The 72,089-nt window shown below is 43.2% G+C and overlaps 1 protein-coding gene and 1 long non-coding RNA gene across 12 annotated transcripts; one reads left to right on the top strand and one right to left on the bottom strand.

Moving 5' to 3' along the window:
- The first annotated feature begins 19,988 nt into the window (after positions 1 to 19,988).
- On the top strand, positions 19,989 to 37,980 carry LOC140456971 (uncharacterized). Of its 2 annotated transcripts, XR_011953288.1 has the most exons (4): positions 19,989 to 20,070; positions 20,361 to 20,535; positions 35,856 to 35,913; positions 36,142 to 37,980. It is a non-coding gene; the product is annotated as an uncharacterized lncRNA (long non-coding RNA). The 2 variants fall into 2 exon arrangements; XR_011953287.1 differs by lacking the exon at positions 19,989 to 20,070 and having other exon boundaries at positions 20,078 to 20,535.
- A 6,803-nt stretch (positions 37,981 to 44,783) lies between these two features.
- Positions 44,784 to 71,241, bottom strand: LOC140456969 (uncharacterized). 10 transcript variants are annotated; one of them, XM_072550831.1, is made up of 8 exons: positions 71,080 to 71,224; positions 70,724 to 70,844; positions 66,194 to 67,185; positions 64,983 to 65,483; positions 60,850 to 60,925; positions 60,305 to 60,362; positions 50,756 to 50,898; positions 44,784 to 47,148 (listed from the first exon to the last, which is right to left on the bottom strand). In XM_072550831.1, the coding sequence occupies exon 8, from the start codon at positions 46,866 to 46,868 to the stop codon at positions 45,555 to 45,557; it is 1,314 nt and encodes a 437-aa protein (XP_072406932.1). In that variant the 5' UTR covers positions 46,869 to 47,148; positions 50,756 to 50,898; positions 60,305 to 60,362; positions 60,850 to 60,925; positions 64,983 to 65,483; positions 66,194 to 67,185; positions 70,724 to 70,844; positions 71,080 to 71,224; the 3' UTR covers positions 44,784 to 45,554. The 10 variants fall into 10 exon arrangements, with proteins under 10 accessions (XP_072406932.1, XP_072406933.1, XP_072406929.1 ...); XM_072550832.1 differs by having other exon boundaries at positions 64,983 to 67,185; positions 71,122 to 71,241; XM_072550828.1 differs by having other exon boundaries at positions 44,784 to 47,144; positions 64,983 to 67,185.
- Positions 71,242 to 72,089: the final 848 nt, after the last annotated feature.

Genomic DNA, 72,089 nt, shown 5'->3' with positions numbered 1-72,089 from the left:
AAGGTTGGAGGCTGCGGTGTGTCCATTGTAATTGAGTATAAACCATTCCCTCCTTGCCCAAGTGTGTACAATAATGCACAATAAACTAAAATAGCCAGCAGTAAAGAAGGAACACAAACTTGTCCAGCAGGGGTCACCCACATTTTGGTTTGAGTATCGAGGGAGAACCTTATTTGAGGCTTATGCTGTTCAGCAGGGGCCTCCCTTGTGATTTCTGTACCTTAGCCAGGTCTGGCATACCTATCAGGATATTATCTCTATCCAAGTTTTGCTGGGGGCCCAATGGGACCAGAAGTTTGGGGTGTAAGGCTGTCTGCTTGGCAGCAGCATCCACCTGCCCATTACTTTGTAAACTGTATATTAGTTGCTTCAGCGTGAGCTGAACATCTTGTTAACTGACAGATTGATTGGCCAAAATAGCATTACTATAATGCTACCCCGTGGGAGTTAAAAATACTCTGTGTTCCCACAAGGCTCCAAAATCGTGGATCACACCAACAGCACAACGAAGAGTCACTGGATATTGACAGATTTTCCTTTTGCTAGGACACAAGCATGTCGATTCCCCACGTTAGCTCCAAGGTAACATTAAAGACACATCATTCCTCAGTGGTCACATTGCCACAGTTAAAGCAAGGGCCAGCCATTTGTCCCTGATGGATTTTGTTGTCTTGTTCCCAATCTCAAAGGTGTAATACTGGGGCTTGCCTGTCCCCATTCACAGGGTCCCCTCGGGAAAAGGTTGCTCAGCAGTGGTTGCTGGATGTGCACCTGAGGTAGTTTATGTGCTCCAAGTGGCTATCCTGGTTCCAATCAAACTGTCAGGGCTGGCACATGGCATTTGGGATTGAGAGGGCACTGGATATAATCAGTTTTACCTGTAACTTGCATCGTGGTTCAGTCCGGTTCTGGCCATCCCAATAGAAAACCAATGCTCACCTCATTTGCGACTGGAAATTCCTGGACTAGATCATACTGTTTGTCTGGATCATGTCAATGACAACAGGAGGAAAACGTTGCAAAAGCATAGGGTTAAACAAAGGTGATTGAACTTCTTGATTATTTTTCAATTGTATAACACTTCCATCAGACAGATGGCCACATATTTCAGTCTTTTAACACAAGCCATTCATATTCAGACTACTCCCAGAATTTTGCTGCATTTACATCCGAATCATCCTTGGACATATTGAGCAGATTGGGCCAGTGGCATGTTTCATTGACATTACTCTAATTCCCAGGCTGGGCCCTGGTTTAGGATGGCACAGACCACTTATCCCCATCATATAGGCTATGAAGACTGCTTCATTTTCAAAAGAAGGTTTGTAATAAGCAGGTGTGCTGGGGACAATCAGGAGATATTTCGAGCTCAGTTGGTATCCAGGAACAAAATCCCCATCCTCAAACAGGGTTGGTATGCCAGACATAGGCTCAGGATTCCAAGTAGAATCTTAAGTTCTTCATTTTACAGCATTGTTGCTTTGATCCTGTTTGTATATTCCTCAACCTTAGCGGCCTTACAATGTTTCTCTGGTCCCTTTTTATTTTCTAATGTCATGCCCCTTTTATTTTTCATCTACCCATTCACAACATCTCCCACCTTTTGGGAGTTCCATCTGCTATACATACCTCTATCCCCCAATCACATGCAGAATTCCTTTAAGTGGCCTGTAAGGTGTCTTTCCATTCTTTAGTTAGTAATGAATTAATGCAGCCATGCTTTAAATTAACCATGAGGCAATGAGACAGGTCACTGACAATGTGTAAAGGAATAAAACCAAGCAATCCTGCCAATTAATTCTGATTTTGTGATTCATGGCTAATACAGTTGATTATATAAAAAATAATAAATAAAATAATCATTATCTGTAATTCACAGGTGGAAACTGAACAAGTAACTAAGACTTTTAAATGTCATCAATATAAACTGGAAATTCATTAGTTCTGTATTGAAAATTTAAATGTAAAATGTATACAGCTTCCAAATCTGAAATCCATTATAATTACCTGGTTCTAGTTCCTTAATTTAAATCTCAGATTATTTTCCTTAAGCAGTCCAGACCATTGCTCATTTACAATGAAATGACTGCAGCTGTGTTAACAGGTCTTGTCTATACACAGTAACAAAAAACTTCTAATGCATGAATAATGGCCAACCCCAAAGACACAGATACTAACCATTGAATGTTAATTTTTTTACGTGACTTATCACAACTTAATGTTGAACTGAAACTTCGATTATCATTGAGGGAAGGGAATTGATAAGCGGCGACTGGCACACCATAATCACCAAAGAAACACAGCAGTCTTAAAATTAAGTGGAAGCAAACAAGTCTGAAACAAAAATTAAATCTGCTAGTGTCATTTTCTGAAAACAATGTTGATGGTTTGGCATATTTTGGATCTATCTGTGTACTTTCAGTTTTACATAATTTAACTAAATTAAGTAAGGTTCATGCAATTCCTCCACTCAATGACCAAATGTTAAAGTCTGAAGTGATTTTCCTCAATGTTAGGTTTAGATTATAACTAGGGTTGAGCAAAGACCTGCTCTCATCCTGGAACAGAATAATTCTGCACCTGAGGCCTAGATTTAGTGCTACTGCTTTACTTCCTTTCGTCAATTCTCACGTGAAGGTGAGGGGGTGAAAATGATCTTTGGCAGGAGCATGAATTTGAGAGCAAGTTTATACTGATGTCAAATGGTGTAGAGTCAAAGGAGAAGACTTTTTTTAAAAAAAAAGATTGTAATCTAATGGTTGTAGATTCGCCAAGTTTAAGTGCATTTAAGTCGTCATTGGACAGGCATATGGACGTACATGGAATCGTGCAGGTGGGATGGGTTTCAGATTAGTATGACAAGGCGGTGCAACATCGAGGGCCAAACGGCCTGTACTGCGTTGTAATGTTCTATGTTCTATAATGTCGTCTTCCTCCATATTAAATGGATTTGAAATTAAATAAGATTGGCTTTCATGTAAGCATGAAAGTGATTAGTTAGAAATTGACAGTAGGGCAGTCATGGTCTGTAAGAAGAACTAGGGTTAATATTTCACTTCATAATCACTGATGGATCCTTAACCTTAAAAGAAATCATGTTAAATTCCCAAAATGCAAATCAGACCTGGATCTCCATCTCCAGGGATCAAAACACAAACATTCATTCAATCACCAACAAACAAATGTGCATCCAAACCGAACCTCGAGTGTTAAACTTTCTGCAAGCTGCAGGGAATCCGCGCTGAGTTTCTGTCTGTCTGTCTCTCTCTCTCTGAAAAACATTCCCAAACCCTGACAGTTTCATTATAACATATTGTGATATGTCTTTGTTTGTCTTTCACAGAACAATTTGAGAATCAATTTAGACAACACCAATCCGAAAGAGTCCCCTTCTCTATCCACAGGTCCCTGACCTGTTGGTGGGAGAACCCGACTCCCTGGGATCCCCAACCCCTCTCTTAGAGTCCCCGACTCTATTCACAGATCCCCGACCTGTTAGTGGGAATCCCCAACTCCCTTGCGTCCCCAAACCTCTCTTTTTAGAATGAATTATTACCAGGACCGATCCTTCTTGGGCCAGACTGAGACAATAAGTACTGAGGGGTCGAGTCAACCATGACTTGAATGAGAGGAAAACCAAATGGATAAAAATACTCACATCTAGCTGCCCAATTCCTCTAAACTCAAAAGCGGAGGACTCAATGCTCTTACACTGCTGCCCACAATCTGTCAGTGCTGAGTCCGAGTCACAGCATCAGGCGCAGGTCTGGACCCCTGGAGTTGGTCTCTCTGTTCGGTGATTGGTCAATGAACACAAGCAATTTGGTCTGGGTCTGTCAGGTTATTCAATCTCGGCCAGACACAGGTTGTCCAGTAACACAGACGTTAAACATTTCCGTGTTCCTCAGAGAAACTGCGTACATGGCTTAAGACAGACATTTTGATACTTTTTTGGAGAGTACAGCCTATATTCACAGAGCACATTCAAACAATTACCAATCAATTTCAATGAAATGACTTAATATTGACAGCTATTTAGTCTAATGATATTTCATGGGAACCAACCTTGTTTTCCAATATCCGAGTACTCCTATCTCGCGAGCCTAGTCTCTGCACCTGCACTTGCAAGGTCAGTTAGTATGGCTAGTAATGTCTTATCTAGTCGAGTTATTTCTACACTGTAAGTGAAGTATTGTCACATTAGATTCGATTCCCTACAGAGTAGAAACAGGCCCTTCACCGAACAAGTTCACACCAACCCTCCAAAGAGGAACCCACCCACACCCATTCCCCTACCTTGTATTTACCCCTGACTAACGCACCGTACACTACAGGCAATTTAGCATGGCCAGTTCACCTAACCTGCACATCTTTGGAGTGTGGGAGGAAACCAGAGCACCCAGAGGAAACCCACACCGACACGGAGAATGAGCAAACTCCACACAGACTGGTGGAATTTGCACATTCTCCCTGCTTGCTCAACACGGGAATTGAACCCGGGTCCCTGGCACTGGCTAATCTTTGTTGAGACAGACTGTGGTTAGTTCAGCTTTCAGCGGGGTTAAAAGCCATTTTATGCATCTTTAAGCAGAATTGTCAATTTGCAGCCTAGAAGCAATTTTGTCACACTATTTGCATTAAGAAGCCATTTTATTGCTGCCTCTGTTTATAAGACCATGTATTAAATGGTTGTTCCTGACTATTACTAGTTACTTCAGCCTTCATTCAGATTTCAGATCCTCATGGACAGTTTGGAAAGATGTTGAAAGTTACAGAGGGAAACATAAGTTGCACAGCTGGGCTGAGAGGTGGCAAATGGACTTTAATGCAAAGAAGTGTGAAGTGATTCACTTTGGAAGGAGTAACAGGAACATAGAGTGCTGGGCTAATGGTACAATTCTTGGTCATGTGGATGAGCAGCAAGATCTCGGTGTGCATGTGCATAGATGCTTGAAAGTTGCCACCCAAGTTGATGGGGTTGTTCAGAAGGTGTGTCATACATGTCAGCTAATCAGAAAGCCACAGGCAGTAATAAAACCTACACCTTTAATACCTATTCCAGCATTTGAGGAACCTTTCACAAAAGTCTTGATTGATTGCGTAGTCCCCTAACTCAAACAAAAAATGGGAATTAGTGTTTATTAATAATAATGGATGTGTCAACTAGGTTACCAAAGGCAATCTCATTACACTACATCACAGCTCAAGGGGTTGCAGAAGAATTAGTTATTTTTTACGAGATACTGACTACTAATAAAGATCCAGTCAGATCAAGAATCAACCTTCACATCCAAACTATTTAAGGAGGTTATGGATAACTTGGGAATAAAGTAATTCAAATCTACTGTGTATCAACCGGAATTGCAGGGAGTGCCAGAGAGATGGCATCAAACACTAAAGACCACATTGAGAGTGTATGGTCAGGGTTATCCAGATGATTGGGAGACAGGAATTCTGTTTGTCCTATTTTCAATAAGAGATGCACCGAATGAATCGACCAAATTGAGTCCATTTGAATTAATTATTGGCCATGAAGCAAGAGCGTTAACCTTGATTAAGGAGAAATTAAAAGTCAGAATTCAGAGACCACCCATTTGGACTATGTGTCAAGTCTTAGTGAACGATTAAATCGAGCTGGAGAGTTGGCTAGACAGCATTTAAAAGTATCGCAGCATTCAATGAAACAGGAAGTGGATAAGAAATTACAAATTTGCAATTTTGCAATTGGAGGTAAAGTATCAGTGTTACTGCCAAGACAGATGAGCCTTTAAAAGCACGGTTTAGTGGACCTTATCAAGTTGAAAAGAAATTGATTTAGGTGAACTACTTTATTCGAACTACAGACAGGAAGAAATCTCACAAAGTGTGACATGTGAATTTGTTTAAAAAGGTATTTTGATAGGGAAGGAAAGACAGACGAGAAGGTGTTAATGATTACAGCACAGAAGGAAGAACCAGGTTTAGAGGAATCTGAATTGGACATTCCTCAAATCAAATGGACAATGAGAAAGTTGTCAAGAATTGGGATAAATTATTCAGTTACCTTCCACAAGAAAATCGAAATGACCTGAAAGAGTTATTACTATCACATGGGGAGAAATGCAGAAATAAACTGGGAAGTAGTAACCTAATTGGGCATGATGTAGATATTGGAGATGCTGTTCCGGTTAAGCAGCATTCTTATCGGCATAACCCTCTAAAGTTGGCACAGATTCACAAGGAGATAGACTGTATGCTCCAAGATGACACAATCAAAGTGAGTCACAGTAACTGGAGCTCACCCATAGTCATTGTGCCAAAGCCAGATGGTACCCAACAGTTATATGTGGACCTTCGCAAAGTCAACATAATTACAAAGACTGATGCATATCAAATTCCACGGTTGGAGGACTGTGTCAAAAAAGTGGGACAACCAATTTACATTTCTCAGTTAGACTTGCTCAGAGGCTACTGTCAGAGAGAGAAAAGGCAATTTTGGCTTTCGTAATGCCAGTTGGACTATATCAGTTCAAAGTCATGTCATTTGATATGAAAAACGCTCCAGCCACATTTCAGAGACTGACAAATAAGGTCATTGCTGAATTACCAAACAGTGTTATGTACATTGATGACCTGGTGATCTTTAGTCACTCATGGAAGGAATATTTTCGGCATTTATCGGACTTGTTCGATTGACTTCAGAAGGCAGACTTGGTGGTAAACCTAGCTAAAAGTGAATTTGGGAGAAAGTGAAGACTGCAGATGCTGGAGATCAGAGCTGAAAATGTGTTGCTGGAAAAGTGCAGCAGGTCAGGCAGCATCCAAGGAGCAAGAGAATCAACAAATCCTGAAGAAGGGCTCATGCCCGAAACACCGATTTTCAGCTAAAAGTGAATTTGCCAAAGCCCAAGTTACCTTCCTGAGCCATGTTATTGGACAGGGACAAGTGACCCAACAAGATGCGAAAACACCATCAACAAAGAAAGCAGTATTTTGGTTCCTGGGGTTGAGTGGATTTTACCGGACGTTTGTATGAACTACAGCAGTGTGGCTACTCCACGCACCGAATTGTTAAAAAAAGGGTAAGAAGTTTCAGTGGACAGTGGATTGTCAAACACATGTGACAGCCTAAAAGCTGCCCCACTGTCCCAGTATTAGCCAAACCAGATTACACAAAGTTTTCAAAGTGGCTTTTGATGCCAGTGACGTGGGTGTCCATTCCTTCATCATCCTCCTGCAGAAGCACCACAATGTGGTGCTCCTGCAGGACGATGATGAAGGAATAGAAAGATCTATCGGGTATTTTTGCAGGAAGTTGAATGTTCATCAACAGAAATATTCAATGGTGGAGAAAGATACTTTAAGCTTGGTGTTGACATTACAACTTTCAGTGTTTATATTACCAGCAATGCATCTGAAACGATTAGAACCAATTGATATTTGTGGAAAAATTTGAGGACCAAGCTTAGATGGAGCTTGTTGTTGCAGCCATTCAATTTGACAATTGTGCATTTGGCAGATCGCGAAAACATGAATGGTGATGCGTTATCGAGACTCGAATGAGATAGGGAGGTGTTCGTTGGTGAATTTCCATGGATTGTGCATGTTTGCATGTTTATAGTTAGTATAATGCATATGTGTGTTTAGACTACTAACTGAGTTTTGACAGGTTAAAAATGAAGCCATATTTTGAAGATTAGATTAGAAACAGGCCCTTCAGCCGAACAAGTCCACACCGACCCTCCGAAGAGTAACCCACTCAGACCCAATTCCTTCTGCTTTCACCTAACACATTGGACAGTTTAGCATGGCCAATTCATCTGACCTGCACATGTTTGGACTGTGGAAGGAAACCAGAGCACCCGGAGGAAACCCACACAGACATGGGGAGAATATGCAAACTCCACACAGACCGAGGCTGGAATCAAATCTGGGTCCTTGGCGCTGTGAGGCAGCAGTGCTAACCACTGAAACACCATGCAGCTCTGAAAGTGGTTCATTTTATTTTAAGGGCAGAGGTTCACAAAACTTCTCCCTTTTTTTTACTAAAAGCTGTTCCTTGGCTCAAGTATACTCTGTACTTGATTTTTTTTTAGACAGGCAATAAACTGGGCCAGACTCTGATCAGTGGTTTGATACAGAGATGAAAGGGTTTTGAGAGGCCTTTTGTTTATCTGTAAACAGATGAGACTTCAGGCCAAAGTGGTCATGTTTTAGAAGTGACCTGGATAATGAAAAGTGCTGGTCAGCTCTTTAGCTAGCTGAACTCAGCAGTTTTAGTTCAGTCCTGAACTGGGAAGTTCAACAGGCAGCTGTGTGGAAACTCTCTCTCTTTTCTTTCTTTTAAACGGGAGTTTGATTATTGGGACTGTTGTGTGCATTCAGAACAGCAAAATTAAGTCGAGCTGGATAGGTTGAGTTCTTTATTCTGTTCTTTGTGTTTCATGGTGTAATGTTTTGAATAAATTTTTGCCTGTTTTAAAATCTAGTAGTCAACCTAGTTATCCTACTCAGGGTAGTTTTCACTTACCGAAACAAATTGCGAAGTTGGGTCTAAGGCTGCTTGCTTAAGAATGTTTTGAGTGGTCTGGTCTAATCCATAACAGTTTCAACAGTAATGTAGTTTAACATGGGTTACTTCATCAATTTCCTCACGCAGGGAAGTACCCAGTGCTGCAGACGATCTTATAATCCCAGTTTCCAGACCCGGAAGCAGAGAAACTGAGTGATGCAGCCTGAAGATCCAACCAGAAGTAGGGATAGGAATGAGCACTCAGAGCTGCTCTGTGGCTCCAGTGATGCAAACGGTGAGCCCTTGGTCCTTCTATGATGGTACAGAGGTGCGTGAAATGTCAAGGCTGGGAGCTCAAGTGTCACCTGGAGTAGCTTCTATTGACATGGAGCAGGAAGCATTGATACATCAGGCTCGAGCTCCAACCTTACCTGGAGCAGCTTCTATTGATATGAAGTAGTGAGCATTGGGACATCTGGCTGGGAGCTCCAACCTCAAATGGAGCAGCTTCCATCAACATGGAGCAGGGAGCATTGGGACATCTGGCTGAGGGGGGAAAAGGGTACAGCTATTTTAATCTGAAGCAAAATTATTTTTGGCAGGAAATATATTTTGGATTGAGGGAGGATCTGTCCCAGGTAAATGTCCAAAAAAGAAAGAAAAAGTATGCAAATATTTAACTCGTTGAGGAGCATCTGAGCATTGAGGAACGGGGCAATGTTTTAGATCTCTGACCTTTCTCTTATGGCTGCTCCAGCACTGAGTTAAATTGCACCAAGGGCTTTTCAATTTGTTTCATGATATTCAATTTCCTGCAAACTCACTCAGGTCATTAAAGCAAATTAAAACTCCCAAAATTAACAGGAATACCCAATGTTGTGATTAGGCTTGAGTTATGGAGGAAAGTGAAGATGAAAGTTATCAGATCAGTGGTGATGTTGTTGAATAGCTGGGCAGACAGAAGGTGAATGGAAGCTTCAGGAGGATAGGTGAGTTTCCTTTGCCAGTGAAACTCACTGCTTCACTATTTGGAAATGCCGGTGTTGGACTGGGGTGTACAAAGTTAAAATCACACAACACCAGGTTATAGTCCAACAGGTTTATTTGGAAGCACTAGCTTTTGAAGCGCTGCTCCTCCATCAGGTGGTTGTGGAGTACACAATAGTAAGACACAGAATTTATAGCAAAAGCTTACAATGTGATGTAATTGGAATTATACATTGAAATATCTTTATTATTTGTTAAGTCTCTCATCTGTTAGAATGACCATAATAGTTTCACTTCTTTCATATGTAAATCACAAAACTTTTTTTAGAAGTTACATTCTTAGGTTCACTGTAACATTTGGTGTCAGCCCAGATAATGTGTTGAAGGTGTTAGCCCTGTGTTCTGTTGTCTGTGCCATAATGTTTAGACTGATTCTATTCTTTAAAAAGTGAGTTAACAGAGTCTTACATGGATTCATGAAGTTTTTGAGCAAAGTACAATGTAACTCTGCAAGTACAAATTCACCCCACAAACATATATATGTATGTGTGCATGTGGGTTTTTGTGTGTGTGTGTGTGTCTGTCTGGGGTGGGGGGTTTGTGACTTCTGTGAGAGAGTGTATATGTGTGTGTGTGAGTGTGAAGGAGTTTAGGTCTTTGAGAAGGTGCATGTGGGAATGTGTGTGTCTGTAGGAGTGTGAGAGTCTGGGATGGGGGTTGTGAGTTCTGTGAGAGGTTGTAGATGTGTGTGTGTGTAAAGGATTTAGGTCTGTGAGATGGTGTATATATGAGTATGGGAGTGTGTGTGTCTGTAGGAGCGTGTGTGAGTGCCTATGTATACGTGTGTGTATGTGTCTGAATGTGTGTGTGTCTGCCTGTGTGTGCAGGAGTGTGTGTGTGTCTGTGTGTGTATAGTGCAATGATGGTCAAGGTCTCGGTTGTTACAATGAATCTGAGAATGTAACTTTTAAAATAGATTTTGTGATTTACATATGAAAGAAGATAAACTATCATGGTCATTCCCACAGATGAGAGACTTAACAAACAATCAAGATATTTTTCAATGTATAATTTCAGTTAAATCATACTGTAAACATTTGCTATAAAGTCTGTGTCTTACAATTGTGTACTCCACAACCACATGATGAAGGAGCAGCGCTCCGAAAGCTAGTACTTGCAAATAAACCTGTTGGATTATAACCTGGTGTTTGTGATTTTTAACTGCTCCACTAAGTGGGGCCCATTGAAGTGAAGCAGTGATGGTGATTATCTTTACTAGTTGTTCATCTTATGATGGTTCCTATTATTGCCCCTTCCATGATTGCTATGAAACCTCCTCGCTAATTTAAACCTGCAACACAGAAATTATTCAACCCATGCTGCAATCTATTAAAATTTGAGAGGCAAAGAAGTATCCCAAAAGTCACTATTTAAAATTTAAAAAAATTCAGAACTTTATTCTTCCAACCCCTATAACATGAACTAACAATTATTTACAATGCTTTTCTCGAATCTATCTTTTACTTTTCCTTCTACAATACTGGTCCAATGAAACCTCTGATTTAGACTTACCAAAAATTTCATATTTCAAAGCCAGCCAGCTGTTGAATCTTCTCTTTGTACCTTCATCTGTTTTCTTTACTTCTTCTGGATTTCAGTTTCACAGGTCATTGATAAACCTTTAAGAGAGCTATTCTCTGGGCAATCTGCATTTGGTGGTGGTTTGACAGTTCTCCCCTAACTGTACAATTTTTCCAGTCTTATATCCCAAAGCATTGGATTTTTTTTTGGCTTTAATATTATCAAAATACTGAATTCAGACTTGGTTGGTGGTTAGTATCGTGGAGTACACTTGAAAGTAATTGGCCAAATTTGAATTTGTTTTTCTGTCTCATTGCAACCCATGTACTGCTATCTGCTACACCATATGTTACATTGTAAATTCTCGAATACTCTCTGTGCTTCCTAAGTCCTCAGCGCTCTTAAACGTACAGTACTCCTTAGACCTTCAGAACATCTCCCCCTTAAGAAAAAAGTAACCATCATAATAAAAAATTTGACTTTTTTTTGTATTCTTTAAAAATATTACTAGAACATACAGACATCTTTAATCTAAGTTAACCTTAACTTCTTCCCATAAATATAACTTTGGATGACTACAAATGTCATCTAAATTTATCAGATAAATCCGCGATACCGCATCTGGTATCATATTCTTACGACCTGTTACATGCACGATATGTAAATTAAAAGTTTGTCACGTAAGACTCCAACAAATAGTCTTATATTCTTGTCCTTAAAGTGTTCTAAGAATGTAAGAGGATTGTGATCCATGTACACAACCATCTCCGATACATTGTTCATGACATACACGTTAAAATGTTGTAAGGCCAGTACCAAAGTCAATAGTTATTTTTCGATTGTGGAGTATCTCCTCTGGTGGATGTTGAGTTTCTTCGAAAAGTAACCAGCTGGCAGTTCAATTCAATCCTCATCTTCCAGTAGCAATACAGCTCCAACTCCTCTGTCACTAGCATCGACGGCAACTTTAAAAGGTTTTAAAAAGTTTGATGTAGTTAAAACTGGTGCGGTGGGTTAATATTGTTTTCAAATGGTCGAATGTCTCTTGGAATTATTCTGTCCACCAAAACATTATGTTCTTCTTCAGTAAATCGGTTAATGATTCCACTACACTGCTGACATTTGAAACAAACTCCGGAGAGAATTTGGTGAATCCTAAGAATTGAAACGCCTCTTTCTTCGAGGTTGGTCATGGAAATTCCTTGTTGGCCTTTGTCTTTGCATTCCGTGGGGTCAACCTTTCATGACCGATGTTATGTCCCAAGAGTATCACCTCTGCTTTCACAAATTCACTTTTGTTTAATTTTATTACCAGTTTTGACTCAATGAGCTCTGCCATCTGTGCCATGTGACCTTTTCAGGACTTACTCAAGGCCCTACATTGTTCAAACAGACTGCACAGTATTAATCCCACCACAACTTTGCTCATGAGTCTTTGGAATGTGGTGGGAGCATTCTTCATTCCAAAGGGCATCCCTTTAAATTGATATAGCCCATCTGGGGTTACAATCACAGAAATTTCTTTCACAGTCCCTGATAAAGGTACCTACCAGTAACCACGCAGTAAGTCCAACTTGGTGATGTAACTGGCTTGTCCAATTTTCTCCATACAGTCCTCCAATATTGGAATTGCATATGATTCTGATTTTGTAATGGTGTTGATCTTCTGATAATCCATGCAGAACCATTGAGTCCAGTCCAGTTTGAGAACTAAGACGATCAGCGAACTCCACTCACTCTGGCTTGGTTTGATGATATCCTCACTGAGTATGGCCTCCACCTCCTTCTGGATCTGTCTGGCTTTGAAAGGATAACTGGAGCAGTATTCCCTACATCTACTTCCTGTACAATACCATTAGTCCTCCTCAACTGATTCTTACATATGTCCTGATACTGCAGTAACAAATCTTTCAACTGTGTTCTATGCTCCTGAGACAGATAGTTTACTAATTTATCCCACTTCTCAAGGACATCTTTATTTCTAAATCCATTTAGAGGCACATCAAAATCCACATCATCCGGATGTGATTCCTCACTCTGTGGGGCAGTAATTAACACCTGTTTCTCCAGTTCTTTCTGTCTAGTACAATACAATTTCAACATGTTCACATGACACACCCGATACCTTTCTTTTCTATCTAGCATCTTTACTAGATAATTCACCTTTTACTCAATATTGATAGGGACCACTAAATCTGGCTTTGAAGGGATCTCCTATCACTGGTTATGTACTAACATGTCGTTCCCTTGGGAAAATGTCCAAGTCTCAAAGCTTTTATCTGCCACCTGCTTCATTCTATATTGTGCCCTCCTAAGGTGCTGTTTAGCCAACTCACCTATTCTATTTAATCTCTCCCTCACCTCCAGTATATAAGCTAAATGTGAGATCTCCAACTTTGGTCCTGTCAAGTTTTCTTTAATTAATTTTAAAGGGCTCAATGCACGCCCGAACATTAACTCGAAAGGAGTGTACTAAGTAGACTCATTTGGGGCATCTCTAATGGCAAACAATACGAATGGGACATCTTTATCCCAATCATTCATGTCATCCTGACATTATGCCCTCAACATGGTCTTCAAGATCTGATGCCACCTTTCTAACGCTCCCTGGGATTCAGAATGATACACACTGAATTTAAAGTGCCATATCCCAAAGCTATCCATAACCTGCTTACACAGCCTAGCAGTAAAATTTGACTCTTGGTCCGACTGAATCTCTCTGGATACCCCATACCTTGTTAAGAAAGCTACTAGCCCCTCTACACCTTTTTGCCTTGATACTAAGTCGTGGAATTGCCTCCAGAAATTTGGTAGACACATCCATTATGGTTAACAAGTACTGGTTTCCACTTTTAGTTCTTGGGAGGGGACCTACACAATCAACTATAACTCGTGTGAAAGGTTCTTCAAGTATGGGAATTAGCAACAAAGGTGCTGGCCCTATTACCGCCTGTGGCTTACCTACTATTTGGCATCTATGACATGTATGGCAAAAGTTAACCACGTCCTTATGCATTCCAGACCAATAATAATGGTTTTGTACCTTAGCCTGAGTCTTTCGTGCCATTAGGTGACCTCCTACAGTTAGTTCATGTGCTACTGTAACACCACCTGTCTGAATGCTACCAGCAACACAATCTGGTGTATTTCGGCCCATTTCTCCTCTGCGCTAATCTGCCGTGGTCTCCATTTCCATTTTAGGATTCTGTCTTTCACCCTTTGGAATATTCTCTGCCTTCTTTTCAGAGTATGCATCCACATATATATGTTTTGTTATCTTGTCTTGCTGTTGCAAGTCCCTGAGCCTTTCAGGACTAGACAATTCTGTCTGATCTGTTCAGGTTGTTCCTGCACCATTACGTCAAACAGGGTGCCCGCTAATTGAACCTCAATTCCTTCACCTTTCTCTTTAATTTTTGCTTCATGCTGTGATTTGTGGTAGTGTGATCTGGTGACTTACACAGTCTGAGAAAATACCAGGATATCTCTGCTTTAACTCCTCAATTTCTTGGGCTTCCTTGGGCTTCTCCACAACAAGGTGCATCACTCCCACTTGGATCCTGTCAAACGATTTCCAAGAACAAACTGAATTCCTGGAACTGGCACTCTATCAATCACTTCCACTGTAACTTTCCCAGTCTTGATTTGGCACTCCAACCTGATCTTCATAGCGTATCGTGGGTAATCACCAGGAGACGCAGAGATTTCTTCAAGAAGATGATCTTTTATTTGCAAACAAAAGCTGTGACAACCAGGATGTGAATTCTTGATTGCCCCTGAAACTTGGAGTCCATTTTTTTATATACCTTTTTGTTATCATGTTTCTTCAGGCTTATCAGTATGTCCAATTGTGTTAGTCAGGGCTATCTTACTACAGACATGCCCCAAACCAATAATGTTAGTTCATGCTATCTCTCTACTTCTGCCACTATGGTATTTCCTACTTCAAACTTAGTTCTACTCCACTATACCATGACTAGATATTTACTATCACATCTGCCACAAAGGTCTTCAACCTCAGGCTAACTCTGCTAACTGCTGATTAGATATTTGCTGTCACGTCCTGCCACAATGGTCTTTTGCCCCAAGCTGACTCTACTAATTGATCTAGCACGCCAATGTAGCATTCCTTTGATCCTTTGATGTAGTATTTTGATTAATGTAACATTTCACACACCCCTTGTAACATTCCACAAGTGGTCTTTATGCTTTAACCCTTCACATGCCCTGATGGTCTTTATTTTCTATAAGTGGAATGCTAAATTTCTGTCCATCTATTCACCCAAACTACCACACTCTTGGGTAAAATCAGAAAGAGCGGATATTAGCTCATCCCTTACTGGCAGCAGCTGGTTAGATCCTTTATCTCTAAAAATGATAACTTCTTGTCTTTCACCTCTTGTTCTTTCTAAGTAAACTTTACCCACAGAGGCAAATTCCTTATGGAGATCAGGTAATAACTCCAGACTCAGCCCCTGCCTAGGCTGTGCACTGTCTTGCAGCTCCTTGGCTCTTCTTGTGGTCTCCTTTACTACCTTCACGAATGCCACTGGCTTAGCTTCTTTTCCCACATCTTCTCCCACAGCATCTTTCTTTAATGACCAGCACTGTGACTTTACGTGTCACACTTTACCACAGTGGAAACACCTGAGGCCTTTCACTTCCTTTCCATCCTTTTGAGTTTCTTTTTTGACCTGTGGTAAACCCTTACCAGTGTTCTCTACTCTTGGTTTCGTAGTGTAAGATGTCCCCTTCTCCCAACTTCTATCCCTCACGGGATGAAATTCTGGCCGGAAGCTTGTATTATGCACCAACATGTACTCATCTGTTAATTCTGTTGCCCTTCTCATTTCCTGAAATTTCTGTTCCTCCACGTGAATTCTTACCATCTCTGGAAGTGAGTTTTTAAACTCCTCCAGCAGAATAATCTCTCGGAAGGCCTGAAAATTCCTATCTACTTTTAAAGCATGCAAATATCTACCAAAATGACTATGTTTAATTCTTTTGAACTCACCGTAAGTCTGACCTGGTTCCTTATTGATGTTTCTGAACCGCTGTCTGTATGCTTCTGGTACCAATTCATAATTCAAATAGCCTGTTTTACCTCTTCATAATCTCTTGACTTCTCATCTGACAGTGTGACAAATACCTCACTAGTTCTGCCTACCAGTTTAGTCTGCACTAGCATTACCCATAAATCCTTGGACCAGTCCACCTGCCTGGTCAATTTTTCAAAGAAATAAAGACGGCTGCAGCATCTTTCTCCTCAAAATGTGGCAGAGTTTTGACATATTTGTATCTCTCTCTCTCTCTCTCTCTCTCTCACACCCTATCTTCTCTCTCTCTTTGCTCAGCTAAGAATCTTCTCTCTCTACCTTTTCCTCTCTCTCTCTCTTTCCTCATTCCCTTTGTTTATCTTCTAACTCCATTTTCCTCAATTGTAGTTTAAGTTTTTATACCTCTACTGCACTCGGCTCTTTCTCCGACACACCTAAGTATTTGACCAATTCCCTTACAATTTCAGGTTTACTTTTGTCCTTGGTTAAACCCAAATCTCAGTTATTTGCAAATTCTAAAAGTCTGGCCATTTTTTTTCCTTCTATGTTTTCTTGGCAAATTTGAGAATCATCTTCAATTTCCAGAACTGCTTTAGCAATATTAAGAGCCGTTTCTCTCACTTTCAATTTAATGAATGACAAGTCACTGACATTAAACAAATTGTCTCACCTACATTCTATTTAAAGATCTAGGATATTAACCCTCAAGTGTTAAATCTGCTGAGATTTTTCATACTCTCAAATCTATTCGAATTTTTCTAACCCAATTAAAGCCAGACGACAAGCCCCCAAACTGTTATGACATGGTTTAGCAACCTGGCCCCGCTAACTTAAACCTACAACACAGAAATGATTTAACCTGTACTGTAATCTGTTAAAATTCGAGAGGCATAGAACTATCCCAAAAGTCACTATTTAAAGTACAAAAAATTTAAAACTTTATTCTTTAAAATTTGGAAGTGCCAGGTTTGGACTGGGGTGTACAAAGTTAATTATTACACAACACCAGGTTGTGTGCTTCCAAATAAACCCTTTGGACTATAATCTGGTGTTGTGTGATTTTTAATTTATTCCTTCAAGTCTAACATAAAATATGAACTAACAACTATTTACAACTCCTTTCTCTAACCTATCTTTTTCTTTCCCTTCTAACCCCGATTAAGATTTACCAAAAAATTCAAATTTCAAAACCAGCCAACTGTCTAATTTTCTCTTTGTATCTTCTCTGTCTTCTTTTCTTCTTCTTATGGATTTCTGTTTCACAGGTACTTTAAGAGCGCTATTCTCCAGGCAGTCTGCATTTGTTGGCAGTTTGTCAGTTCTACCCCAACTGTTCAATTTTTCCTGGTCATTTCATTTCATTGGTTTTAATATTGTCAAAATACTAAATTCAAACATGATTGGAGGTTAGTGTCTTGGGGCATAATTTAAACTGATTGGTTGAATTTGAAATTTTTTTTGTCTCATAGCAACCCAGGTATTGTGAGTTGCTGGACCAAATGTTACATTGTAAATTCTCGAATACTCTGTGTGCTTGCTAAATCCTTCAACTCTCTTCAAGGTACAGTACCCCTTACACCTTTGTAATAGTGATAACATCACAACTCTGCAGCATGCAAACATGAGTCATGTGTGGGGCAAGCGGAACAATGGATAATATGTTTGATTATGGACCTGTAGGTTGTAGGCTCGACTCCTACCTGGCTCAAGAGCAATGCAGACCTTTATTACACTTACAAACTCATCATCCTGAAGCCAAGATGAGATTTCAATTCCTTATCTACAGGAATGAGCATCTTTCCTTACCAACAATTCCACAACTTTAAGTCTGTATTAGAATGTTTGCATTGCTGGGGTGTCAGAACTATTGATATGAACCCATATCCACCTTCAACCTATTGTCCACTTATAGGGATTCTCAACTGCCAAGATTTACTGGAGGCAATATTTCAATTGATTGTTTCACAATAATGTTGTTAGATTGAGTGGTTTTTCTTCAGGGAATTGGTGTGGTCATAAAAATACTAAAATGATCACTACAATTCCACTGAGTAGTTAAAAAGAATTGATTTGGTCATGAGAAGCATCTTGCAAAGCAATTTTTTTATCCTCTTTCCAAGTTGGTTTTCCTCAATACCTCTCAAAAATTACGAGTTTCTGAACACTTATAAGGCATAATATATGAAATAATTCCATCATGTTTAATGCTTTGGGGATTATTTACAGTGCTTATTAATGGATTGATCAACGTCTCTGATCAATGAATGTTACTGAGAACATCAGAGTCAATCTCACAGCACTGTCAGAGGAAGGGAAGCAGACATAGTCCCACACGGTGCTCATGGGCCCCTTTCCATTTCCCAAAACCACACCCCAATCATTGTGGCCCCTGGGAATGGAAAGGAAACAAAAAAGATAGCCCAGTCTCAGCTTTGTGAATCTTTAGTAACTCTTTGGGAAGGGGATTCAGAGGAGAATGAATGGTGAACTAACCAACTGAGCAGAGACAGTCAAGGCACCTTCCCCTTCTTTCAGAGGTTAGGACATTGACTCTTGTGTTCTCTGAGATATTAATTGAGCTGAGACATTGAAAGGATTCCCGTCAGAGCTGATCTGCTTTTGCTGTTGTCACTGTCAGGAACAATAAAACTTGGGCCATGGCAGTGAAAGTGCCAAATCTCAACCACAAGACTTACTTGTCCCATTTCAGACTTCAACACCAAAGTCTGGTGACTGCAAAGTGTCACAAGACACTTTTTGTTTGAAAAACTGTTCCTTGGCTCAAGGATACTCTGCCCTTGATTCTTTTTCAGACAAGCTAATAAACCAGGCCGGGCACCGATCAGTCTGGTTTAGTTCTGAGATGAAAAGGATTTTGAGAGGCCTTTTATTTATATGTAAACAGATGAGACTTCAGGCCAACCTGTATAATGAAAGGGGAGTGGTCAGCTCTTTCGCTGAGCAGTTTAGTTCAGTCCTGAACTGGTGAGGACTTCAACAGTGAGCTGTGAAACTCTCTCTCTGTTTTCTGCCTTTAACTTTAACCTGTAAGCATGCGTTCCATTTATACTTGTTTTTAAAGGGAGTTTGTTTATTGGTACTGTTCTGTATATTCGGAACAGCATAATTAAGTCTAGTTTGGATAGACTGAGTTCTGTGGGGGTTCTTTATTCTGTTCTTTGTGTTTCCTTGTGTAACTTTGTGAATCATTTTTTTGTCTGTTTCAAAATCTAGTAGTCAATCTAGCTAACTTACTCCAGGTAATTTTCACTGTACACTTACTGAAACAAATTGAAAAGTTTTGATCTGGGCTACTTGCTTAAGAATGTTTTGAGTGGTCTGGCCTAGTCCATAACAAAAGAAAGAAGAAAGTTTAGTCCATTCCCCTGTGCGTGTTCCTCCCCAATTTAACCACTGAGCTACGCAAGCAGTGCTGTGTGCTGTGAGAGAAGGGTTCTCATGCATTAGAAACTACAATTAGATTATATTACAGTGTGGAAACAGGCCCTTCGGCTCAACAAGTCCACACCGACCCACCAAAGCGCAACCCACCCATACCCCTCCATTTACCCATTACCTAACACTACGGGCAATTTAGCATGGCCAATTCACCTGACCTGCACATCTTTGGACTGTGGGAGGAAAACCCACACAGACACGGGGAGAACGTGCAAACTCCTGGATTCCTGATGAAGGGCTTTTGCCCGAAACATCGATTTTCCTGCTCCTCGGATGCTGCCTGACCGGCCGTGCTTTTCCAGCACCATCTAATCTTGACTACATTCTCTGAATGGTCAGGGCACCCAACCGCCGCTCAGTCTCACTGAATGGTTGGAGGACCAGCGGCTGCAGCGTGGTCCTCCAGGCCCGCCCCTTGCTCTCTGTTCAACGTTACGAAACAGCGTAACGGTGTTAGAGCATGGTCACAGCTCACGTATTGTGAGAATGCGTTTGGTGAGTGGTGGCTGGAAAGAAACGTTGGTGTGTCCTATCTATAGGCGGTGTGTGAAGTTTAAAGGGCGTGCAGTGCACGGAGCTACACCCCCGATTGCAGGTTTCATGGTTGATCAGTGCAGGGTTCTAGCCCCAACCATGGCGTTTCCCGGGTCGTGATTTAAGCCGCAGAGAGCCTCCGGCTCCTTCCCAGATACAGGTCCTGGTCACCGGCCGTGATTCTCGGTTTAGTATCAGCAAACTTATAAAGATGTTTTCTTCTTTCCTATATACGATGTCGCTTTTGTCAGAACATTCATCAATTTGAGAACTGAATCGAAAGCGAGAGACGGCAGCCAGACAAGAAGCTTCCAAAATCACCCTGCCTCTCGTTGACCTTTTTGAACTGCTGCAGGCCGTGTGGTGAAGCCGCCCCCAAATTGATGGTCACTGCGGAGTTACAGGATTTTTATCCAGTAGTGAAAGGTAATGCTGATATCTGGGTCAGTTACAATCATTTTGTTTTAATTTGCTACCCTTAACAGAATAGAAACGTAGAAGATAGGAACGGGAATAGGTTGTTGTGGTGTTCAATCCTGCTCTGTTATTCAGTATGATCATGGCTGATCGTACTGCTCAGTAACCCGCTACAACCTTTTGATCCCTTTAGCCCTCCGAACTATGCATATCATCTTGGAAACATTCAATATTTTGTCCTTAACTGCTTTCTGTGGCAGCAAATTCTACAGGTTCACCAGACTCTGAGGTAAAAAATGTTTTTCCTCAACTCAATCCTAAATAGCCTAACCCACATCCTGAAATTGTGACAACCTCCCCCCCCCCCCCCAACCCCCAACTATGTGATAGCATCCTTCCTGCATTTACCTTGTTAGTCCTGTATTCCTTTCTGTGAGATCTTACTTCAGTCTTGTGAACTCAAGTGAATTTCATCCTAGCCAGTACATTCTGTCCTCATACGTCAGTCCTGTCATCCCAGAAATCACTCTGGTTAAGCCTTTGCTGTGTAGTCTTCAGAACCTGAACATTCTTCATCAGATAAGTACTCCAAATCTGCACACAACACTCCAAGTGTGGTCTCACCAACATCCAGTACAATTTAAGCAAGACATCTCTGCTCTTGAACTCAAAATCTCTTGCTACAAAGGCCAGCATACCATTTGCATCCTTCACTTCCTACTGCACCTGCATACATATTTTGAACAACTTGTGTACATGGGAACCAGGTCTCATTTCCCTTTCGTAAATCCATGCTGACACTGAGTCTGTTCAATCCTGTCAGTGATTTCCAGTGTGAGGCTAACCAGTCTATCATTCCATGTTTTCTCTCTGCTTCCTTTTTTAAATAGTAGGGTTACATTAGCTATGCTCTAATCCATAGAAACTGTTCCAGTTCTGAAGGGTCATCACTGATGCTGTGCCCTTGGTTTTTAGTATCTCATACTAGTTTAAATATCTTCTTCACGTTGACTCTAACTAGGCGTCTTATATTCTGTTAATCTCAATCACATGGAGTAATTGAGTCAGCACGGAAACACACCCCACAGTCCAACCAGTCCATGCCAACCATGTTCCAAATCTAAAGTAGTTCAGATTACACTTGGCCCCTATCTTGCTAAACTGTTCCTATTCATGTACTTATCCAAGTGTCTTTTAAAGCTTGTGACTGTACCCACATACACCACTTTCTCTGGACGTTCATTCCACATATGAAACACTCTATGTTTTGGGGAAAACAAAAGGTTGCTCCTCATGTCTTTTTTTGAGCCTTTCTCCTCTCATCGTTAAAAATATGCCCCCTAGTCTTGAAATCCACACCCTTGGAAAAGGACACTTGCAATTGACCTTATCTATACCCCTCAGGAATTTATAAACCTCTTTCAGGTTAACCTCAACCTCCTACCCTCATTTGAAAGAAGTCCCCGCATATCCAGCCTCTCCTTATAACTCGATCCTTCCATTCCCAGAAACATCCTGGCAAATCTCTTCTGAACTCTCTCCAGCTTAACAAGATTCTCCCTATAACAGGGCATTGAAAACTGGAAATAGTATTCCAGAAGAAGCCTCAGCACCATTCTGGACAACCTCAACATGATCTCCCAACTCCAGCAGAAAAGGTCTGAGCAATGAGGGTAAGCATATTAAAAGCCACCTTAACCACCCTGTCTACTTGTGACATCAACTTCTAAGTACAAGTCATGGAATCCTAAGTGTCTTTGTTCTACAGCACTATCCAAGGCTGTACTTTTATTGTTTTGTTACCAAAATGGAGAAACTTCCACTGGGCAAATGAAAGTCCATCTGACTCTCCTCTGCCCAAAGACCCAATTGATCAGTATCTCTTTGTAATCGTAAATAACCTTCACTATCCATTATACCACCAATTTTGGTGTCATCTGCAAATTGACTAACTATAATCTAATCTAAAGCATTTGTATAAACAACAAAAAAAATCGGACTCTGTACCGATCCCAGTGGAAGACCGCTGGTCACTGGGTTCCAGTCCAAAACACAACCCTCCACCACCACATCCAGTCTTGTGTTCTTAAGCAAATTTTACATTCAACTGGCAAGCTCACACTGAATCCCATGTGACCTAACTTTACTAATTAATCTACGATATGGAACCTTGTCAAAGATTTTTCTAAAGTTCAATTAAACAATGTCTACTGTTCTGGCCTCATTCAATCTTCTTGGTTACTCACAAAACCATGCTGACAATCCCAAATCATTCCTTGCCTCTCTAAATGCTATCTTTCACAATCACCTCCAACAACTTGCCCACAACCAAAATCAGACTCATAGGTTTACAGTTCCCAGGCTTCTCCCTGCATTCCTTCTTCAACAAAGGCAGAACATTAATCACTATCCAGTCATTGGGAACCTCACCCGAATTTATAGATGACACAAATGTTTCTGCAAAAGGCCTTGCAATTTCCTCCCTTACTTCCCACAATGCCCTGGGGTACACTTCATTAGGTATCACAGATATATCAATTGTTATATTTTCTAAGATTTCCAGCACTTCCTCTCCTGCAGTGTTGACTGTTTTCAAAACCTCAGTATTTACTTCCCTGAGTTCTCCAGCTTCCTTCAGTCTAACTTGTCCAGCCGACCAGATTTCCCAAAGTGAATTAGTCCCTCGTGTTTGTGTTGGCCTATATCTCTTTAAATCTTGCCTTTTAAATCTTGTAACATTACCTGCATCTACCATTTGCTCTGGCAGTTCATTCCACATACAAACCACTCTCTGTGTTAAAAGGTTACTCCTTGGTTCCCTTTTAAATCCTTCTTCTCTCACCTTTAGTTTTGGATTCCCCTATCGAGGGAAAATACCTTTGTTATGCACCTTATCTATGCCCCTCATTAGTTTATAAACCTCTATCAAGCCACCCCTCATCCTCCTATGCTCCTGTGAAAGAAGTGCCAGCCTGTCCACTCTCTCCTTGTAAGTCAAACTCTCCATCCTGGGAACAGAACAACTCTAAATGTAGCATGAAGCCACACAGAAGAAAGTCAATCCAGCCACTAAAAATATTACCTCATCTTTGTTTCATTCGTCCTTGGTCAAATAGTTTGGCAACAGGAACTGCCCAGCTTCATAAATGGACAGTGAACATTTGGGCTTGCTTTCTCCACAGGAAAAGATGACAGAAAATATTCATTTAATATCTTCCCCATCTACTGAGTTTCAATTGCAAAGATAACCTCCTTGATCCTTAAGGTGGCCAGTTGCTCTCTTCTTTGTACGTGTGTAGAATCTCTTTGGATTATTCTTAGCCTTGACAGATTAGGTTATCTTTGTCTTCCTGATCTCCATTTTAAGAAAGCCCCTACAAGAAATTCATTTGAACCCAGCTGTCTTTATCTAAAATGATTCTTTTTCATTCTTCATTAGCGCTTCACTATCTTTATTCATCCATTTTTCTCTAACCTTTTGCTGCAACTGGTCATGCACTTTGGTTGTAATAATCAAGGCTAAAAATCGTAAGAATTCAGATTTGGAAATCTGAAGTACCAAAGGACTTGGGAATCCTAGTCCATGTTTCTCTCAAGGTAAACTTGCAGGCTGAGTTGATGGTTAGGAAGGCAGATACAATGTTGTAACTTGTCTTGAGAGGAATGGAGTATAAAAGCAGGAATGTACTTCTGAGGCTTTATAATGGTCTGGTCAGGTTACATTTAGAATATTGTGAGCAATTTTAGGCCCCATACTTGAGGAAGGACTTGATCCTGGAGCAGGTCGAGAGGAGGTTCAAGAGAATGATCCCAGGAATAAAAAGTTTAATGCATAAGGGATGGTTGCAGACTCCATGACTACGCTTGATGGAGTTAAGAAAGATGACGGGGGATTGAATTTAAACTTAGAGAATACTGAACAGCCTGGATGGAGTAGATCTTGGGAAGATGTTTTCTTTGGCAGGAGAGACTAGGACCCAAAGTCCTCACTTTTTTCCCAAAGGGGCAGCCCTAGTGCAAAGGGAAGACCTTTTTGAACGGAGATAAGTAGAAACTTCTTTAGCCAGGAAGCAGTGCATCTCTGAAATTCATTGCCACAGAATGCTGTGGAAATGAGGTCATTGAGTATATTTAAAACAGAGATAGATAAGTTCTTGATTGTCAAGGAGATCAAATGGGAGCATGGAGTTGAAAAATGTATCAGCCATGATTGAATGGCAGAGCAGACTCAATGGGCCGAATGGCCTAATGTATGCTGCTATGTCTCATGGTCTTATGAAGGCATCGAATTCTTGTTATCACACTTCTGAAAGCCTCTCATTTATCAGAGGTCTGTTTACCTGTGAACAATCTACGCCAATTAACTTTTAAAATTCTTGTTTCTCACCATTAAAATTTGCCTTGCTCTAGTTAAAAACTTGAACTTTATGGAAGGCTTCACTTTTTCCAAAACTGTTTAAAGTTGATAGATTTATAATGACTAGACCTGAAATGTTCCCCAATTATCACTTCAGCCTGATTATTCAAGAGAAGGTCAAATTTTACTCCTTCTCTAATAGGAGCATTTACATGTTGATTAAGAAATTTTCTTGGAATATTTAATAAATTCTCCTCCATTCAAGCCTTTGACATGTTGGTAGTCCCAATCAATATTTGTAAAGTTGAATTACCCACTTTTACAACCGTATTTTTCTTGCGTATGTCCTCGGTTTCCCAATTCCATCCAAGTGATCATTCCTTTCTGATATCAACCCATATATGTTCACTGGACGACTTTTTAGAAATGCTATCAGATTTTAGTTAGAACAGTAATGTTTTCCTTAATCACAAGCATCACTCCTCCTTCTCTTTGCCTCCCTTTCTATCCTTCCTACAGTCGCTCATATTTCTAAACTCAAATACAGACCCAGATTCCTCACCGTTATTTTAATGACAAGCCCTTCATCCTGGGATCATTTTTGTGAACCTGCTATGGACTCCCTCCAATGCCAACATATCCTTCCATCGATGCAGAGCCTAAAGCTCCTCACAATATTCCAAATGCAGTCTCACCAGAGCTGACACAGTCTCAGCAGTACATCACTGCTCCTGTATTATAGTCTCCTTGAAATAAATGTTAAAATGGCATTTGATTAGATTCCCCTACAGAGTGGAAACAAGCCCTGCGGCCCAACCAGTCCACACAGACCCTCCGAAGAGTAACCCACCCAGACAGACCCATTTTCCCCCTTACTAATGCCCCTAACACTACGGGCAGTTTAGCATAGCCAATTCACCTGGCCATCACATCTTTGGACTGTGGGAGGAAACCAGAGCACCTAGAGGAAACCCATGCAGACACGGGGAGAACTCCACACAGACAGCAACCCGAGGCTGGAATTGAACCTGGGTCCGTGGTGCTGTAAGGTAGCAGTGCTAACCAATGAGCCACCGTGCTGCCCCTGATTTGCCTTCTGATCTGCCAAGTGAACCTGCATGTTAACCTTAAGAGAACTCCTGAACTAGGATTGCCAAAGTCCTCTGCCCTTCAAATTTCTGAAGCCTTTCTCCCTTTCAAAAAGTAATCTACGCCTTTATTCTTTCTATCAAATTGCACAACCCTAACAGATTCCTACATTGTATTCCATCTTTACTTTTTTGTCCAGTCTCGCAGCCTGTCCAAATCATTGCCCTCGGTTTCTTTAAAGTTCAGTAAAGCATAATGAGAATAGTTAAACTTCCCATCACTGGCCCCTGTGGAAGGTCACGCTTCATTGGCGGCCATTCTGTAAAAGACCCCTCTATCATGACTCTCCCAGGCAGCCAATATTCTTTGTTTCCACTAAAACCATGCTGTTATCTTATTAAGCAGCCTGCTGTGCAGTACCTTACCACAAGTCTTCCAGAAATCCAAACAGACGATGTCCACTTTGTCTAACTTATTTGTTACCACAGGCATGATCACCCCTTGGTGAAGCCGTGCAGACTCTGCCCTATTTGACCGTGCACTTCCAGGTACTCGGCAGTATTATCCTTAATAGGGGACTCTAAAATTTTATCAACAACTGAGATCAGGCTACCCAGCCTATAGTTGCTGTCCATGTCTCCCTCTTTTCCTAAACAGGGATGTTGCATTAGCTATTTTCCAGTGATCTGGGATCCCACTGATTCTAGTGATGTCTGAAGGATCACCACCAACATCTCCACAATCTCCTTCAGTTATCTAGGGTATAGTCTATCTGGTCTTGATGATGTAGCCACCTTCAGCTTCCCAGCCCTTTCACTTTACTGATGACCACAGCACTCTTTACCCCATGTCTGTCTTGAAATTCTGGTGTCTTCCCCTGTGAAAACTGATGGAAAGTACCTCTGCCATTCCTTTTGTTCCCCATTACTACTTCTCCAGCTTCGTTTTCCAGCAGGCCTATGACCATTCTTGCCTCTTTATGACCTTTTACATATCCAAGAAAATCTCCTGCAGTTTTATATTAGTAGTAAACTTACTCTCATATTTCATCTTTTCCCCTCTTTTTGTTGTTTTTAAGTTGTCCCCTGCTGTTTTTTAAAGGCTTCCCAATCTTCTGGCTTCCACTAATCTTCACCATATGCTATGCTTTTTCTTTTGCTTTTAAGCTCTCCCTTCTCTTGTCAGCTATGGTTGCCTCATCCTCTCCTGAATATATTTCTTCTCCTAGGGATGAATTTCTGCAGTGTCTCCTGAATTACCCCAGAAACTCTGTCATTGCTGCTCCACTGTCTTCCCTGCTAGGTTCCCCTTTCCAACCAACACTGGCTGGCTCCACCCATAGGTCTTTGTTCTTATCTTTACTCAATTATAATCCTGTTACATCAATCTTCTCCCTCTCAAACTGCAGAATGAACTCTATTATGTTGTGGTTGCTGCATCCCAAGTGTTCATAGAGTCATAGAGATGTACAGCATGGAAACAAGACTCTTCGGTACAACCTGTCCATGCTGACCTGATAACCCAACCCAATCTAGTCCCATCTGCCAGCACCCGGCCCATAACCCTGCAAACCCTTCCTATTCATATACCCATCCAAATGCCTCTTAAATATTGCAATTGTACCAGCCTCCACCACATCCTCTGGCAGCTCATTCCATACACGTACCACAGTCTGTGTGATAAAGTTGCCCCTTAGGTCTCTTTTATATCTTTACCCTCTCACCCTAAACCTATGCCCTCTAGTTCTGGACTCCCCGACTCCAGGGAAAAGACTTTGTCTATTTACCCTATCCATGCCCCTCATAATTTTGTAAACCTCTATAAGATCACCCTTCAGCCTTTGCGCTCCAGGGAAAACAGCCCCAGCCTGTTTAGCTGTAGCTCTGATCCTCCAACCCTGGCAACATCCTTGTAAATTTTTTCTGAATCCTTTCAAGTTTCACAACATCTTTCCGATAGGAAGGAGACCAGAACTGCATGCAATATTCCAACAGTGGCCTAACCAATGTCCTGTAGAGCCGCAACATGACCTCCCAACTCCTGTACTCAATATTCTGACCAGTAAAGGAAAGCATACCAAACGTCGTCTTCACTATCATATCTACCTGCGACTCCACTTTCAAGGAGCTATGAATCTGAACTCCAAGGTCTCTTTGTTCAATGACGCTCCCTAGTACCTTACCATTAAGTGTATAAGTCCTGCTAAGATTTGCTTTCCTAAAATGCAGCACCTTGCATTTATCTGAATTAAACTCTGTCTGCCACTTCTCAGCCCATTGGCCCATCTGGTCCAGATCCTGTTGTAATCTGCTGTCCACTACACCTCCAATTTTGGTGTCATCTGCAAACTTACTAACTGTACCTCTTATGCTTGCATCCAAATCATTTACATAAATGACAAAAAGTAGAGGGCCCAGCACCGTTCCTTGTACTCCACTGGTCACAGATCTCCAGTCTGAAAAACAACCCTCGACCACCACCCTCTGTCTTCTACCTTTGATCCAGTTCTGTATCCAAATGGCTAGTTCTCCCTTTATTCCATGAGATCTAACCTTGCTAATCAGTCTCCCATGGGGAACCTTGTTGTACGCCTTAGTGAAGTCCAGATCGATCACATCTACTGCTCTGCCCTCATCAATCTTTTTTGTTACTTCAAAAAACTCAATCAAGTTTGTGAGACATGATTTCCCATGTACAAAGCTATGTTGACTATCCCTAATCAGTCGTTGCCTTTCCAAATATATGTACATCCTGTCCTTCAGGATTCCCTCCAACAACATGCCCACCACTGAGGTCAGGCTCACCGGTCTATAATTCCTTGTCTTGTCTTTACCGCCCTTCTTAAACAGTGGCACCATGTTTGCCAACCTCCAGTCTTCCGGCACCTCACCTGTGACTATCGATGATACAAATATCTCTGCAAGAGGCCCAGCAATCACTTCTCTAGCTTCCCCCAGAGTTCTCGGGTACACCTGATCAGGTCCTGGGGATTTATCCACCTTTAACCGTTTGAAGACATCCTGCACATCCTCCTCTGTAATATGGACATTTTGCAAGATGTCACCATCTATTTCCCTACAGTCTATATCTTCCATATCCTTTTCCACAGTTAATACTGATGCAAAATATTCATTTAGTATCTCTCCCATTTTCTGCAGCTCCACACAAAGGCCGCCTTGCTGATCTTTGAGGGGCCCTAGTCTCTTGCTAGTTACTCTTTTGTCCTTAATATATTAGATTAGATTAGATTTTAGATTAGATTACTTAGTGTGGAAACAGGCCCTTCGGCCCAACAAGTCCACACCGCCCCGCCGAAGCGCATTCCACCCATTCCCCTACATTTACTCCTTACCTAACACTAGGGGCAATTTAGCGTGGCCAATTTACTTGACCTGCACATTTTTGGACTGTGGGAGGAAACCGGAGCACCCGGAGGAAACCCACACAGACACGGGGAGAACGTGCAAACTCCACACAGTCAGTCGCCTGAGGCGGGAATTGAACCCGGGTCTCTGGCGCTGTGAGGCAGCAGTGCTAACCACTGTGCCACCGTGCCGCCCACAACTTTGTAAAAACCCTTTGGATTTTCCTTAATTCTATTTGCCAAAGCTATTTCATGTCCCCGTTTTGCCCTTCTGATTTCTCTCTTAAGTATATTCCTATTTCCTTTATACTGTTCTAAGGGTTCAGTTGATCTAACCTCACATATGCTTCCTTCTTTTTCTTAACCAAAACATCAATTTCTTTAGTCATCCAGCATTCCCTATATCAACTTCAGCTCCCTTTAGATTAGATTAGATGACTTACAGTGTGGAAACAGGCCCTTCGGGCCAACAAGTCCACACCGACCCGCCACCCACCCAGAGGAAACCCACGCAGACACTGGGAGAATGTGCAAACTCCACACAGTCAGTCGCCCAAGGCGGGAATTGAACCCGGGTCTCTGGTGCTGTAAGGCAGCAGTGCTAACCACTGTGCCACCGTGCCGCCCTAATCAGGTCTCCGTCATTACACATCATAAAATCCAGCACTGCCTGTTTCCTCATGGGCTCTACAACAAGCTGCTCCAAAGAAAATCTCGCAGACATTCCACAAATTATTTTTCGTGAGATTTCCTGAAGTGCCCCATTATTATTGCAATAGTGCCATTCTTGCATGCCTTTACTATGTACTGATTTATTTTTTTATCAACGGCTGCTAAGAAGTTTGTACACTTTTTCCCTTTTCCCTTTGTGTTTCATTGTCTCTACCACATGGATTCTACACCACCAACTCTATCTCACTTCTTGCTGTCGATTTAATTTTCTTACTAACAAAGCATCTCTGCACCATCTGCCTGTCTTTTAATAGGACGTGTATTCTTGGATATTTAGATCCTAGCCCTCATATCTTTGCAGCCACGTCTCTGTGATACCTACAACATTGGACATGTCAATTTCAATCTTTGCTTTAAGCTCATTTACCATGTTTCGTATACTGCATGTATTTAGGTACAACACCCTCTGACCTACGGTGACGACGACTCTTTTCATAATTGTCCTCCTAATTTCTGCTGTGCCTAAAGTTAAATTCCTGATCCTTGCCATACTTTCTGTCCTTTGCTGATTGTGGAAACTTAAACCTGTGCTGAAGCCTCCCCCATTTTAACTTCTTCCATAATTTTCCATGCAGAAACCCCCACCAAACGTTAGTTTAAAGTCCGATTTACAGGCCCTAGTTATGTCATTCTCCAGGACTTGGGTCCAAGTATCAGTCAGGCAGAGCCTGTCCCATCCGAACATTTCCACCCTTCCTCAGTACTGTTGCCAACATCCAACGAATTCAAATCTGTTGTTCCAACACCAACTTTTCAGCCACACATTTCACTACTTTAATCTTGCTGACCCCATGCAAATTTGTTTATGCCTCCGGTATAAAAAGATAATTACCTTTTTGATTCTGCTTTTTAATTTCTCATCGAGCTGTTCATAGTCCTTCAGCAAAACTTCTTTCCTCTTCCAGTCTACATCAACAACTGGATCATTCTCCTGCAGTCCAGATAAATATCCTGAAGCCAGGAACCAGGCAAGCAACATATCCTTTGGGACTTTCAGTAGTCTCTCTTTCCTTGGCTGTGCTATCCCCAATTACACCTACATTTCTCTTTGCTCCCCCTTTTGAATGGTTCCTTGTACCACAGTGCTATGGTCAGTTTGCTACAGCTCCCACTTTCATCCACACAAGGAGCAAGAATCTCAAACCTGTTAGACAAGCCGAAGAGCTGAGGAGAACGTGAGGACTGCAGATACTGGAGAATCGGAGTCGAATAGTGTGGTACTGGAAAAGCACGGCAAGTCAGGCAGCATCTGAGTAGTAGGAGAGTTGACATTTCAGTCATAAGCCATTCATCAGGAATATGGTGGGGGGGGAGGGGGCAAGGGGGCTGGGACATAAATAGAAGAGTGGGGCTGGAGCATGGGCTGGGGGGAAGGTAGTTAAGAAGGTGATCGCTAGATGGAGATAGAAGGTGCTGATAGGTCGGAAAGAAGGTGGAGCGGATAAGTGGGAAGGAAGATGGACAGGTAGGACTGTTCAAGATGGCAGTGCCGAGTTGGAGGTTGGATCTGGGATGAGTTGGGAGGAAGGGAGATGAAGAAACTGGTGCAATCAACGTTGATGCCATGTGAGTGTAGGGCGCCAAGGTGGAAGATGAGGCGTTCTTCCTCTAAACATCTGGTGGCTTGGATTTGGAGGTGGAAGGAAACTCCTTCAGCACTAACCTCTGATTCCCTCGATTCTGGCTTAGTGATGCTGGAAGAGCACAGCAGTTCAGGCAGCACCCAAGGAGCAGCGAAATCGACATTTCGGGCAAAAGCCCGATGAAGGGCTTTTGCCCGAAATGTCGATTTCACTGCTCCTTGGGTGCTGCCTGAACTGCTGTGCTCTTCCAGCACCGCTAATCCAGAATCTGGTTTCCAGCATCTGCAGTCATTGTTTTTTCCTCTGGTTCCCTCTACCTGCCTCACTCTCAGTCACACCCTTCTGTCCATGACCACTGACTGAATTTGAGGTAGTTGATCTAAGGGGCATATCTGCCTTCTGAAAAAGTGTCCAGGTAACTCTTTCCCCCCCTATGATGTGTAGCAGTGTTCAGAGCTCAGACTCCAGCTTGTCAATCTGAGCCAGAGTTTCTCAAGCAACTTTCTGTGGATGTAGTCACTATGAGCTACAGTAGGTCCACCACATTCCACACAATGCTGTTATGACACATCATCTCACCCAACATCTCTATTTTAATTATTTAGTTAATTTGATTTTTTAAAAAATATACTAAAAAAAATGCCCACTGTTGGGGATATGAATTGACCATGTCCCAGAGACCAGATTGGATGAGTGCAGATATCTTGATGGATTGTGTGGCTGGTAGAGAATACAGCGATAGGAATAATCGCTATCATTAAGGGATTTGAAAACAAGGACCTGATATTATTTTAAAATGTTGCTGTGTTTCAACTGGTGAGGTTTTCAGGTCAGTGTGAGCGAGCATGCAGGCGGCGGAGTGTTGCGTGAGCTGAAGATTACAGGGAGATTGAAAGTGGGACGTAGATCAAGAGTATGTTAGAGTCATTCAGTTTCGAGGTTACAAAAGATTGGATGAGGTTTCCAGCACATGGAGCTGTGACTGTGTTGGAGTCAGGCCATGTCACTGAAATGGAAATAGAACGTCACACTGAGGATGTGGCTCTGTGATTGAAAGCTGATCTCCAAGTCTGATATTCCACCAACTTTGTGAGGAGCCTGGTTCAGGCAGTTACCAGAGCAAGTGATACAGTTGGAGTGAGGAGGTTTGTAACAGAGACTGAAGCGTACAGCTTTCAATGAACAAAGAATCAGGAGTAGGCCTTTCAGCTGTTCTTCCATTGACTGACATCATGGCTGGTCTGTGGCCTTACTCCATATATCTACCTTTGGCTCATATCCCTGAATACATTTGCTGAACCATAAGTTTATTTGTCTCAGATTAACTATTAGTGATTGAGCATAGTTCCAAACATTTACCACCCTTTTTGTGCAGTAGTAATTCCTTACATCTCTCCTAAATAGACTGTGCTCCCAAGTTCTAATCAAATTGGAGGAAATTTCTATTCATCCCCCATTGGATATGGTGGTGGTCACATGTGCCTGCTCCCCTGGTCCTTCATGGTAGTGGAATTGGCAGATTTGGGAGGTTTTGCTAAAATTTAGGTTGAGCTGTTGTTACCATCTCCTGCTACCACACACGCACATGCACACAGTCCATATGAGCAGGTTCCCTCCCCTAAATGACATTAATGAATCAGTTGGATTTGTAATGACAATCGGTAGCTTCTGTCATCACCTTTTTCTGAGTGTTCAGCCCCACAAATTGCCACCTTAATTCAACTCAGTTTTGCAACCTACTGTGTCACTGGGTAAGTGTAAAAAATGGTGATAATACATTCTCCTACAATCAGGCAGAGTCGGTGTGGTTTTGTGAAGGGGGAATCATAGCTGATAAGTTTGTTAAAATATTTGGAGGTAACAAGCAAGATAGATGAGGGGGAAACCAATAGATGAAACTTAGATTTCCAAGAAGCATTCAATAAGGTATTGTATATGAGATTACTTTTATACAATTTAAACCCATTTGAACACATTATTGGTGGCATATATTAATCAAGGATGAAGGATTGAATTATGAAATGAAGTCAGTGAGTAAAGATAAAGCTAGAATCTTTATGATGGCAAATTGTTACTTGTGGAGACCCACAGGATTCAATATTGGGGCCATAATTATTTACAATTTATACTAATCATTGAGATGACAGAAGTGGATGTACTGTTGCCAAGTTTGCAAATGACACAAAATGGATGGGGAGGCAAGTAGGGAAGGTGTGTAGTGGTGAGGATGGCAATGAAATTACAGAAGTAGGGACAGGGTAAGCAATCGTCAAAACTCAGCAGATGGAATACTCTGTTGAAAAAGTGAGGTGCATACATTTTGGTATGAAGACTAGGAAAGGTGAATATTATTTAACTGGGGAACATGCTGCAGCACAGAGAGAATTGAGAGTCCTCTGGCTTGGGAGACAAGCAGCTAGCATCCAATTCAAGCAATCAGCAAGGTAAATAGTCATTTGGCTGTTATTTGGGACACGGTGATTTGAAAAGGAACTTTTATGTAGCAAACTGAAAGTAAGAGAAATGTTTGTCTTTTCTAGATTTCTATCCTGGACCATGAGTAATTTTTCTTTTGTGAATTCATTTTACAGGGTATTAATTGAGACTGGGATTTCAATACAAGTTCTGATATGGTTCTGTTCACCAAGCTGGGAATTTGTGTTGCAGACGTTTCGTCCCCTGTCTAGGTGGCATCCTCAGTGCTTGGGAGCTCCTGTGAAGCACTTCTGTGTTGTTTCCTCCAGCATTTATAATGGTTTGTCTCTGCCGTTCCAGCTGTCTGCTGCAGTGGCCGGTATATTGGATCCAGGTCAATGTGTTTGTTGATAGAATCTGTGGATGAGTGCCATGCCTGTAGGAATTCCCTGGCTGTTCTCTGTTTGGCTTGTCCTATAATAGTAGTGTTGTCCCAGTTGAACTCATGTTGCTTGTCATCTGAGTGTGTGGCTACTAAGGATAGTTGGTCATGTTGTTTCGTGGCTAGTTGGTGTTCATGGATACGGATCCTTAGCTGTCTTCCTGTTTGTCTATGTAGTGTTTTGTGCAGTCCTTGCATGGGATTTTGTACACTACATTGGTTTTGCTCATGCTGGGTATCGGGTCCTTTGTCCTGGTGAGTTGTTGTCTGAGAGTGGCTGTTGGTTTATGTGCTGTTATGAGTCCTAGTGGTCGTAGTAGTCTGGCTGTCAGTTCAGAAATGTTCTTGACGTATGGTAACGTGGCTAGTCCTTTGGGTTGTGGCATATCCTCATTCCGTTGTCTTTCCCTTAGGCATCTGTTGATGAAATTGCGGGGGTATCCATTTTTGGCGAATACATTGTAGAGGTGTTTTCCTCTTTTTGCAGTTCTGGTGTGCTGCAGTGTGTTGTGGCTGTTTTTGAATAGTGTCGTGATGCAACTTATTTTGTGTGTTGGAGTGGTTGCTTTCATAGTTCAGGACTTGGTCTGTGTGTGTGGCTTTCCTGTATACCTTTGTGGTGAATTCTCCATTCGGTGTTCTCTATACCATCACGTCTAGGAATGGAGTTGGTTGTCCTTTTCTTCCTCTCTAGTGAATCGGATTCCTGTGAGTGTGGCATTGATGATCCGGTGTGTGTTTTCTATTTCTGTGTTTTTAATTATTACAAAGGTATCATCTACATATCTGACCCAGAGTTTGGGTTGAATTTGCGGTAAGACTGTTTGTTCTAATCTTTGCATTACAGCTTCTTCTATGAGTCCAGAGATGGGTGAGCCCATGGGTGTGTTCATATATTTGGTTGTTGCATGTGAAGTGTGTTGTGAGGCACAGGTCCAGTAGTTTGAGTATGCAGTCTTTGTTGATAGGTTCCCCGTCTTGTTGTCTGTTCTGTATGTCCAGCTGTTTGGCTATTGTTTCTCTGGTTAGGGTTTTGTTGATAGAGGTGAACAGTGCCGTTACATCGAATGAGACCATAGTTTCTTCCTTGTCTGTGTATATTTCTGATGTCCAAGAATTCCTGTGTTGACTGTATGGAGTGTCTGGATCCGCTGATCAGGTGTTTCAGTTTCTGTTGTAGTTCTTTAGCCAGTTTGTGTGATGGTGTCCCTGGTAGTGATGCTATGGGTCTGAGTGGGATGTCTGGTTTGTGCACTTTAGGTAGTCCATAGAATCTGAGGGTGGTGTTGCTTTCAGGTTTCATTGTCTGTTGATCAAACCTGGTTATCTGTCCGTTTTTTTTTGCAGGTTCCTCAGTGTTTATCCTATTCGTGAGCTGTGGGATGGGGTCAAACTCCCTCTTTTGGTAGGTGTTGGTATCTGCAAGTAGTTGTTGAGCTTTCTGAATGTACTCTGCTTTGTCCAGGATGACCGTCATTCTGCCTTTGTCTGCTGGTAGTATGATTATGTTCTTATCATTCCTTAGTGTGTTTAGTGCTTCCCTCTCCTTGGTGTTGAGGTTGTGTGTTTGTCTTTTCCTTGTTATCAGGGGTACGATACTTTGTCTCACTGTTTGTTGTGTCTCTTTTGTCAGTCCATTGTTTCTGAGTGTGCATTCTAGTGTTGCTCGGAAGTCTGCTGTCTGCCAGGGAATTCCTAGAGGCATGGCACTCGTCCACAGAATCTATCAACAAACACATCGACCAGGACCCAATATACCGGCCACTGCAGCGGACAGCTGGAACTGATAACTGGAAGTGGCAGAGACAAACCATTATAAATGCCAGAGGAAACAACACAGAAGTGCTTCACAGGAGGCTCCCAAGCACTGAGGATGTCACCTAAACAAGGGGACAAAACGTCTGCAACACAAATTCCCAACTCGGCGAACAGAACCACAACAACGAGCACCCAAACTACAAATCTTCTCTCAAACTTTGAACAAGTTCTGATAGTCAGCATAGTCAACAGGATCTGAATATGAATTTGAATATCAATGGAATTTTACTGCGGACTGAAAAAGGTGTCTGTTCTTTCTGTGGAAAAATATCTCTGATATGTTTGTTAATCGAAAAGCAGCATGATGTTCAAATTCGTGATTGGATTACCCTTGGGGTATGTGCTCAGTTCTGGGCCCTGCAGCTGAGGAGAGAGATATTAGCCTGAGAGGGAACACAGATTTATCCAAATTACACTCCGTCTCTTTGAAGGCACTGTCATATTTAGTCCCAATCACAGATTCATGATTTTAACCCATAAACCCCTCATTCTCAATTACCTACAAACTTCCTTTTAAAACTCAGTGTGATTTTATATTGTGGCACCTATTTAGGTGGAATATTCCAGATCCTAACAGCTCTTTGTTGGTCCAGATCTGCTGAAGTCTGTGTTGAGTCTGGAGGTTATAAAGAGCTGAAATGAAAGATGTGATACTATTCCCTGAGTGCTCATTGAGCTGCATTGAAACAGTACAGGAGGCTGAAGTCAGTGCAGCTGACATTTAAATCACAGGGCTGCAGTGTGTGTGTTGCTTGGCTCAATGAGAGTGCTTTGGAGTTGTGCGAAACAGGTGAGGTGAGACAGGGAGAAGGTGAAGCTGAAAGTTTGAGTGCGGTGTTCAATCTCAGTTCGAGCTGTTCAGACAGTCACTTGGACCCAATGTGAACAGCTAATTTGGAAGTGTTACTTGTGGAGTTTGTTTTTTTTTCCCACAGTTTTTAAAAGTATGATACTGTATATCAGATTAAGTTAAGGTTGGGACATTTATAACAAAGGAAGACTGTGAGCTCATTTTAAATTCTCTTAATGGGAATAACTAAATAAATCTGGAGAGGAGTCATGACAGGAGATCTCAGACTCAGGATGTGCTCCTCTTGCACACTGTGGGGAAATAAGGGATGCTTACAGTGTCACTGATGGCTACATGTGCAGAAAGTCTGTCCATCTTCAGCTACTAAGTATACCTGCATCAGGAATGATGAAGGGCTTATGCGCAAAATGTCTATTTCCCCTACTCCTCAGATGCTGCTTGACTGGCTGTGATTTTGTATAAAAGGACTTGCTGTTTGCTTTTACTCACACCAGTGAATGAACCTTAGTCATTGGGCAGTTTGTGTTGATATTAAACTCAGCTGTATTGGATCTGCTGGTATTGTAGGTAAAATATTGATACAATTGTATATCTGTATAGTAAATTGTGATAATTTTCAAAATGTCGCTGTACAGCAACACATTTACACTGGGTAAACACTATCCACCTGCATATTGTCTGAAAAGTGATTTTCAGTATTGGATTTTTATGTCATTGTTGTTTATATCCAAAACATGTTTTCTGGACCTGTTTCTGATTGTTTGTAAACACCACAAGTTCAGTGAAATTATTTGGGATAAAAATAATACAAATCAGGTTTTCATTAAAAGTATGTTGCATCAACTCTGCCTCATTCTGAGTCCCTTAGAGATAAGATAATCATATATCTTCCTCATATGAGCAGTTGGGAGAAGGCACATCCAGAGTGAGATTAGATTCCCTACAGTGTGGGAACGGGCCTTTCGGCCCAATCAGTCCACACCGACCCTCCGAAGAGTAACCCACCCTGACCCATTTCTCTCTGACTAATGCACCTAGCACTACAGGCAATTTAGCATGGCCAATTCACCGGAAACCGGAGCACCCGGAGGAAACCCACGCAGACATGGGGAGAATGTGCAAACTCCACACAGACAGTCGCCCGAGGCTGGAATTGAACCTGGGACCATGGTACTGTGAGGCAGCAGTGCTAACCACTGAGCCACTGTGATAGCTGGAAATTTAGTTACAAAAGCTGTTGTGCCACATACAACCTAACTTGACAGGGGCTTGGGAGCCAGAGAGAATATCCAAAAGGGTAAGAAAAGAATCCACAAGCGAGTCAGGAAGGCATTGACATTACAGGTCAGTTACGGTGCATTGGATTTTGACATGGTTGAATCCTACAGCTTTGACGATTGAGGCAGATGAGTTTAGGATAAAAATCAAAACATGGGAGTATGATGACATTGCTGTCACTGAGACATGGTTGAGAGAGAGGCAGGATTGTAGGCTCAATACTCCAGGATACAGGGTCGTCTTGTAAGACGGTGAAGGAGGTAGAGGTATCACAACTATGTTCAGAGAATTCATTACAGCTTAGGAAACTCCTTAATTACTTTGGAGTTTCAAGAAATTTGCAGACCGAGGAGAAGACGTTCGTTCAAAGTAGAAGAACAAATAAGGAGGCAAGTTTCGAGGAAGTGTAGAAGTAATAGTGGGGGATTTCAACTTCCCCAACATCAACTGTAGTCATCATACTGTGAAAGATTTAGCAGAACTTTTAAAATAGATCCAGTATAGCTTTTGAAGCCAGGATACAGAAGTACCAACAAAGAATGGGGGAGGTCCTGCAGTTTACTTCAGGTAACCAAGGTGGACAAGTGGGTGCAGTATGAGTGGGGGTGCATTTTGTAGGCAGTTATCAGAATTCTTCAAAAAATTCAGAATTGTTATGGAAAAGGACAAGGATGGGCCTGCAATCAAAGTCCTAAACTTGTTGATTTTAATAAGACCTGATAATGATTTGGCCAGAGTGCACAAGCAGCAGATACTTTCAGATAAATGTGTAGCAGAGAATGTAAATGGGGAGATATAGAGAGCTATAATGGGAACATGAACTGATAAGGCCAAGTAAGATAAAGGGAAGTACTCCATTGTTTTCCAGGTACATTAATGGTTAAAGAATAATTGGAGAATGAGTAAGGCACATTAAGGGACACAGAGGTAATTTGTATGTGGAAGCAAAGGATGTAGGCCTGGTTCTAAATGAATACTATGTGTCAGTGTTCACAAGTGAGAGAGATTAATCAGGGAGAATTACTGTGAAAGAATTTAAAGAAATTTGCACAAAGAGAAGATTTTGAGATTTCCAGTGTCAAGTGAAATTTATCCTGCATTGTTGGGATGATAAGTTATTAGGAAGAAATAGAAGGGGTGCTTGTAAGAATTTTCAGTTCACCTTGACCAGAGGAAAGGTACTTGAGGACTGAAGAATAGTCAGGTATTTTTATTTGAGAAGGAAGCAAGGGATAAACTAAGGAACTGCAAGCCAGTCAGTCTCATTTTGGTGGTGCAGATACTATTGGAAGTTATTCTGAGGGATGGATTTAATTTGTATTTGGAGAGGTAGTGATTAATCAAGATTTGAAAAGTATGGAGTTGGAAAAGCACAGCAGGTCACACAGCATACACGGAGCTGGAGAGTTGATGATTCAGGAATAAGCCCTTCATTAGGAGTGTGGAGTGAGGGGCAGCTGAGAAATGAATAGGATCAGGAGGAGCGTGGGGATCGGGAGGAGGTAGCTGAAGGTGATAGGTAGATGCGGGGTGGGGCTTGGTAATAGGTCAGAGGGGAGGGTGGAGCGGATTGGTGAGAAGGAAGATGGACAGGTGAAGAGGGCGGTTCCAAGTTGGAAGGTTGGATCTGGGACATGGGGGGTAGTGGAGATGAGGAAACTGGTGAAGTCAACGTTAATGCCATGTGGTTAATCAAGAACAGTCAGCATACATTTTTTAAAGGAGAGTTCACACCTGACCAACATAATTCAGTTGTTTTGATGAATATCCAGTTATGTTAATGAGGGCAATAGTTTTGATGTAGTCTCCTCGAGGCTTTTGATAAGGTCCCACCTGGGAGACTGATATCAAAGGTAAGAGTCCATGGGATCCACTGAAATTTGGAAAATTGGATCCACAGTTGGTTGTGTGGCAGGAAGCAGAAGGTTATGGCTGAGAGATATGTTTCTGACTGAAAGTCTGTACCCAGTGGGATCCCATAGTGTTTAGTGTATGGCCCTTGCAGTTTATGGTTTGAAAATGACTTTGAGTTGAATACAGGAGGGTTGAGCAGTTAGTTTGCAGATGACAAAAAAACTAATGGATGGTTAATAGTGAGTAGGATGGCCTTAGCTTACTGTCTAGAACAAAATCTTCATGCTGGTTCTGACACTCAATGTATGTGCATACATAAGTAATACTTGTTTTATATACAGTGTGTTACTTCTAATTTCCTATCCCTTAATAGGGACCATCTCTGATAGAAATTCTACAGTTGTGTAGTTGAGGAAAGAGGCCAACCTTTTAACCAGACAACTGAATGTGTGAAGCTGATTGTACAAATAATGACAATAAATTTAAGCCACACATGAACCAATCTTTCTGGATTCACTTCCTCCCTTCATTTTTCCCTGTGAACATTTTTCCCTGTCCCTCCCTGCCTCTCTACCTCCCTTCCTGAATGAGAAAAGTAATGGAAAGTGGATAACATTGCTTTGCTTCCAGATATTGCAGAGAGAAGGAAGGCTCACTCTGAAGCTCGAAAGGCATCATGTGCACGTGAGGTCCATGCAGCCAATAGGAATCGCTGTGCTCTGTGGTGATATCATCGGTGCCACGTGCAAGGTACATGGGAGCCCTGCCACCATCCATTGTTGCCTGTACCCCTCCTGAAGCCAAGTTTTCCAGGGCAACCGGTCATCCAATCGGAGAGACACAGGACAGCCACGTTATGGAGAAATTTGAAATGTGGGATACACAAAGACCTGAGAATCCAAACACAACTGTACCCATGCTATGAGGTGAGGTGTTACAGGTTATTTGCCCAGTGATAAGGACAGAACAGTGCCTTTTAAATATTGGACTGTTCCAAGATACTTCAGAGAAATGTGACAGAGTCACATTTGACACTGGGCTGTACAGTGATGTTAGGGCAGAACCCAAGTGTTTGGTCAAAGTGGTAGATTTGAAAGGCATCTTTAAAGGAGGAAAGTGAGGTTGAGGGGCAAAAAAGGTTCACAGGGACCTTCCAGAGCCTCTGGTGTTGTCAGCTGAATGCATGGCCAGCAATAGTGGACCGATATAAAATCAGGGCTGTCTGCCGGTTGGTATTAGAGGGGGGGAGGATATCTTAGAACATTGTGTGATGGGGGAGGAGGGAGGTAATTAGCAACTCATCTTGGGTTGAAATATGATGTCCTGGTTGTGAAGCACCTCAAATAGTGACCAAGAAAGAGGGATGGAGTGGGAGGTGAGGGAGTAGAGTTTCTAGCTGGGACTGAAGACAATGGCACCTGCCGTCTTTAGGATTTGTTTGAAGGAAATGTTTGTTTATCCAGTTCTGCTGTCAGACAGGTGGGCAAGGTGTATGAGGTGGGGGGGATCCTGCAGGTGATCGTGTCCACATCCACTTGCTGCTCCAGTACTAGCAGGATGTGGAGAGTGATGGTCTGGGATATTCTCTCAAAGCTCTGGTCATTTTCTGGAGATGTAAATCCTACTTCATACTTCTACTGCCATCTCCCTCTCTTGTTCTTTTCTCCCAGAGGAGCCAGAATCTTGTTTACATCCAGGCTGGGTGGCATGTTCCCCTCCCTAAAGGATGTCACTGAACCAGTTAGATTTTTACAACAGTCTGGCCTATTTCAGGGTCACTTTCTCCTCCTACTGGCCCCACAAATTACCAGATACACTCAGCACAATTTCATAATTTTGCTTTGTGCTTTTGTGGATTCTTTCTCTCATTCCTGTTTTTGTCTTTAAAATGACTTTCACAGTTGTATAAAAAAGGGAGGATTTCTTGTTGGGGAAACGGAAACCGAACATCACATGGGGTTTTGACGGATTCACCCAATTTATCATAAGCAGAATGACTTTGGATTTTGAACATGGAAGGAGAAGGCAGAAAGCCAAGAGATGTTGTATTCGTGTTCTGTGCATGGACAATGCTTCAGCCATCTTTTGACCTGTCTGAACATAAATGCAGTCTTAATGAAGAGTAGCTATGAAAATCTGGCGATTTTTGGGAATTTTCCAGCTAGGCTAGAAATTCATTGTTGCATTCACATTGAGCAGAAGACTTTCACCTGCTCTGAATGCAGGAAAAGATTCACTATCTTGGGGTGGCACAGGGGTTAGCACTGTTGCCTCGCAGCGCCAGGGACCCGGGTTCAATTCCAGCCTTGGGCAACTGTCTCCATGGAGTTTGCACATTCTCCCCGTGTCCATGTGGGTTTCCTCCCACAATCCAAAGAGGTGCGGGTTAGGTGAATTGGTCATGCTAAATTGCCCACAGTGATAGGTGCATTAGTGGGGAATGGATCTGTGTGGGTTGCTCTTTGGAGAGTCGAAGGCCTGTTTCTGCACTGTAGGGAATCTATTCTAATCTAATCTATCTCCTCCAATCTGCAGATGCCCCCACTGCATTCACACTGGGGAGAGGCCATTCACCTGCTCCATGTGTGGGAAGGAATTCATTCATACATCCAAACTATTGTCACAGCAATGAGGTCATGGAGACAGGCCATTCAGTTGGTCTGAGTATGGGAGGAATTCAATTGGAAATATGCTACTCAGCACATGACTACTGGAGAGAGACCATTCACCTGCTCCCAGTGTGGAAAGTGATTCATTTGTTCATCTGCCTCCTAACATACAGATGAGGTCACACTGGGGAGAGACCATTCACCTGCTCCAAATTTGGGAAGGAATTCCTGGAATCGTTCCACCTGCTAAGATACCAGCAAGTTCACCAGTGTCTGCAGTTATGGGAATGTTGCTGTTCGTTATATCCAGGAATCAATGTGTTCATTGGGGTCTGTTACTACTGATGTTGATAAATGCCCTCTTACAGGTGCTAATCTTCTGTATAAAATACAAATACAGCAGCTTTGTGTTAATTATTCATGTGCTGAACCATGTTAATAACTTTAACAAAACTGAGTTCCTTTCTGAAAGTCTGTTCCTACCCTGTCTCCTCGTCTACCCTGTCTCCTCCATTCTCACCTCAGACAGCAAGTGCGAAGAGTTTACAGAGTTTCTATGGCGCTGAGATTGAAAAATTATTTCTTTCTACTAGCCCAACAGGGAGGGGCTCTTATGGCATAGTGGTAATGGCCTTACTCGGGATCAGGATACCCCTGGATTAAGGCCCACGTTTTTCGGACATGGTTAACAACAACTCTGGATAGGCTGAAAATATAAGTAGAAACAGAAAATACAAGTAGCCACCAGACCGAAACACCTTCCAGCCGTCCCTGCCCGAGCTTCCAAACGGAATCTTCCTGTAGTTTCTCTCCTGTTAGACTCCCATTGCTTAGTTTGTCCAGGAAACCCTCCTGCTGCGCATTGTTCCTGTCCCTCACTGACATGTCCATTTACCCTGTGTTCCCACATTAATTCATTGTTTCCAATCCCATTGTCTGATTCCTCCAGCTCCACCTCCTTCAGTCTATTGGGCAGCAGCTGCCGTCAATCACCAGGGTCCCATTGTGATTTGAAGCATGCGATACACAAGTGAATACCAATGCGCAAGCGCTTTGTTAACCAATGGCTGTAGGGATGCGCAGTAGGGGTCAGACAGGTGTGGGATGGAGGCTGTGGGTGTGAGATGAGTTTTTTCTGTCATTGGCCTTCCTCCGGGAACAGGACCTGGGAAATGACCCCTAGCCCAGGGAATGAACTAAAGGATGATTCACATCAGGGCATTGGGGAAAATAAAGAGGTTTCGGTAAAGAGAAAGTCAATGAGTTCTGACCAGGAAGCAAATCCTGGGATGGCGGGGGGTTGTGGAATTCACCAACACCCACTGGAGATGTCAAACTAGGAGTGAAACTGATTGAGAATCAAATCAATCTGCAGACACGAGCTGAATAACTGAAACCAGAGAGAGGAGAGGGAGGGAGAAGTATACCAGTAGCAAAGGAAGGAAGTGGGGAGATTGGTTTGGGTTTCAGCTCAGGAAAAAAAGACAGTGGGTGTCATACTGGGATTTACAAACTTCAGGGAACAGGATGGAAAAAAAAGATGTTCAATTCAAATCTATAATTATCTGCCCTGAATTTCTATCAATTTTTGTTTTCTCTGCTGTCAGGTACTGAATGGGTGCCCAGAAACAGAGTGCAGTTTCCGTACTGGCAGTTTGATGGGAACGTAATCTTCTGCGTACAGCGACAAGAGAAGGGCAGGGCCCAATACCTAGCTCCTTACCTTACTCTTGTAGATCTCAATAAGGCAATCAATGTCATCAGCAGGCCAGAACTCAATAAGACTTAGGAGGAAACTGGCTGTCCATCTCAGCTCCTTAGTCTGATCGTTGCTGCTTCTATGATTGGTAGAGGCAGAAACCATCGTAACATTAAAAAAGTATTTAGATGCACACTTGCAATACCAAGACACATATGGCTATGGATCAAATACTGGAAATGGAATTTGAGTAGTAAGGTGGTTAGTTTTGATTGGTGCAGTCTTTTTCTTTGCTGTGACTTGGTGAACCACTCCTTTCATAACCACAACACTGCCTGAATGAGATCACCAAGTGGCTGCGTAATGGTGAGAAATGGATTTTTGGGGAATGCCAAGTCCAAGCAACATGGAGACAAAAGGAATGTTGGGCATGAAGGAAGCCACTTGCAAAGACAATGAGTTCAAGGGGTTTTTTTTGCCTCAAGGCAATGATGATGGAATTAAAGGTGAGAAGTACAGAACCAGAAGAGAGAGTGAATGTTAACAATATCAGCGAACATGAGGAAGCTGTGGGTAACAGTTTAATGAGAATACAGTCAAAGCAGCAGGTGGTGCGACTCGTGCACAAGATGAGATCTGATCGGATGTGACAATAATAGGAGAGAAAGCTGGAGCAGCTTTCACAGAAAGAGGAATTCAGAGTGGGTTTGACTGATGGCCTAGTGGTGGGGGAGAAAGAAGCACAGGCAGCTGATCAATTGTTCCAATTTCAGTTACAATTCAACAAAGAGAGAAGAGAGAGGGAGATCCCTTCAAAGTGAACTGGCAAGGGTGTTAACAAATTAGGCAGACTTATGCTGAACTGTTTTATTTGACTATTTTGCCAAATATTAACATCTGTGGGTGAGCTAAACATCAGCATTCAACATAGCTCCATTCCAGTTGTGGTTAACAGCAAAATTGAGCCACTGCTGTAGTCACTTGTGAAGTCGCTGGTGGCGAAGCAAGTGAGCTGACTGAGTAAATCTCTTCTCACACATTGAGCAGGTAAATGGCCTCTCCCCAGTGTGAACCCGCTGGTGTATCAGCAGGTTGGAGTTTGTCGTGAATCCCTTCCCACACTCAGAGCATGTGAAAGGCCTCTCTCCAGTGTGAATGCGCTTGTGTACAGTGAGGTCAGATGATCGCCTGAATCCAGACCCACACTGAGAGCACTTGAATGGTTTCTCATCAGTGTGAATACGTTGATGACGCATCAGATCTGCAGAACTTTTAAAGCATTTCCCACAAATTGAACACTTAAAAGGTCTCTCGTCAGTATGAACATGTTGATGGGACAAAAGACCCTTGGAACTTTTGTAGCACTGCCCACAATCTGGGCATTTGAAAGGTCGCTCCTCACTGTGTACGTGCTGGTGTGCTATGAGATGAGATGACTGAGTGAATCCCTTCCCACACAGTGAGCAGGTAAATGGCCTCTCCCTAGTGTGAACTCGCTGGTGCGTCATGAGGTAAAATGACCGAGAGAATCCCTTCCCACATTCAGAACAAGTGAATGGCCTCTCTCCAGTGTGAATTCGCTGGTGTATACGGAGGTCAGATGACCATCTGAACCCAGTCCCACAGTGACAGCACCTGAAAGGTCTCTCCTCTGAGTGAACACGCTGATGGGACATCAATTCAGTGGAACTTACGTGGCCTTTCCCACAGTCCGGGCACTTAAAAGGCCTTTCTTCAGTGTGAACCCGATGGTGCTTCAGCAGGTTGGATGGCCGAGTAAATCCCTTCCCACACTCTGCGCAGGTGAAAGGCCTCTCTCCAGTGTGAACTCTTTGGTGTGCACAGAGATCATATGATCGACTGAACCCTGTCCCACACTGAGAGCACTTGAACTGTCTCTCCTCAGTATGAGCACTTTGGTGACGTATCAGTTCCCCAGTCATTTTAAAACCCTTCCCACAAACTGAGCATTTAAAAGGTCTCTCATCTGTGTGAACATGTAGATGGGACATTAGTTCGCTGGAACGTTTGTAGCAGTTCCCACAATCTTGACATTTGAAAGGGTCAGCATGAGCTCGCTGGTGCCTCAGCAGCATTGGTGATTCATTGGTGATTCCCTTCTGACATATGGAGCAGATAAATGGCCATTTCTCAGTGTCAGTATGATGGTGAATTTTGTGAAATTCCAGATCAGAAATGTAACTAGCTGTCTGCTCGCAGTCCCCAGTTTTCCATAGTTTCTCCCCAACATGACTGCAAAAAGCCAGATGACTGTCTGAACCCTTGCTCATACGCAGAACACATATTTGGTTTCTCTTTTCTGTGAACAGTGCTTTTTCCTTCCATGTTCAAAATCTGAGGGTGTTGTGATAAAATGAGAGATCCTGGTGCGATCCTGGTCTGAAGAAGAGTCATAATAAACTTGAAATTTTAACACTGTTTTGCTCTCTATTCAGATGCAACCAGACCTGCTCAGTTTCTCCAGCATTTTAAATTTTAAGTCAGTTTTCAGTAATATTTTGCTTTTATCCGAAAGGAATTTTTGCATTGGATTCCCATCTTTCAATCTTCCTTTTCCATGAAATTGATTTAAAATAAAAGAAAAAGAGATTAGGAGAAAAGCCACAAAAAGATAAAGTTAAATTGTGTGAAAGCATGACTCTGAAAATGCATCCATTGTTTTCTTAGGTCAAAACTTAACTAATCTCAGGCACTTCTAGCCAGTCTTATACATCCCAGTTCCTATAAACCTTGAGGCTTTCTAACATTTGCCTGTCTGTGCATTCACACCAAATCTTAACCAGCCACCACACCTGATTGTAAGGATGTCAGCCAGTGGAACCTCACAGAATATGAGTTCCCTGATTGGAGCTGTTAATCTGGTGTAGTCAGGGAATCCTGGCTGGCATAAAAAGGTTAAGCATTAGAGATACTGACACTCTGGTGTGTGACTCTGTGTGAGGCAGTACTATAGTCAAGGACTGTTCATGTGTAAATGAAGAATTACTTGGTGATTGGATACCAGCCTCTATAGAGGCCATGCTCACTGACCTATAGGCTATTTAAATTATTTAAATTATTGTTTCCAGACATTTCCCCATCACTGAAGTAAAACTGTCTGGCCTGTTGTTACTGGGCTTCTTTTCACAAGCTTTTTTGAACAAGGTGTAATGTTTGCATTCTTCAGCTTCTGGCACCACTGTTAGAGCTAAGGAACCTGAAAATATTACAGAAATGCCACTACAATTCTACTCTCACTTCCCTCGCTATTCTTTGGTTTATCTCATCCACACTTTGTGCCTTATTCATATTGAGTTCAGATAGCCTATGTAACACCACATTCTTATCAATTTTAAAATATTCAAATGACTCAAATATCTAGTCTTTTACTATGACCTGAGCAGAATCTTCGTCTTTGAGAATGACTTATTTAATGACTGACTGAGAATGACTGTCTACATTGCAATTTTGGTCCTATTCAATATTTAACCTCCTTTACAATTTCAAAGCCTAAACAAGAGTTTTAAAATTTCCCACCCTGTTGACTGCTGTTGAATTTCAAAATCACTTTTCTACTTATTTTATTTGTTGTTTCATCTTCCCTCTGAACTTTCTGTATTCAGCCTAGTTCTAAATTTTCACTTTCTATTTAACGTGTAATATGCACAATTTTTCTCTTTTACCTTAATTTTCTAAGATCATGAGATATAGAAGAAGCAGGACATTCAGCTTTTCAAGTCTGCTCTATCATTCAATAATTCTCAGCCCCACTTGTGTCCCTTTTCCCAATAATCTTAACTTCCCTCCTGAATAAAGATCTGATCAACTGGTCACTGTGCCCAAATGTTCTACACTCACACTTGACCCAGTTCATTGCCAAGAAGGTCTAGGAGTGCTTCTTTTTTTCTTTTAAGACTAAGTACGCATTGCTGTGGAAAACTTTCCTGAACACACTCTTACCTGCACTGACCTTTACATAATCTCTATTCCAGCAGAAAAACAAAATATTCCAGGTGCTGAAAACCTCTGTGAGAAACAAAGCTCACACACCTCAATAATTGCAGTCCGAAACAAAATCTGAATCAGCAGTGTCCTTTATTTTACACTTGCAAGTGGGTATGATGTCCAGTGCCTATAAGGTAGAGGACATACACACACCAAATTCAATTCATACACAACATTTATATGATTTGATTTCTATTGTTTTACACTGTTCACTCCCCTGTTTACATTCTCCACTTCCCTAAGACCGGCCCCCATTACCCCTGTTTATCTCTTGCCTTATCCGGCCTTCTCTGTGACAAAATGCTTATTTTTGGCTTCACAAGGCTGTTTGACCTCATCCTGCTGTAGGTCATTGTTAGGCATATTCTTTCTTCATCATTATCTACCCCCTTCATCTGTGCCTTTCCCAAGGCCGTTCTGATCCCTATGACCCTTTTAATTGGGGTTTGTTCCTGTGTTTTTGTAAAAGTGGGAAGCAGATGTTTATACCTACTGTTTGTACAGGCGTATCTAGCTTAACTTCATCCCCTCACAACATCTTATCTATTTGCCCGTAATGTCTACCTTCTGACATACAGTTTTAGCTAATACAAAAACAATTATATATTTCCTCCACATCGTTTCCATTCTTGTTGACTCAGCTCGTAGCTAAAACAATTACACACTGGCGTGAGTTCATTTTACTTTGTAAAATGGAATTGCAGAATTGCAGAAGTAACATTAATTTACCTATATCCCACACCTCACACAGGGAACGCTGGAGAAACTTATCTGCGCAAATATTTGGAGTACACTTCCTCGACGATAGTTTGGATAGATCAGTTGTATAGATTGCCACTTTCGAATCACTCTCATCATGACAAAACAAATTTAACTCACCAATGGCAATACTTTTACCTTTCCCCAGCACGTCCGCTGTCTAGGTCACATCGTGTCTGGAACATGCGCAGTGACAGTGATGATAGTGGGTGGAGATGCTCTTTCTTTTCATCCGCTGTGTGGATGCGGGGCAACGGGGAGGGTTTATAAATACTTCCAACCTCGATTAATAACCTCCAATTGCTCTATTTTTTGTTCCTGGGGCCTTTACCTGGGATCAGCTCCCGGTAACGGCCGACATCTTGGATCCGTCGGGTTCAGGGCGCATGCGTGTGAACTTGATGCTGCTGTGAGGCAGGCGAGGATCCGAAACGTGCGGTTGTGCCTTTGGATTATAGATTCCCCTACAGTGTGGACACAGACCCTCGGAAGAGTAACGCACCCATTTATCTCTTACTAATGCACCCAACACTATGGGCAAGTTAGCATGGCCAATTCACCTGATCTGCACATCTTTGAAATGTTGGAGGAAACCTATGCAGACATGGGGAGAATGTGCAAACTCCACACATACAGTCGGCCGAGGCGAGAAGCGAATTCAGGTTCCTGGCGTGGTGAGGCAGCAGTGGTAACCACTGAGCCGCCGTGCCGCTCTAAGGCTGTGTTAGTTAGAAAGTATCCCATTGCACATCCTGCTTTTGGATTTTGTTGCTGATTGTGAGTTATTTTAATTTGTTTGGATTACGTATTGGAAGAACTAAAGCTACCCCTTTAGGTAGTTATACCGAGGTTACAAACTCACACATTGAATGTAGATATAAAACACGTGGACTGTTTTCACCTCCCTGGTACTTTATTTCTTCTAGTTAATGTCACAGTCTTCTGGTGGTCCCAACTGGATGACAAGTTCTCATCCCTGATAAACATGATGGAGCCAGTTTGTGATTTAATGACAAAAATCTGGAAGCTTTTATGGTCACTATTCCCTAGTACCAGCCCCAAAAATTACCAGATCCATTCACTTTGATTCCATAAGCTGCCTTTATTTTTCTATTTCATTTCACATCCCTTTTTCTGTTAAAGATTAATTCCACAGGAATTAAGGATGAACAGTCATGTAACATGTCAAATAACACACTAGAATCTGACAAACTTGTGGAATGTAATTAAAGCTGAATATTATTGGATTTTAAATATGGATGGTGGATGCATCATTCACAGTGAAGAGAAAATGTGCTCAGATTGTGTGTGTGAATGAGACTTCAGTTGATCATGTGACTTTTTGAAACCAAACCAATGCCACACTGACAAAAAAAAAGTAGATATCTGGGGAATGTAGGAAGGGTTTAATTACCTGTCCAAGCTGCAAACACATTGGTGCAGTCGCCATCAGGGAGAAACCATTCACCTGCTCCATGTCTGAGAAGGCATTCATGAAGTCCTCCCACCTGCTGGCTCAACAGTGGATTCACACTGGATAGGGGCTGCTCCCCTGCTCTGAATGTGACAAGGAATTCATTCAGTGATCCCATCTGCTGACACACTAGCAAGTCTAGACTTGGGAGCAACCATTCATCTGCTTCGAGTTAGGAAGGATTTCTCCCAGTCATCCAGCTGTTTAAACAGGTTTACACTGAGCAGAGACTTCACCTCAGGAAATAACATTACCAACCTAAAATAAGCAGGAATATTCAGCAGTGATTCACCTGAGACCCACTGAGGTTGTTACCTAGTAGCGTGATGAAACATCTGGAATTGAACCTTCAAGCTCAGCGAGCAAACCTACATCCAAAACCTCAACCTGAGCTACAAATCTTCTCAAAACTCGTTAAGACCCTTTAAGTGTGCAGACTGAGGGAAGTGCTATAAAACCTCAAGTAGACTGATGTGCCATCAACACTGGGGAGAGACTGCTCAGGTGCTATCACTATGGGGCCGGGTTCAGGACACTATCTAGCCTCACTGTACACCAGCGAATACACACTGGGGACAGCTGTTCACCTGCTCTGAGCGTGGGAAGAAATTCATTCAGTCATCCAGCTTGGTGAAACACAGCAAGTTTACAAGTAACCTCAGCAGTTGGATGGTTTTGTTTGTTCATGGGATCATGACACCACTAGCTCAGCCAGAATTTATCATCTATTCTAACTGCCCACCAGATGGTTTGGACTCAACCACATTATTATGGGTCTGGATTTATATATAGGCCAAACGAGGTCGGAATTAACAAAGGTTCACAGACAAAATGGCACAAAGAGTTGCTTTTTGGTCTTTTATCCTGTTTCTGAAATGATCATGAATAAATTCTTGCAGCTGATTTAAATAAGAAAGATCAACATGAGTTTTATTCTAACAGGGTGGTCATTACAGGAAACTGGAAATGCTATAATTCTAGTATGTCAGATGGATCAGCTTTTGTTCAATGTGTGCAGGAGGGTTTCCTGACACGGTATGTCAAAGAGCCGACAAGAGGGGAGGCCATACTGGATCTAGTGCTTGGTAATGAAGCAGGCCAGGTGTTTGATTTAGTGGGAGGTGAGCACTTTGGAGAGAGTGACTATAATTTGGTTACGTTTGGTTTAGTGATGGAAAGGGATAGGTACATGCCATAAACCAAGAGTTATCAATGGGGGAGTGGCAATTATAATGTGATTAGGCAAGACTTAGGATGCATAGAATGGGGTAGCGAAATGGGGACAATCAAAATGTGGAGCCGGTTTAAGGAACAGATATCGCCTGTCCTTGATAGGTATATCCCTGTCAGGCAGGGAGGAATTGATGAGGTAAGGGAACCGTGGTTTATTACAGAAATGTGCATGTCATGTTAAGTGGAAGAAGAAGGCTTATGTGACGATGAGACAAGATTATTCAGGTAAGGCGATGGAGAGTTAGCGAGGAAGGATTTAAAGAGAGAGTTAAAATGAGGAAATAGAGGACATGAGCAGTCTTTAGCAGGTAGAATAAAGGAGAACCCTAAAGCGTTCTATAGATATGTGAGGAATAAAAGGATGACTAGGGTAGGAATAGGGCCAGTCAAAGACAGAAGTAGGAAGTTGTGTGTGAACACTGTGGAGATTGAAGAGATGCTAAACCAATATTTCTCATTGATTTTCACTCAGGAAAAGGAGAATATTGTCAAGGATAAGAATGAGATACAAGATATTAGACTAGAAAGGATCAGGTTAGTAAGGAAGAGGTGTTATCAATTCTAGAAGGAGTGAAAATAGACAAGTCCCCTGGACCGGATGGGATTTATCCAGGGTTCTCTGGGAAGTTAGGGAGGAGATGTTGTAGCCTTTGGCTTTAATCTTGAGTCATTATTGTCTACAGGTTTAGTACCAGAGGACTGGAGGATTACTTTCTTCTGTTCAAGAAGAAAGTGAGGACTGCAGATGCTGGAGATCAGAGCTGAAAATGTGTTGCTGGAAAAGCGCAGTAGGTCAGGCAGCATCCAAGGAGCAGGAGAAAAGATGTTTCGGGCAAGGCAGCAAGTGGTGGTTGATATTCAGCCTGGAGAGCGGTTACGAGTGATGTGCCACAAGGATCTGTTTTGGGACCACTGTTGTTTGTCATTTTTATAAATGACTTAATTGCAGCCATTGGTGGATGGGTTAGTAAGTTTGCAGAAGACACTAAACTTGGTGGAGTACTGGACAGTGTGGAAACGTGTTGCAGGTTGCAGGGGGACTTGGATAAACTGTAGAATTGAGCTGAGAGGTGGCAAATGGAGTTCAATGAAGATAAATGTGATGTGATTCACTTTGGGAAGAATAACAGGAAGGCAGAACACCTCATCTTCCACCTCGGAACCCTTCAGCCTCAGGGCATTAATGTGGACTTCACCAGTTTCCTCATTTCCCCTCCCCCCACTTGACCTCAATTCCAACCTTCCAGCTCAGCACCATCCTCATGACTTGTCCCATCTGTCAATCTTCCTTCCCACCTACCTGCTCCACCCTCCTGTCTGACCTAGCACCTTTACCCCCACCCATTGCCCTCTCAGCTATCTTCTCTCCAGCTCCACCCTCCTCTCAGGGAGAAAGGAGCAGCAGCTACTGCTTTGCTGGGCAGGAAGGAGCTGTTTCACATGCTCGCAGCCCGACATTCGCACTCAGACAATAGGGAACTCTCATTAGCCAGAGGTCCAGGCTGCTTCTGGTCCTCCAGTCCTTCCCATTGGTCACATTGTGACGGAATGGAGCGAAACACAAACTCAAATGCCATGGCATGACCTTAGCCGAATGATGTTTCAAAGCTTCTGCCAATAGACAAAGTGGTTGCTGTGACAACTGACCAATCAGATTGAGGGAGCTGTTCCCGACCTAAGCCAACCTTACATGTGTGTAGCGCTATTTCTCCATTGTGAGGCATGACCTGCTGCTCACAAACCCATGCTGACTATCTTTAATTAAACTATGGTTTTCCAAGTAATAATAAATCCTGTCTCTCAGAATACTCTCCAGTACTTTGCCCACCACTCACATTAGACTGACTGGTCTGTAATTCCCAGGATTATCCCTATTTCCTTTCTTGAACAAGGGAATAACATTTGCCACCCTCCAATTATCTGGCACTACTCCAGTGGACAGTGAGGAGGCAAAGATCATTGTCAAAGGCATAGCAATCTCTTACCTCGCTTCCTGGAGTAACCTAGGGTATATCCCAGTCTGGCCCAGGGGATTTATCTATCCTTATGTTATTCAAAATTTTCAGTATCCTCCTTCCTAACATTAACCTGGTCTAGCATATCAGTCTGTTTCACACTATCCACAGAAATGTGAAGGTCCCTCTCAGGAGTGATTACTGAAGCATTCATTAATAATCTCCCTAACTTCTTCTGTCTCCAGGTACAAGTTCCCTACGCTATCTCTGATCAGGCCTATCCTCATTCTAGCCATCCTCTTGTTCTTCATATAAGTTAGAACGCTTTAGGATTTTCCTTAATGCTACTCACTAAAGCTTTTTTATGCTCTCTTCTAGCTCTCCTAAGTCCATTCTTCTGTTCCTGGCTACACTGTAACCCTTTAAAGCCCTGTTTGATTCTTGCCTCCTCAACCTTAAGTAAGCTTCCTTCTTCATCTTGACTAGTTGTTCCACAACCCTTGTCTCCCCAAGGTTGTTTCCTTGCCTCAGTGGGACAACCTGTCTAGCACTATCAGTCGGTAGTTTCTTCCCCCTCCCTCAATTAAATACTTTCCCATACCATCTACTCCTATCCTTCTCCATAGGTATAGTAAAGGTCATAGAGTTGTGATCACTATCACCAAAATGCTCCCTCACCAAGAGATCAGACACATGGAGTGGTTCTCCGCCAAGCACCAAGTCCAATATGGCCTCCCCTCTAGTTGGTCTATCTATCTATTGCATCAAGAACCTTTCCTGCACACACTTGACAAAAGCTGCTCCATTCAAACTATTTGAACTAAGTAGGTTCCAATCAATATTAGGAAAGTTAAAGTCACCTATGACAACAACCCTGTCACTTCTGCACCTTTCCAAAATCTGCCTCCATGTTCTGTTGCTATTGGGGAGCCTGTAGAAAACTCCCAATAAAGTAACTGCTCCTTTCCAGTTTCTCACTTCCACCCATAGACAAACCCTCCTAAAATTCTGTTTAACTGGACCAATCAATCCCAAACATTTCCAATTTGGCAGGGATGATACAATTCTGTTTAACGGGACAGGACTTTATGAACGCCAGCAGAAACAGACTGTGATGAACATGGCTCAGTCATGGATGCAACTAACAGCAATCATTACAGTTACTCATCAACTCATTGGTGTCTCTGCTGTTTGGATGATTGAGTGAATCCAAACTCACATACTCAGAACATACGAACTGGCTCCCCTCAGTGTGAATTCCGTGGTGTACACTAAGTTGAGATGATTGTTTGCTGCCAGTCCCACAGTGAGAGCACTTGAATGGCCTCTCCCCAGTGTGAATTCTCGGTGCATACTGAGTTGAGATGATTGTTTATAGTCAGTCCCACAATGAGAGCACTTGAAAGGTCTCCTCTGTGAACACGTTGATGACGTATCACTTCTCCTAAAAATTTTAAAGCAATTTAGTCTGGCCATTTAAAAGATCTTTCAGTCGTGTGATCTTGCTGGTGTGTCAGCGGGGGTATGACTGAGTAAATCCTTTCTCATACTCCAAGCAAGTAAATGGGCTCTCCTTGGTGGGAAATTGCTGGTGTTTCAGAAGATTGGCTGTCCAGGTGAATCCATTCTAGAGCATGTGAATGGCCTATCCCCAGTCTGATTGTGTTGGTGGAGAATAAATTCAAATGATCTCCTGAAACCAGCCCCACAGCATCTGAATGGCCTGTCATTGGTATGAATATGTTGATGGTGTATCAGCTGATCTTTCTCTATGACTAACTTAGAAAATATGTTTATAAAATAAGTTTATCTGAAGAAGACAAAACAATAATGCTGATTTTTCACAGATGTTGCCAGACCTGCTAAGCTTTTCCAGTAACTTCTGTTTTCGTTTCCTATTTATAGCATCCTGTTACTTCAGTTATTATGTTCATAAAACTGTTCATCAAAAGGGAAGGACAGGAATTCAACACTAAGAATTTAGTTTCCATTGAAACTCTAATGTTCTTCAATACCCCTCATATTCTCCACCTGACTATTGTGGTTCAGGAACAAATTACTGCAGATGCTGGAATCTGGACTGAAAGACAACAAACAGAGGTCACAGAAAGTCAGACAAAATCCATGAGAGAGCAAGCTAACTTTTCAAGTCTAGATGAATCTTCATCAGATTAGTCCAACACCAACACCCTCCCTCTGCAAGCACAGAAGATGAAACATCTGCCCCTTCACTTCCTCCCTGCTCCCCATCCAATGGCCTAAACAGTCTTCCCAGATGAAACAGCATTTTACCTGTACCTCTTCCAATCTTGTGTATTGTATTCACGACACCCAATGCGGCCTACACTATATTGCAGAAATCAAACACAGACTGAGTGTCCGCTTTGCAGAACATCTCCAGTCTGGACACAGGCATTACCCTGACTTTCCAGTAGCCAGTCATTTTAACACAGCTTCCTGCTTTCATGCTGAAAGCATGCTGAAGTGTTCCAGTGAATCACAGCACAAACTGGAGGAATGACATCTCATCTTCAAACCAGGCACTTTACAGCCTTTTGGACTCAACATTGAGTTCAACACCTTCAAATTGTGAACCATTTCTTTCCTTTTCGCTTGTTACACTCTGACACCATTTCCTCTCTCCCCTCCCCCCATCCCAATGGGACAGTCTGTTCTTCCCAGTCTGAAAATTAGACTCACCATTGTTTTGCCATTCTCACCTTCGGATTACTTAATCTGAGCTATTAACATCTTTTGTCCACAAGTACCCTACATCCACTGGGCCCACACCTGTACTATAAACTCTTAGCTCGTCCACAGTTCTGATGAAGAGTGATGGTGGTACAGTGGCATAGCACAGTACGCCACGGTGGCTTAGTGGTTAACACTGCTGCTTCACAGCACCAGGGACATGGTTTCAATTTCCACCTCAGGCAACTGTGTGTGGAGTTTGCACATTCTCCCTGTGTCTGCGTGGGTTTCCTTCAGGTGCTTCAGTTTCCTCCCACAGTCCAAAGATGTGCAGAAGTGTCAGCTTGCTCTCTGCCCCAGATGCTGTCTGACCCACTGTGATCTCCACCATTTGCTGCTTACGCTATGTTGTTCGAAATACTGCCCGCCTACGTCTTTAATCAAGGTTCCTCTTAGATAACTAAGACAGTACCCATGAAGATGATCCCGTTCCTGTTGAGAAGCTTGTAACTGTTAGAACTGCAGCTTGTTGTTGGGCTCTGCACTGAGGAGTGCGGCCAGTTCTCAGGGGTTCCTTCCTTCCCACTCCAGTGAGGAGTGGGTAAAGATCAGGAAGCTCCCTGATTGGTTGTCTGGCCCAGCCTGATCAAGTGAAGAAGCCCTCCCTAAAGAAGGGCTCATGCCCGAAACGTCAATTCTCCTGCTCCTTGGATGCTGTGCTTTTCCAGCAACACATTTTCAGCTCTGATCTCCAGCATCTGCAGTCCTCACTTTCTCCCAGCCTGATCAAGCTTGTGCTATGAGGACCTGGGCTTCACTGCCGAGACAGGCCAAATAGGTGTCTCTGATTCAAACGGCGCAACAGTGACTTACTTTTCAGTGATTAAATTATTCTCAACATGTTTACAAAACCTCCTAATCCACCCTCCCAGCTCCATAAACTGGAGGATGATCACGCCCGCCATGATGTTCCACCCGCAGAGTGGACCACCCACATACCATTTGCTCCATCGCCCAGTGTTGCAGCAAATTGACAGCGGTTCTGCATCAATAGGGGGGAGGGGACAGGACTGGATGTCCCATTTGGAGCGGATGGTCCTCCAATGAGTCAGAGTGACTGAGGGACAGGGCTGAATGAGGGAGCTGGAAACGATGATCCTCCAACGAGTCAGAGTGAATGAGTGGTGGAGCGGGATAACCGAGCTGGAACTGGATGGTCCTCCAACCAATAGAAACATAGAAGGTAGGAGCACGATGATTTAATATGGCCCTTCCAGCCAGCTGCACCATTTATCGCCATCATTGCTGATTGTCCAACTCAATAGCCTAATTCTGCTTTCTCCCCATAACCTTTGATCTCATTCGCCCTAAGTGCAAGATCTAGCCGCCTCTTCAATGCATTGGCATCAATTACTTCCTGTTCCTGTTCAATAAATTCCACGCGTGCACTCTTTGGGGGAAGAAATGTCTCCTCAAATGGTCCACCCCAAATCCTCAGACTGTGATCCCTGGGTCTGGACACACCCACCATTGGGACATCCTCCCTGCATCTACTCTGTCTCCTCCTTCTAGAATTGAAATCTCTAAGAGATCTCCCCTCATTCATCTGAACTCCAGCAAAAATAATCCCAACCTCATCAATCTCTCCTCATATGTCAGTCCAGTCATCTACAGAATCAGTCTGGTAAAATTTTGCTGCACTCATTAAAGAGCAAGAGCATTCTTCCTCAGAAAAGGAGACCAAAACTGCACACCACATTTCAGGTGTGCCCTCACCAAGGACCTGTATAATTGCAACAATGCATCCCTGCTCCTGTTTCTCTCAGATTCCAGGAGGTTTCCTCCCTTTTACATTAAACAGGCCAAGTGCAGGGAAATGAGCTGTGCATGGAGAGACATTTTGATCCACGTGGACCAGTTTGAGCCAAAGTGCTGCAGGACTCTATGACTTTATAAATTGACATTTTCACAACTGCTGGGACTAATCCACTATGTAAGGATGTTTGGAAAATTACAACCAATGCATTCTCTATCCGTTTATGCTTGTTTTAGAATCATGGGATGTAAACCTTCATGGTCAGTGGTCTTATCTGACGTTAGCCCATCAGTTTGTCAAATGCGACTTCATTCCACATCTCCAACCCTCTCCCGTATTCTTCAGTCTACATTTGATAGTCTGTTCTCAAGGGGATGATTTACCTTGATATAATTTAAGTCTTCCACATTACACATTACCAGATACAAATTAACTGAGCCCTTTCAGCATCACTTGCCTCTTTGGACAATTACAGAAACACGCCTATCTGTAATTTATCCCTCTGCACAAAGAAAGGCTTTTGTGGTGAAGGAAGAAACAGAAATCAATCTTTATTTGGTATAGATTTAATTAAGGAGTAAAACATTTCATGTCTGTCTGCCCTGACTCTGTCAGTAAATCAACAAGGTAAAAACAATGACTGCAGATGCTGAAAACCAAATACTGGATTAGTGGTGCTGGAAGAGCACAGCAGTTCAGGCAGCATCCAACGAGCAGCGAAATCGACGTTTCGGGCAAAGGCCCTTCATCAGGAATAAAGGCAGTGAGCCTGAAACGTGGAGAGATAAGCTAGAGGAGGGTGGGGGTGGGGAGAGAGTAGCATTGAGTACAATGGGTGAGTGGGGGAGGAGATGAAGGTGATAGGTCAAGGAGGAGAGGGTGGAGTGGATAGGTGGAAAAGAAGATAGGCAGGTCGGACAAGTCCGGACAAGTCAAGTTACTGAGCTGGCAGTTTGAAACTAGGATGAGGTGGGGGAAGGGGAAATGAGGAAGCTGTTGAAGTCCACATTGATGTCAGTAAATGTCTCTTTATGTGTTCTCCAGTCACCAACAAGTTTACTCAGCATTTGATAAAATTAACAGCTGGAGTCAGTGTTACTAAAGTGTTTATCCTGTGTGGCTGCCAAGGTGTCTCAGCAGGTGGGATGATTGACTGAATCCTTTCCCACACTCAGAATAAACGAATGGCTTCTCTCCAGGGTGAAGCCACAAATATCTCAGCAGCCTGGATGTCTGACAAAATCCATTTCCACACACAGCATTTTTCACAGAGGGTGGTGCAAGTATGGAATGAGCTGCCAGAGAAAGGGATGGGGGCTGGTGCAGTTACAACATTTATAAGGCATCTTGATGAGTAAATGAACAGGAAGGGTTGAGAGGGATGTGGGCCAAATGCTGGCAGATGAGGTGAGATTTATTTATGATATCTTGTCGGCATGGACAAGTTGGACCAGAAGGTCAGTTTCTGTGTTGTACATCTTTATGTCTCTCCCTGTCTTTCTCTCTCTCTATGATGTATTGCTGCAATCTGCTCCCAGTTCAGACATAGAGTTGTGTTTGGGGCTGTGTCAGTGGGAACTGGATTGCTTCCACTTCAAACCAATGTTATCCAATCATAGCCCTGAGGGCAGTATAGACACAGAGATTGTGGGGATGGAGGGTGGGGGAACTGAGGTCAGTGTGGGCGTGTGCAACAGAGACTGGCAGGGGGGGCGTGTGCGACAGAGACTGGCAGGGCACATATGTCTCCAAATATGGGAGAGATTTTAGCTGATTTAATTATGTTAGACTTACCATTGAATGTTCTGATGTACAGTTTGCTTATCCAGCTGTCATTTGATATTAAGTGTGTCTGGAAAAATCAACAAGAATTAGATAAAATATAATCCCTCAGCCCTGACCCCCTAACAATGTCTGCTCCCTCAGCACTGACCCTCCAATAGTGCCCGTTCCCTCAGCGCTGACCCACCGACAGTGCTCACTCCCTCAGCGCTGACCAGCTGACAGTGCCCACTCCCTCAGCGCTGGCCTGCTGACAGTGCCTGGTCCCTCAGCACTGGCCTGCCGACAATGCCTGCTCCCTCAGCAATGACCCTCCGACAGCGCACACTCCCTCAGCACTGACCCTCCGACAGTGCCAATCCCTCAGCACTGATGCTGTGACAGTACCCTCTCTCTCAGCTAATCCTCCAACACTGCCCGCTCCCTCAACACTGATCCTCAAAGTGCCCGCTCCTGCAACGCTGATAGTACGCACTCCCTCAGTACTGACCCTCTGACAGTGCCCGTGCTCTCAGCATTCTGATTGCAGCCTGGTCCTGGTTCACTGTTATACTCACTTGCACAGTTTTCAACAAGTTTTGAAGCAACCAAGGACATCATCGGTGAATTCCTCTGCTAACTGATAACAGTGTCCTGGAAGTAAAGGAAACAGAGAGGTGAGTTGGAAAACTCCTTGTCCCTGTCACCTTTGACCAATTCCTGCCTAATTCTCAGCACAGCCCAAAACCCACAGATATGTTTCGGTCTCTCCTTAGCAACAGGCCCCTAACCCTCAACAACTCTGGTCTCATCCTCAGCAACAGGCCCAATATTATAGCTGTCTTCTATTTCATCCCTAGCTTCGGTCCAAAATCCTGACCAATCCCCATCTCATCCTTGACAAAGGCCTCATACTATGGTCAACTCCGCTTGCATCCTTAGCCACAGGCGTCAGGTCCCGACTAATTTCTTTTCCATCCTTAACCTTTGGCCCCATACCCTATCTACCAACATCCTTAGCAAAAAGGTCCAATTCCATTGCCATCTCAACACTGGCTTGGGTCCCAAACTCCGTCCAACTCCTATCTTATCCTCAGTAACAGGAGTCAAACACCTGGCTAGGTCTCATCTCCTCATTAGCAACAGCCCACAAGGGTCTGTAGCTTGTTGCAGGATATGTGACTAGCCATGTAAGTAATATAGACCTATTACTGAAGCCCCACTTCTCCCAACCACTGTGATTGGTGTAATTGCAGTACTCCACCCCAGGAGCCAGCAGATAGTAATAGTTGGCACAGCCACAGGGGAACATTATGGTGAGTTGGAAGCAGGAACAGACTCATGTCTTTTGGAGGTTGGTGTGGGTGGAAAAGAGGGGAACAGTCAGGGCTGGAGTGGAAAGGTGTGTCAGGAAAGGTGTGGGCTTCAACATTGAAATTATCAACAGAAGGATTAAAAACCTGAGGAATAGGACTGACGCCTAGAAATGTGAACCTTAGCAACAGGCCAGAAAGTCTGAGGTCTTGGAATAGCAACGGGTGTAGAACTGGAGGAGATGACAGAGATAGGGAGGGGGTACAAGCTGTAGGAGGTACCGAGGGGTGTAGAGGCCGGAGATTACTGAGATAGAAATGGGCTGGAAGAGGTTATAGAGAAAGGGAGCGAGAGTGTGCACGAGTCCTTGGTGACCAAGGAGATAAGAGGCTGTTCCCTTTCCTCATACAGACAGAGGTCTGTAGTGCTGCATGAAAATTAAAGCCAGTGACCTCCATGAACTGGGAATGATCCTAGGAAGGAGGGAGAGTCTCTCTCTCTATCCAACCCCCTTTCCCTCACATGAACTGACAATCCTCGATGAACACTCACGTGCTCGCCTCATTCAAGGGTCCTTCTTTGAGAGTAATGCACTATGAGATTCACGTAGGTGGACAGTGTCCCACTCCTTCAGGGCATCCACAACAGACAGGGGCCAGTTATTAAAGCAGTCTGCAGGTGGAATCACACTCTGTACGGGGAACATGGGGGGTTGGGGAGGTGGGGGACTGGTGGGAGTGCTGAGTAGGGAGTTGCAGCTCATCTCTGATCATACCGTATGTCCGGAGCCAGGAGCATGGGAACTGAAAAGGTGCTGCTGCACCGCCCCACCAGGTTGAACAGCCACCGGAAACAGGGTCCAGGCACGGACGGAGCGGAAGTGGTTGGGGTCAGGACACCACTGCATCCATCTGCAAATGTATTCTGATCCTTTCCCCTTGTACCATACCCTCCCACTTTTCCAGAACTCATCACCTCGAAGCCGATCTTCCCGGAGCTGTTGAGGGGGTGGGGTGGGGGGAGGTGGTTGTCTGTGGGTCCATGCATCCACCTCCCCATTGCCATCTACCTATTGGGGCCAGATTTCCAGAGCTGATGATTCATGCCGCCCCTCTGGGTTGATCAGCCACAGACTCAGACGCTGCAGGATGGTTGCCCAGTGATCTTGGGTGGATGGTCCGAGAGCTTTACCCCAGGGACCCTGATTACGGGACAAGACGTACAGGGTCTCCTGGGTCAAAAGGTCCAACGCCCTCAGGTCCACACATACACTCACCTCAGTCTGGGATAAGAGTACTGAGAGCTTTAGTCTGTATGCAATGCCCTGCTGTCCTTGTCCTGGGGAGTGTTTGATAGGGGACAGTGTAGAGAGAACTTTACTCTGCATCTCAAGCCAAACTATCCCTGTCCCGGGGAATGTTTAATGGGCGGAAAGTGTTGACGAAGTTTTCCTCTGTATATATTCCCTGTCCCTGCGAGTGTTTGATGGGGAATAGTGTAAAGAAAGCTTTACTCTTGTAGCTAATCCCTGTGGAGGCTTACAGACTCTCAGATGTAGATCACGGTGGATGGGAAATGCAAGGAAATAATGAGCTCATTGCCGAGCAACCACGTAACCCACAGTAGGTCTGTGGCCTACTTTTTCAATACAGTGGTCAAGGCCAGAGATTGTTAGCTTGATGACATACAGCCAGACTCCCTGATGGTCTGCATTGGTGACAATAAGTCACAGGAGTGAAAGTAAGGCCATTCGGCCCATTAAGGCCACTCCGCCATTTAATCATCGCTGTTGGGCATTTCAGCTCCACTTACCCACACTCTCCCAGTAGCACTTAATTCCTTGCGAGATCAAGAATTTATCAATCTCGGCCTTGAAGACATTTAACGTCCCGGCCTCCACTACGCTCCGTGGCAATGAATTCCACAGGCCCATCACTCTCCTCAAAAAAAATGGAAGGAATGTCTCCTCATTTCCGTTCTAAATTGACCCCCACTAATTCTAAAGCTGTGCCCATGTGTCCTAGTCTCGCTGCATAACAGAAACAACTTCCCAGTATCCAACCTTTCTAAGTGACAAACATCAGCTCATTGTCATTAGATAGATCAGCAAGTAAAATTGGTCTTTCCTGTTGATCATTAATGAGCTGAAAGCCAATTTTCCCACAGCCCAACAAGGTAGGCCACACTATCGCTGAGGTCAGGTGGTGGGGGAGCAGGAAGAGAAAAAGCATTTTACCAGCACAGAAACTGAATGCTACATGTTATAGGAGGAATTAATTTGACAGCTTTAAAGGTGGTTTATATATAGAATAAGATACCTGGGAGTGAGTTACAGACTGGAATCTAATCGAGGGGTTCGGAGTGGTTTATGTATAGAATAACAGATACCCAGGAGTGAGTTGGAATTAGAATCCCTACAGTCTGGAAACAGACCCTTCAGCCCAACAAGTCCACACCAACCCTCTGAAGAGAGACTCACCCAGACCCATTCCCCTACCGTATATTTACCCAGACTAGTGCATCTAACCACAGATCCCTGAACACTACGGGCAATTTAGCATGGCCAATTCATCTAACCTGCACATCTTTGGATTGTGGGAGGAAACCAGAGCACCCGGAGGAAACATGGGGAAAATGTGCAAGTCCACACAGCCCAAGGCTGAAATTGAACCTGGGTCCCTAGTGCCGAGAGGCAGCAATGTTAATCACTGAGGCACCGTGCCGCTCCAGTTACAGACTAGAATCTAATCAAGGAGTTTGGGATGGTTCATATTTCGAATAACAGATACCAGTGAGTGAGTTACCAACTAATGAGGGGTTCGGGATGACTCGTATATCAAATAATAGGTACTGGGGAGCGAGTTACATACTGGAATCTAATTGAGGGTTTCGGGGTGATTTATATGTACAATAATAGATATCTAGGAGTAAGGTACAGGCTGGCATCTAAGGAGTGTTCTGGGTGAGGTTTTTGATCCTCCACCTTTAACTTATGGGAGTTCAAAATTTGGAACTTAAGGTAAGAGGAGAAAGATTTAGAAAAAGACCCGAGTGACAGCTTTTCCATGTGGGGTGTGTGGAATGAACTGCCAGAGGAAGTGCTGCACGTGGATACAATTACAATGTTTAAAAAGCATCAGACGGGGATGTGAATAGGAAATATTGAGGGATTTGGCCGAAATGCTGACAAACAGGACTAGGTCAGATTGGGACATCTGGTCAGTGTCGATTGGATCTAAGGGTCTGTGTCCATGCTGTCTGACTGTATGAGTGAATCCTTTCCCACACTCAGAGCAGGTGAATGGCCTCTCCCCAGTGGGAACTCGCTGGTGCATTTGCAGATTCCCTCTGCTGTTAAAGCTTTTCTCACAGTTGGAACATTTAAAAGGTCTCTTACCCGAGTGAATGAGTTGGAGTAAAGTGAGATTGAAAAGTTGAGCGAGTCCTTTTCCACACTGTGATCAAGTGAGCAGCTGCTCCCCAGTGTGATTATGTCAATGAATTTTCAACTGGAATGGAAATCTGAATTCCTTCCCACACTCCTCACATTTCACGGTTTCTCTATAGAGCCTGGTGTCTTTGTGTCTTTCCAGATGGGATGGTTTGTTGGGAGTCACACCCACATACAGAACACATGAACAGTGTCTTGTCGCTGAATGGTGTAATATATTTTCAGATTGTCTAACTGGTTAGAGCTCTTTCCACAGACAGTGTACTGGAACACTCACTGCAGCTGCATGTGTCTCAGAATTTGTTCAACCGCATTTTGAATAAAACTTTCCACAGACAGAACATTTCTCCCTTGATGGTGGAAGGCTGATGATTTTTAAGCCCTGCGGGGGGGGGTCAGTCTGTCAGATTTTGACATGATGGTCAGTTGAAGTCTCCATCCAATCCACTGTGAAAGAAGATCAAAGTGTCAGCATCAGGAGCAGCTCACGACAGAAAAAGACAATTTGAGAACCTAAGATGAGAAGCAATCAATCGAACAGAAGCCAAACTCCGCAGAGGTTCCCCAGAAAGCTCTGTCTCCAAGGTTATTCCTATACAGATGGCCAGGGAAGGGAGACTGACAGGCAGTGATCACTTCAACATTTGGGGTTGTGTTCTAAACTTTTTTTTAAATTTCAAAAATATACTTTATTCATAAAATATTTTGATGGTCTGTACAGTTGAACATGCCATACATAAACATTCTATTTCTTTGCATTCCGAAACAGAGTAATTGTTCCTATTTACAGGTCTATACGATTATATTTTTAGCTGAGGCGTCAGCAGAGCCCAAATGACTGCGCGGGCCCCCTGTTCTTCTTTAGGCAGGTAGACATTACACGGTGGTCTTTCCCCATCGCCGCCTTGGCGGCAGCTGCCCCAAGCTTCAGCGCGTCCCTCAACACGTAGTCCTGGACCTTGGAATGTGCCAGTCTGCAACACTCAGTCGGGGTCAACTCTTTCAGTTGGAAGATCAACAGGTTTCGGACCGCCCAGAGAGCGTCCTTCACCGAGTTGATGATCCTGCAAGCACAGTTGATGTTCGTCTCGGTGTGCGTCCCAGGGAACAGATCGTACAGCATGGAGTCCCGCGTCACGGCGCTGCTTGGGACGAACCTCGACAAACACCATTGTATTCCTCTCCAGACTTCTTCTGCGTAGGCACATTCCAGAAGGAGGTGTGTGACAGTCTCGTCCCCCCCGCAGCCACTTTGAGGGCAGCGTGTGGTGCGGCTGAGACTCTGGGCATGCATAAAGGATCTCACAGGCAGAGCTCTTCTCACCACCACCCAAGTCTTGGTGCTTGTTGGAAAGTTTTGGCGATGAGGCATTCTGCCAAATGGCTTTGACAGTTTGCTCAGGGAACCGCTCGATAGGATCCGCCCTCTCCTTTTCCCGAAGGGTCTCCAGGATACTACGTGCTGACCACTTCCTGATGGACTTGTGGTCAAAAGGTGTTTTTCTTCATAAACTTCTCCACAAAGGACAAGTGATACGGAACGGTCCAACTACTCGGAGCGTTCCGCGGCAGCGAGGCCAGGCCCATCCTTCGCAACACCGGGAACAGGTAGAACCTCAGTACGTTGTGACACTTGGTGTTTGCATACCGGGGATCCACTCACAGCTTGATGCAGCCACACACAAAGGTGGCCATCAGGGTGAGGGTGGCATTGGGTGTATTTTTTCCCCGTTGCCCAGATCTTTGTACAGCGAGTCCCTTCAGACCCGGTCCATCTTTGACCTCCATATAAACTGGAAGATGGCCCAGGTGACTGCAGTGGCACAGGTTCTGGGAATAGGCCAGACCTGTGCCATGTACAATAGCAATGATAGTGCCTCACACTTGATGACCAGGTTTTTTCCCACGATGGAGAGCGACCGTAGCTTCCATCTGCCCAGTTTCGACCTCACTTTGCTGATACGCTCCTCCCAAGACTTGGCGCACGCCCCAGCCCCCCCCCCGAACCAAATACCCAGCACCTTCAGGTGGTCGGTCCTACAGTGAAGGGGATCGAGGATTGGTCAGCCCAGTTCCCAAAGAGCATGGCCTAGCTCTTGCCTCGGTTTACCTTGGCCTCCAGTTCCAAATCCTCTGGTGTGTGGGGAATCTAGAATTAGATTAGATTAGATTACTTACAGTGTGGAAACAGGCCCTTCGGCCCAACAAGTCCACACCGCCCCGCTGAAGCGTAACCCACCCATACCCCTACATCTACATTTACCCTTTACCTAACACTATGGGCAATTTAGCATGGCCAATTCACCTGGCCTGCACATCTTTGGACTGTGGGAGGAAACCGGAGCACCCAGAGGAAACCCACGCAGACACGGGGAGAACGTGCAAACTCCACAGTCAGTCGCCTGAGGCGGGAATTGAACCCGGGTCTCAGGCGCTGTGAGGCAGCAGTGCTAACCACTGTGCCACCGTGCCGCCCACACGGCATAGATTTAGGGTGAAGGGGGAAAGATTTAAAAGCAACCTCAGGGGCAACGTTTTCACACAGAGGGTAGTGCATGTATGAAATAAGCTGCCAGAGGAAGTGGAGGAGCCTGGAACAATTACAGCATCTAAAAGGCAACTGGATGGGTATATCTATAGGAAGGGTATAGGTGGACATGGGCTATGTACTGGCAAATAGGACCAGATTAATCTAGTATATCTGGTCAGCATGGATGACTTGGACCAAAGGGTCTGTTCCCATGCTGTACTTCTCTGACTCTCGCTCCAACCTCATCTGCAATACAAACCCATCCCCACCATTAGTTTCCTCCACAACCAGTTTGCTCCCTCAGCCTCCTGCAGCTGGTTTCAGTTCGCTAGTTCATCTGCAGGTGATGTGTATAGTGATGTGGAAGTGCTGGGATTGGACTGGGGTGGGCAAGGTCAAAAGTCTCATGACACCAGGTTATAGTCCAACAGTTTGTTTTAAATCACAAGCGTTCAGAGTGACATTGTGCATGAAGAAGCAGCAGTACTCGGAGACCTTGGGATTCCAAATAAACCTGTTGGGACTATAATGTGGTGTCGTGTGACTTCTGACTTTGCCAACCCCAGTTCAACATCGACACATGATGGCTGCTTTCATAGGAGAGACAGACTGACTGGGGGCAGACAGCTGGAACAGCAGCAGATACTCTAGTGCTTCAAGTGACCATTCAAATACTTCTTCAATACTGTGATGGTTCCTAACTGAACCACCCTTTCAGGCAGCAAGGTCCAAACTCCCACCAACTTCCGGGTAAAATAAATCAGACTTAAAAGCTCCTCTTAACCTTCTCATTTCAACCTTAAAGCTAAGGTTATTGATCTAATTACTAAGAGCAAATGTTTCTTATTTTCTACCCTCTCTTGTGCATCTTCTAACAGTGAACAACTCAATCTTTTCAGTTCAAAGTGTGGAACTAGTTTAGCTCGGGATTACGGTCAGCAATGGACTGGTTGGAACAAAGGGTCTGTTTCCATGCTGTATGAATCTATAAACCCAGCCTATCTAATCTGCCTTCATAGCTGGAAGGCTCCATCTCAGTCAACATTCTAGTGTACCTCCTGTGTATTCTCTCTATTACCATCATATCCTTCCTGTTGCGCAGTGGCCAAAACAGCATGCAGTACACAAGCATGTGGTCCAACATTTTATGCAACTCCCTCATAAACTCCTTGTGCTGGTATTCAATGCCTGACTTAATAAAGACAACGATCCTTTCTGTCTTCCTAACCATCTTATCACCTGTATTCTTCAAAGATTTCTAACATGCACACTGATATCCCTCTGATCCTTTGTAATTCTCAAGATACTACACTGTCTACTCCCTTACCTTGTTTATTCTTGCAACATTAACCACCTCATATCTTTCAGGATTAAATTCCATTTGTCATTGCTGTGCCAATCTGACCAGCCTGTCTATATTATCCCAAAATAGACTACATCATGTGCATTAGCTTTATTTACACATTTTGCCAAGTCCTCAGAAAACTTCATCAGTTAGAGCTGATCTCCCTTGACAAAGCTATGCTGACTTTCCCCAATTCGTTGTGATCTCAACAAATGGTGATTATTTCTGTCCCTTAGAATGTTTTCCAAGACATTTCCTGGCACAGATGTCAGACTCCTGGCCTACAGTTCCCTGGTCTATCCCGACCACTCTTCTTTACTTCTAGAATATCAGCTGTTTTCCAGTCCTCAGGCAATTCGTAAGTTGATGTCAGGGCCCTTGAAATTTCCTCCTGAGCCTCCCACAGCTCATTTGATAATCATATAATTTAAACCTTATCAAGAATTCAATTTCAAGCCTGCTAAAACCCTGAAGACCTCCTTGCGCTTCTATTGTAATTTGTTCAAATAGATCTCAGTCCTGCTTCCACACTGTCTGCCACTTTGACCCTCAATGGGCGCTGCTCTTTCTCTGGTTGTTCTCTTGCCCCTAATATTCCAATGAAACGCATTTGCAGTTTCTTTGAATTCCTGAACTTTTCCACTAACTAACTAACATAGACAAATTGTGAAAGGCTTTGGAGGTGGGAATTCTTAAATAAATGCAAGAGAACTTCTCAGTATTGCAAATGCTCCATAGTGAGTCTACCCACAGCTCCAACTCTGCAAAGCGGTTAGCCAGTAGCTGCAGGTGGACACACTTCCTGTATACATTGCCATCAGTGACACTAGAATCATCCCTTATATATACGTTATATAAGGGCAACACACCAGGGGTCTGAGGTCTCTTGTCATGACTTCTCTCAAAATTAAGCTTGTTACTCCTTTTACAGAGAATCCAATAGAACTGGGATCTTCCTTTGATTCAAACATTTCTGTTATACTCAAAAGCTTCTACCTTTTTTAGATTACTTACAATGTGGAAACAGGCCCTTCGGCCCAACAAGTCCACACCGCCCCAAACCGGAGCACCCGGAGGAAACCCACACAGACCGGGGAGAACGTGCAAACTCCACACAGTCGCCTGAGGCGGGAACTGAACCCGGATCTCTGGCGGTGTGAGGCAGCAGTGCTAACCACTGTGCCACCGTGCCGCCCACTTTAGCTGATACATTATTTTTAAAATCTGTAAGAAAACACTGCAAGTATCACTTACTAATTGGCTGGTTTGATTGGGCCCATTTCACTTTCTGAACTGACTGATTAAGACTAAGCATGGCATTCAGTCTTTGGGCTTCGCCTTTTCCCTGTCTTCCCTCACTCTGTTTTCACCCAACTCCAAAGCACTCTCATTGAGCCAAACAGCTTTCAGTATAGCTTTGTTGTTTTAATTGTCTGCTCTCACACACACTGCCCTCAGCCTCCTCTACTGTTCCAATACAATTCAACAGGAGCTTAGGAAACAGCATCTCATCTTTCAATTCAGACATTTATAACACATCAGACCAAGGATCTGGATCTTTCCACTTGAAAGGGTGTTGGGACATGAGACCACAAGGAATTTTAAAATCAAGTTTGCAGTATTCGAGAAAACAGAATTTATTGGTTAAAATTATGAAATGGATGACTGGAAGGAAAAATGACAGTTCTTTCAAAGAGGCGAGGTGTATTTTGGATAAATCTGTGGTAATTTAACCACGAATTTGAACAACTTGCTGCTTTTTGATTTACAAACATATCAGAAATATTTTCCCCACAGACAAAACAGACAAACCTTTTTCCTTCCACAATTAAATGCCAATGATGGTTGAGATCCATGATCAGATCCGAAAGACTCTGCTGGACTGTCACAACTTGTTTTGCGATCCCGCACTCAATTATTCTGAATTAACATCCTGTAAAATGAATTCACAAAATAAGAATCACGGTCGGCCCAGAATAGAAATCTAGAAATGACAAACATATCTTTTGGTTTGAGTTTTATGTGTAAATACCCCTCTTCAAATCACCCCTCCCCAACTAGAACAGGCGCATGCGCATAGCTGCATCGCTGCCCCCCCCCTCCATAAACATGGCGGCAGTAATCCAGGCATATCACTGCCTAAATTCCGCAGCCATTTCCACACTTACTAGAAACGCAAGACCTCGAGTTTCTCTTTAGGGTCTAACCACCTGCATCAAATAATCCTAAAACTTCCCAGGCCAGACTGACTCCAGTTTTCTCCCTTTTTCCATTGTATCTCCCGCACTCACACACCGCCTCAGTCACGTGTGGTGTTAGTGGTCACGTGAAGGTCCCGCTGGCCCCACCCCTCATTCACTCCCATTGGTTGGATATACAGCCAACTACCCCCCCCCCCACACACCCCCCAAACTTTTCTTCCTTTCTCTCCTTGGGGATGTGCTTCATGTGCATGTGGCAGTAACACAGTGCACAGGGGCTGGGAACTATCCAGCCCATTGGAGGTGTACTCTCTCCCTCCGGAGATACTGCAAATCTGTTCCAACTCCCCTGCTACTTGTCCAAATCCTTCCTTAAAGCGTTAAATTCCAAAACACTTTTCAGAATAGCTGCTGAACCTGTATCCAGCTGTCTCGAATGCTCAGAAGTTGATGAATGAAATAATCGCCACATTTTCGCCCTGCATTATTTGCCAATTACCTAATAGTGGTGACCAAAAATTGTGACAACTTCTCTTTCTCTGTGAAAATTAAGTATCCTAGAAATGAGTCTGCATCTCAACTAAATCACTGCTTAACTTTCTCAGCTCCAAGGAGAATTAAGTTTCTGCTGCCTCTCCACAAAACAAATTCGTCTTAACTTTAGTTTATTGATGGGGTGTGCTCTTTATTGCACAGACCAATATATATTGGCTTTCTTTATTTGACTTGTAGAAAGTGGTAGTTGTGAACTGCCACAATTCATCTGCTGTATAGACATCACTGTGCTGTTGTAGGATAATCTGCATTCTCACAACCTTCCCTCTGTGTTTAATCGCTTCCTGCCTCAGAACTTGCATTGTCTCAATCATCCCAGCATCACAATGCTCTCTATCTCTGTAATCACCTCCACCTTCACAATCCTCTGTAATCTCCTCCAGTGCCAAAATTCCCACTATCTCTATCATCTCCTCCAGCCT

The sequence above is a fragment of the Chiloscyllium punctatum genome, chromosome 31 (genome assembly GCF_047496795.1).
Source record: "Chiloscyllium punctatum isolate Juve2018m chromosome 31, sChiPun1.3, whole genome shotgun sequence".
In the NCBI taxonomy this organism is placed as follows: Eukaryota; Metazoa; Chordata; class Chondrichthyes; order Orectolobiformes; family Hemiscylliidae; genus Chiloscyllium; species Chiloscyllium punctatum.
This window is presented reverse-complemented; position numbering and strand designations above follow the sequence as displayed.

Bases quoted from the DNA above. Each gene is read 5' to 3' on its own strand.
- LOC140456969 (XM_072550832.1), bottom strand. From the start codon at position 46,868: ATGAGCAAGGGTTCAGACAGTCATCTGGCTTTTTGCAGTCATGTTGGG.